The 70,717-nt window shown below is 50.4% G+C and overlaps 3 protein-coding genes across 8 annotated transcripts; 1 reads left to right on the top strand and 2 right to left on the bottom strand.

Annotated features, from left to right (window-relative positions):
• Window positions 1-25,541: 25,541 nt before the first annotated feature.
• On the bottom strand, window positions 25,542-30,776 carry LOC100216757 (putative serine/threonine protein phosphatase superfamily protein). Its single transcript, NM_001143158.1, has 3 exons — window positions 30,460-30,776; window positions 26,851-27,410; window positions 25,542-26,036 (listed from the first exon to the last, which is right to left on the bottom strand). Exons 1-3 carry the CDS (start codon window positions 30,635-30,637, stop codon window positions 25,800-25,802), a joined length of 975 nt encoding a protein of 324 aa, NP_001136630.1. The 5' UTR covers window positions 30,638-30,776; the 3' UTR covers window positions 25,542-25,799.
• A 2,370-nt stretch (window positions 30,777-33,146) lies between these two features.
• On the top strand, window positions 33,147-37,065 carry LOC100193167 (uncharacterized). 6 transcript variants are annotated; one of them, XM_035962041.1, is made up of 8 exons: window positions 33,147-33,848; window positions 33,943-34,008; window positions 34,129-34,194; window positions 35,090-35,240; window positions 35,316-35,398; window positions 35,906-35,975; window positions 36,069-36,189; window positions 36,752-37,065. In XM_035962041.1, exons 1-7 carry the CDS (start codon window positions 33,504-33,506, stop codon window positions 36,149-36,151), a joined length of 864 nt encoding a protein of 287 aa, XP_035817934.1. In that variant the 5' UTR covers window positions 33,147-33,503; the 3' UTR covers window positions 36,152-36,189; window positions 36,752-37,065. The 6 variants fall into 6 exon arrangements, 4 of the variants coding, with proteins under 4 accessions (XP_035817934.1, XP_008658092.1, XP_008658091.1 ...); XM_008659870.2 differs by having other exon boundaries at window positions 36,757-37,063; XR_558181.3 differs by having other exon boundaries at window positions 35,090-35,398; window positions 35,919-35,975.
• Window positions 37,066-43,286: 6,221 nt separating this feature from the next.
• On the bottom strand, window positions 43,287-44,134 carry LOC103638019 (zinc finger protein ZAT11). Its single transcript, XM_008661028.3, has one exon. It carries the CDS (start codon window positions 44,040-44,042, stop codon window positions 43,506-43,508), a length of 537 nt encoding a protein of 178 aa, XP_008659250.1. The 5' UTR covers window positions 44,043-44,134; the 3' UTR covers window positions 43,287-43,505.
• Window positions 44,135-70,717: the final 26,583 nt, after the last annotated feature.

The following is a 70,717-nucleotide window of genomic DNA, read 5'->3' as shown; positions in this document are numbered from 1 at the left end:
TCCGCCACCCGGCCGGAGATCCACTCTCCGACATTTGGCGCGCCAGGTAGGGGCCTAGGCATTAGGTTTTCGCCAGATTCCTTGCCCAAGCATGATGGTGCAGATCGTAGAGCACCGCGCCAAGACTTCGGTAGACTTTGCGGTGGAGGGAGAAGCTGCTTCCTCCACACCGCAGGCTCCCAGTCGCCCGGCACAAGTCACTCCTGCTGTGCATGCCGCACGGCAGCACACGGTAGTGCAAACATCCAGGACTCCATCAAGAGCGTCTCCGGGGGCGTTGTCAGCAGCCAGGGAGTTGTTGCGACACCCTCCAAACTCCACGGCATCACCAGGAGCCATGAAGCAGTGGCGAGACGACGTCGACCGACTGCTCAGTATGGCGCATTCTACCTCGACCCGGTCGAAGGCACGGTCATCACGGCGCCAACACGAGGCATCAGCATCGGTGCGCTCGCCCTCAGTGAGGGGCGCGCAGACCAATGACCTCCGGGCAGAACTCAACCACAGGCGTGCGAGAGAGGATGCCTGGGTATCTTTGGAAAGGGCGCGCGAGCGCTACCAAAACATCAATGGACGTGACCTCGATCAAGACTTCGCTGCGGTTGCACCGCAGACACCAATGGGCACCCGGTCCCAGACGGGTGTCCCCTTGGCTGGAGTGGGCTGCGCCGCACTGGCAGATCATCTCCGTGCGGCATCCTGGCCACCCAAGTTCCGGCCACACCTGCCGGAAAAATACGACGGAACATCAAACCCGTCGGAGTTCCTGCAGGTGTACGTTACCGCCATCACGACAGCATGTGGAAACACCACTGTGATGGCAACATACTTTGATGTGGCCTTGTCTGGACCTGCCCGGACCTGGCTCATGAACCTCACCCCGGGATCAGTCTATTCCTGGGAAGAACTCTGTGCGCGGTTCGTAGCGAACTTCGCTAGTGCTTACCAGCAGCACGGTGTGGAAGCCCACCTCCATGCAGTGAGGCAGGAGCCCGGGAAACCCTCCGGAAGTTCATCTCCCGCTTCACCAAGGTACGAGGTACGATACATCGTATTTCTGATGCTTATATCATCACGGCTTTCTGACAGGGAGTACGTGATGGAAAAATATTGGAGAAGTTGGCCACACATGACGTGGAAATTGTCCCTATGCTCTTCGCCCTAGCCGACAAATGCGCCAGAGCCGCCGAGGGCTGTGCATGGCACTCAGCCCCGCAAACTGGGGCTGCCCAGTCAGGTGGCTCGGGGGCCATCCTCCGGGACGGAAAGAAGAAAAAGAAGAAGGACCGCGACTACCAGAAGTCGCGGTCCACTGCTCTGGTGGCCACAACAGTGACCAGAGGCCAGGGCGACCGCAACAAGCGCCCACGACCGCAGAAGGGTAGCAGCGGTCCATGCCCTGTGCACCCGCATGGTCACCACAATGCATCGGAGTGTCGCCAGATCATTGACCTCGCAAAGCGCGTCAGCGAGCGGCGCGAGCAGTCTTCCAAAGACGGCTCACCGCCTCGCCGTCGGCCCAGCAAAGAGAAGGTGGACGACGGCGAGGTAGCCGCGGCTGAGCGGGACCTCGGGTACCAGTCGCCCGAGGGGACCTGAAAGATATCTTCACCGGAGGCTCCTACTCCGGTGAAGACAACTAGACGGACCCCGTGTTCCCCGGTCTACGGAGCTGAAGCACGCCTTTCCTCCAGAGGCCCTTCCGGACCCCCACGGGTCCGAGCTGCAGACAGATATATGCAGAAGTGATCACAGCCAGAGATGATGGCTCCCGTGTCAAATACAGATGGGAACCCTGGGTCGGGGCTTAGCCCCACGGCAGATACCATACCAAGAGGGGCTCTCCAACTCTCCCCCAACTGGGAAGGACCCTTCAAGGTAACGGGAGTACACCGACCCAAGGGGAACCATCTAGCTACGACCGGAGGATGTAAAGCCCAAAGTTTGTATTAGAAAAATAATAATAATAATAATGACATGTATAAAAAAATATAATTATGTAGTGTTTTAGGAAATTTTATTTTGTAACTTGAATAAATATGTTTTCAAATAGGAGAATATATATATAATCCTTATATGAGTTAATTTATTGAATAAAACATTTATAAATATCTTCTAAAATATTTAAGCTAAGGTATTTTTTATATAAATAGTAAAGATTAGAGATTAGTTTCTTAATGTACATTATGTGAGCATAATTGGTGTATTCAAAATCATTTTTTTCATAGACATGGTAAAATAATAAATAAATAAAATTATGGATTTGCATTCATGCTGAGCTCTTCTGTTTGTTCATTAAAATTTGAGTGCAAGTTCAAAAATCAAATTTGAATCCAATTTGAAATTTATAAGTTAGAAAAGAAATAAGAAAATAGAAGAAAAGAAAAGATAATACCCTGCGCTTGGGCCAACATTTGCTGGCCTCGGCCCATCTCTCAGCCCACCCGCGCTCCCCCTCGCGTGGCCCATCATCCATTTGCCCCTGTGCGGCCTAGTACCGGCGCCGACGTGTGGGCCTCCCCCGTCAGCTGACCCGTTTTCCGCAGAAGATTTCTGTCACCGATCTGTGGGCTCGGGTTGTAAGAGGTTGTCTTCCACCTCGAATCCGATCCAAATCATGCACCGTGCTCACCGGGTGGCATGCGCGTGGGTCGTTCAGATCCCCCGCGGACCTCGCGTTTCAGTTGGTTGTGGCCTGGCCGAGGCTCCCTCTCTAGCTATAAATGGAAGTCGCGACCCCCTTCCTCGCCATGCTGATAGCCGGGAACAGAAGAAGAGACCGAGAGGGAGAGAAGGCTAGCCGCCATGGGAAATCGGTGTTCGGTCATCGTGAGGGCCTCCAAGCTTTGCCGAGAAGCTTAGCCATGGCGCAGGGAACGTTTATGTGGCCCCTGCTGGCGGATTGGGCTGTTCGTGGCTCTGGAATCGCTCACCGGAGCAACCCCAACGCCGCAGATCCGCCATGACCGTGGATGGGTACCTGCGCCTCGACGTTCGCCGGTAAGTTGCCCTCCCATGGGTTTGCCGTCCACCGCTATACGAGTAGAGCCCATTTTACGGAAGTATTGTGCGTAGGAATTAGGTTCTGGCGTGGTCCAGCCATGGCGCCGCCGTGGATCCCTGGCCGCTGTTCTTTTTGGTCGGGGGCAAGAAGAAGCCTGGTGGACTGTTGAGAGTGAGATGGGCGATCCAGATTCGGTTAGGCATGAGAGATGAGGGGAGTTGAGCAGCCGCCGTTGGATCTTATGCTAGCGCGCCAGATTAGAAACTGAGGATACCTCTTCGTGCGAATTGATCTGGACCGCTGATCGCAGAGCGTGCGGCCACAGATGCATACCGGTTCGTTGTAGCCGGCTTTTAATCTGGGCCGTTGAATCGGATCGGACGGCCGACCTTGCCTGCTACCCCTTCGGCCTCAACAATATGCATAAGAGACCCCAGAAAATCCTTTTATCCACCCGCAGTCCTGGTTCTTTATAAAACCGTTACACAGAAGCCCTAGAATTTATGAATAAAACCCTGAACTACTCTGGAATCGTGTGTGCAGTCCAAGAATTAAAGAAAACAGTAAAAAGAGATTTAGAAATCGATTTTGAGTATAAAAATAATTGCAAAAACCCATTTAATTCATAGAAAATTCATGGTAAATCCTTTTTAGTCCGTTCCAGTTCCTATAACTTTGTATTAATTTTGTATATTACTTGGTAACATTTTTTTTAACATGAAACCCATACTAGAATTGATTACTCAATTAATTTCGTACCAAGCATATACGAACTTCAGAAAATTATAACTAATTCATTTTAACTCCGTTTTGATCCATTCTAGTTGCATTAGTCTCACAATAATATTTATTATCATCTGGTAACTTTGTTTTGTCATGAAATATAGGTTAAAATATTGCACTTAGTCTATTCTATATTTAACCACGTGGATCTTCGGAAATTCATAACTCGGTAACCGTAGCTCCGAATTTAGTGGTTCTTGTTTCTACGATCTCGTTACGACGCGTAGATTATTAATACACAGTTTAATCTTATGCTTGGTGTGATGTTAATTTTATCTATACCATATTTGTTTGTATTGCTACGACTAGCGCGAGGACACGTGTCATCTGAAAGGCAAGTTGGTACCTGGAATCTCAAGTGCCAGGCAAGTTGTGCCCTTGATCACTTCTTTTACCCACTCATGTTCTAATTAATCATAATGATCTGCATAGGTTAATTTTGATGAGACCCAATAGGTCACCCTAGTTTGTCTATCTTTATGCCTTGTTTACCCCTGAATCACTTGGGTAGTTCTGCTACTGCTTTATATGGTTTTGGGTTAATATTTCATTATATCTATGTTCCAATTATGTTGTTATTTCATTTATGTTCATGACAAGATCATTAAATGTTAATTGGAACATAGAGCTTAACTTGAGAAACACGTGCCACCACAAGGGTTTATGGACGCCCTTGGCTGATTAATTAGGAAAGCTAGTGGAGGACTACCTTACCCGAAAGGGGCAAGGGCAGTAGGGGAGTGGTCAGTGTAGGGAGGCCCTCGGGAGGATTTTGCTGCGATGGCGGTCCTGCAAGGGATTCCTGCATTGGAGCTTCCTATAAACTGTAGCGGGTTTTCTGAAGCTAGTGGAACTTTGTAAAGGCCTCGTAGTGTTACCCTGCCTCGCCTCCTCGGTAGAGGTGTATGGGAAGTCGCGATCCCTTGGCAGATGGGTAACATGACTTGTGGGTAAAGGGTACCACCTCTGGAGAGTGTAAAACTGGTATACTAGCCGAGCTCACGGTCATGAGCAGCTCAGGACTCTCTGATGATTAACTTATGGAACTAAATTCAATTTGTCATATGCATTGCATCGCAGGTGATGTTGTTACTTTTGTTCTACTACTTAATTGGGTTGGTATTTACTTATACTTAGTAATTGCTAATAAAATTTTGACCAACTTTAAAAGCAATGCTCAGCTCTAACCATCCTCTTTGGTAAGCCTTACACTTCACATGAGCTCCCACCTTTGGCGAGTTCATGCACATTATTCCCCACAACTTGTTGAGCGATGAACGTATGTGAGCTCACTCTTGCTGTCTCACACCCCCCCACAGGTCAAGAACAGGTACCGCAGGATGAGGCGCATGGAGGATGCTGTGATGAGTTCGTGAGAGATCTAGGCCGTCGTCTCCCAGTCAACTTTGGGTTGCTGGACCGCTATCTCCTTATAATGTAATTATTTATTTATTTTGTATAGAACTCCTATTATATAGTAAAGTTGTGACATTCGATCCTGTGCCATGATTCATCATATGTGTGAGACTTGGTCCCAGCACACCTGGTGATTATGTCCGTGCCCGGGTCTTGGTGCCCCCGAAATCCGGGTGTGACAGAAGTGGTATCAGAGGAATGTTGACTGTAGGACGAAACCTAGATAGAACTGGACAATCCTTACCTACTTACCTTACTCTGATTCTTTCCTAAGCTTATCTTGATCATTTCTCATCTATTTCCGCTTTACTCTGATTATTCTTACCTTTTCATTCTAAAGACAAAAATGGATTTCACACTTTGAAATCCTGTACCTAAAAGTGACCTATAGGAATATGAGACCTACTCTTAGGAACAAAAACAAAACTATTTTTTATAGATATCTACGCACATGAATGCTTGTTCTTATGATACTTGTTTGATTTGGATCTTTGATTGAGTGTGATTAGTTGTGGAATAATATCCACAATTGCACCTACATATACATACATGAATAAAAAAATACTTATAAAAATAACTAGACAAACTAGATTATCCCTCATTAAAGTATCTAGCCTAACAATAACCATCTCATCTTGAAAGATTCTATCCTACACTCATAGATCCATCTTATCTTAAAAGATACTCTATTACCTTAATAGATACATCTTATCTAGAAAAGATTTTATCCTTATCCTAATAGATCTTACTAACCTCAAAAGATTCCATCTTATCTTTATGGATCCATCTTATCCTAATAAGCATACTTATCCACCCTAGTTTAACAACCATGATCTAAAGCAAATTAATTAGATCTTATCTAGTCAAGCTAGTCATACCAATCTAATCTAGATTTTATCTAATCTATTATGATCTAATTTAGTGTGAGCTACTCAATACTGGTACAAAGGATAAGATCATACTCCTAATTCACCTAAGCCTAAATTGGTGACTTAGATCAACTCGACCATACCCAACAACTTGACCTACATAATAGGTTATGTAACCGATCCAAACCATTCAGAAACAAAACAACCAAACCATATTCTAACTAATCTCATTTAACTCATAGCCACCTACTAAACTAGCTGCTCCACTTACTACTTTATCTTAACTACATGTCCCTAATTCAGATAACAACTTCAAGAATGAAGATCGAAGATGATCGACCTCATCGAATCAAGAAAGGATAAGGTTCAAGCCAAATCTTCAAAAGAATCAAGAGCCACAATCTTGGATGGAGTCTTTCCTTACCCTGCTCTTTCTTATCTAAACCTATAAATGCTTTAAAGATATCTTTTATCCTACATAATAAAGTGATTATGCCTACATATATCCATGCTCTCCTAATCACTCACTAATGAAAAAAGGACTCTTGATTTTTGGACTAATTAGAAACTAAAAGTTAAAATTCCAAAACACTCTTCTTATATCCTCTTTCTTACAAATCTCGAGGACGAGATTTCTGTTAAGGGGGGTAGGATTTGTAAAGCCCAAAGTTTGTATTAGAAAAATAATAATAATAATAATGACATGTATAAAAAAATATAATTATGTAGTGTTTTAGGAAAGTTTATTTTGTAACTTGAATAAATATGTTTTCAAATAGGAGAATATATATATATAATCCTTATATGAGTTAATTTATTGAATAAAACATTTATAAATATCTTCTAAAATATTTAAGCTAAGGTATTTTTTATATAAATAGTAAAGATTAGAGATTAGTTTCTTAATGTACATTATGTGAGCATAATTGGTGTATTCAAAATCATTTTTTTTCATAGACATGGTAAAATAATAAATAAATAAAATTATGGATTTGCATTCATGCTGAGCTCTTCTGTTTGTTCATTAAAATTTGAGTGCAAGTTCAAAAATCAAATTTGAATCTAATTTGAAATTTAGAAGTTAGAAAAGAAATAAGAAAATAGATGAAAAGAAAAGATAATACCCTGCGCTTGGGCCAACATTTGCTGGCCTCGGCCCATCTCTCGGCCCACCCGCGCTCCCCCTCGCGTGGCCCATCATCCATTTGCCCCTGTGCAGCCCAGTACCGGCGCCGACGTGTGGGCCTCCCCCGTCAGCTGACCCGTTTTCCGCAGAAGATTTCTGTCACCGATCTGTGGGCTCGGGTTGTAAGAGGTTGTCTTCCACCTCGAATCCGATCCAAATCATGCACCGTGCTCACCGGGTGGCATGCGCGTGGGTCGTTCAGATCCCCCGCGGACCTCGCGTTTCAGTTGGTTGTGGCCTGGCCGAGGCTCCCTCTCTGGCTATAAATGGAAGCCGCGACCCCCTTCCTCGCCATGCTGATAGCCGGGAACAGAAGAAGAGACCGAGAGGGAGAGAAGGCTAGCCGCCATGGGAAATCGGTGTTCGGTCATCGTGAGGGCCTCCAAGCTTTGCCGAGAAGCTTAGCCATGGCGCAGGGAACGTTTATGTGGCCCCTGCTGGTGGATTGGGCTGTTCGTGGCTCTGGAATCGCTCACCGGAGCAACCCCAACGCCGCAGATCCGCCATGACCGTGGATGGGTACCTGCGCCTCGACGTTCGCCGGTAAGTTGCCCTCCCATGGGTTTGCCGTCCACCGCTATACGAGTAGAGCCCATTTTACGGAAGTATTGTGCGTAGGAATTAGGTTCTGGCGTGGTCCAGCCATGGCGCCGCCGTGGATCCCTGGCCGCTGTTCTTTTTGGTCGGGGGCAAGAAGAAGCCTGGTGGACCGTTGAGAGTGAGATGGGCGATCCAGATTCGGTTAGGCATGAGAGATGAGGGGAGTTGAGCAGCCGCCGTTGGATCTTATGCTAGCGCGCCAGATTAGAAACTAAGGATACCTCTTCGTGCGAATTGATCTGGACCGCTGATCGCAGAGCGTGCGGCCACAGATGCATACCGGTTCGTTGTAGCCGGCTTTTAGTCTGGGCCGTTGAATCGGATCGGACGGCCGACCTTGCCTGGTACCCCTTCGGCCTCAACAATATGCTTAAGTGTCGGCGTTTCGAGACCGGGGGGTCCCCGAGCCGACGAGTGAGTGTGCTGCGTGCCCCAGCCCAGATGGGTCGAGCGCGTGGGCGAGCGCGAAGGGGGGAGAGGCGAGGTGGCCGGAGACGGGCGTGAGAGAGGTGGAGATCCCGCGGCCTTTGTGTTCGTCCCGCGCCCAGGTCGGGTGCGCTTGCAGTAGGGGGGTTACAAGCGTCCACGCGGGTGAGGGAAGCGAGCGGCCCCAAGAGAGCGCCTGTCTCGTCCTCGTCCCCGCGCGGCCAACCTTCTCTAAGAAGGCCCTGGTCCTTCCTTTTATAGTCGTAAGGAGAGGATCCAGGTGTACAATGGGGGGTGTAGCAGAGTGCTATGTGTCTAGCGGAGAGGGAGCTAGCGCCCTAGGTACATGCCAATGTGGCAGCCGGAGAGGTCTTGGCACCTTGCTGGCGTGATGTCGTGGCTGTCGGAGGAGCAACGGAGCCTGGCGGAGGGACAACTGTTGGAGCGGTCGAGTCCTTGCTGACGTCGCCCTGCTTCCGTAAGAGAGCTGAGAGCCGCCGTCGTCACAGAGCTTGTGGGGCGCCATCATTGTCCATCTGGCGGAGCTGGCCAGATGGGACGCCGGTCCTGTTCTCCGTGACCCGAGTCGGCTCGGGGTAGGATGATGATGGCGCTCCTTGTTGACGTGGTGGGCCTGCGCCCTAGGTCGGGCGACGTGGGGGCTCCTCCGAAGCCGAGGTTGAGTCTGTCTTCTGTTGCCGAGGCCGAGTCCGAGCCATCGGGTCGGGTGAGGCGGAGGTCGTTCGGCCGAGGCCAGGGCGGAGTCCGAGCCCTGGGTCGGGCGAGGCGGAGTTTTGTCGTCTTCTGGGGCTGAGCCCGAGTCCGAGCCCTGGGTCGGGCGGAGCGGAGTTCGTCGTCTTCCGGGTCTTAGCCCGAGTCCGAGCCCTGGGGTCGGGCGGAGCGGAGTTCGCCGTCTTCCGGGTCTTAGCCCAAGTCCGAGCCCTGGGGTCGGGCGGAGCGGAGTTCGCCGTCTTCCGGGTCTTAGCGCGAGTCCGAGCCCTGGGGTCGGGCGGAGCGGAGTTCGCCGTCTTCCGGGTCTTAGCCCGAGTCCGAGCCCTGGGGTCAGGCGGAGCGGAGTTCGCTATGGCGCCATTGGCAAGGCCTGACTGCCGGTCAGACTCACTCTGTCGAGTGGCACTGCAGTCGGAGTGGCGCAGGCGGCGCTGTCCTTCCGTCAGACTGGTCAGTGGAGCGGTGGAGTGACGGTGGTCACTTCGGCTCTGCCGGGGGGCGCGTGTCAGGATAAAGGTGTCAGGCCACCTTTGCGTTAAATGCCCCTGCAACCTGGTCAGTCGGCGCGGCGATTTAGTCAGGGTTGCTTCTAAGCGAAGCCAAGGCCTCGGGCGAGCCGGAGGTGTGTCCGCCGTTAAAAGGGGGGCCTCGGGCGAGACGGAAGTCTCTCGAGGTCGGCTGCCCTTGGCCGAGGCTAGGCTCGGGCGAAGCGTGATCGAGTCACTCGTGTGGACTGATCCCTGACTTAATCGTACCCATCAGGCCTTTGCAGCTTTATGCTGATGGGGGTTACCAGCTGAGAATTAGGCGTCTTGCGGGTACACCTAATTATGGTCCCCGACAGTAGCCCCCGAGCCTCGAAGGGAGTGTTAGCACTCGCTTGGAGGCTTTTGTCGCACTTTTTTGCAAGGGGACCAGCCTTTCTCGGTTGCATTTTGTTCCGGTGGGTGCGCGCGAGCGCACCCGCCGGGTGTAGCAACCGAGGCCTCGGAGGAGTGGTTTCACTCCTTCGAGGTCTTAATGCCTTGCGTAATGCTTCGGCTGGTCTGGTCGTTCCCTCATGCGAACTGGTCGTAGCCCGGGTGCACGGTCGGGGCCCAAGCTCTCGGGCTGGTATGTTGACGCTGTCAACGGTTCGGCCGGAGCCGGGTTTGCGAGAGCAGCCCCCGAGCCTCCGCACAGGGCGAGAGGGCGATCAGGGACAGACTCGACTTTTTACATACGCCCCTACGTCGCCTTTCCGCAAGGAGGAGGGGGGGAGTGCGCCATGTTACCCTCGACGGGCACCGAACATGGTGTCTCCGGTGAGCTGCGAGCGGGTAATCCGAGTGGACGTCCGTGCCCCGTTCGTTGGGGGTCGGCTAGGGGCCCAGAGGCACGCCCAAAAGTACCTGCGGGTGATCTGCCGGACCCGGTCCCCTGGCGACGGGGTCCGAGGGCTCGATGCCTCCCTCCGATGGGATTCCGTTACAAGATCGCTCCCGCTGGTCTCGGAAATGTCCTAGGGTACCTCGGGAGCGCAGCCCGAGCCTCGGTTATGTATCGAACGTACCCCTGGTCATCCCTCGCTCGGTGTCTGAGGCGACTGTGAACCCTTCGGGGGCCAGCCTTCGAACCCCTGATCAGTAATGGGCGCGGAGCCCGAGTAGCCTGAGGCGACCGTGGAGCCCTTCGGGGGGCTGGCCTTCGAACCCCTGACCAGTAGTGGGTGTCGGGCCCACCCGATCTGAGGCGACTGTTGAACCCTTCGGAGGGCCAGCCTTCGAACCTCTGATCAGTAGGGGGGGCTCGGAGCCCGGTTCCTTCACAGGGAAGGATCCTTTTCGGGGTATCCCCCTTTCCCGGTCCCTGTTGCAAGAGATAGAGAAAGAGGAAAAAGGAAAAGGATACGAAATCGAACGACGTAGCGTACCTTTTTTGACGCGGTTATTACGGCGAAGGCGAAGCGTCGTCCGCTTCTCCTGCCAGAGGCGCCGCCTGTCCCGCCACGGAGTTAATGCGACGGGGCGAGTGGTTGGCGGGGCGGCCGTTACGCGTGCGCGAGCCGTTCGAGGAACGGATCACGGGTGCTCCGTCTTCACGCCGTGGGAGGAGGCCCTCTTGCTGTCCCAGGATGGGACGTGAGCCTGGCTGACGACGTGACTGCTGCCGAAGCCGCTTCGCCGCCTGGGGCGGGGGTGGTCGTCGCCGTAGTCGGAGCGGGCGGCGGCGAGCCGCTCGTCGGTCTTCTGTCGCTCCGCAGGCCTTCCCCATGGAGTGGGGTCGTTCGTACCTGCGGAGGGGGAACCGGAGTTCCGTTTGTAGCGGCACTTCGAATGCCAGTGTTTTTGTTCATTGCGGCTGTCGAGGCCTGAACATGTATGTAATTTCGGCACGGAGCCGTGTTTTTTCCTCTTTTTCGAGCACTAAGTCTCGCCTGTTGATTATCTGAAGCGCTTCACCAAGCATGAGTCGCCCCGTGTCAAGGTGACGAGTGCGGTATCCGTATCCCGAAGGCGTAGGAATCCCTCGGCTCGATCGGCCTTGTTGTCTGAGGCTCCTCTAGCTTAGTTAAAGGGACCCCTCGGTCGCTCTTCGATGAGCCGAGGCCAGGGGTAGCGATATCAGTACGAACAGAGGTGGAGTTGGCTCGAAAATGGGAACCTGGTTGGCCGGAGCCTAGCCGGGTTGCCCGTCAGCGGGGGTCGACGTCGGAGTCGATCAGCCGAGGCCTCGGGTCGGGCTGGCGCCCTTGGAAGATGCTTGGCCGAGGCCCCAGGGGTAACCGGTCGAGCCGCCTGCTCGGGCCGGATTCCGGGAGAAGTCCCCGGACCGCGTCGCCGTCCGAGGCTGGGTCGGACCTTGCTGAAGACGTCGTCGATGCCGAGGGTGTTGCGGCCCCCTTCAGCGTGAAGACCCGAGCCTGCAGGATCAGATTGTCTTGTAGCGTGTGCCTTCTGCGGCCGCCGAGGCCAGAAAACACACCCTCGCTCCGTTGTAAAGCCGCGTCTTCTTTCCTCTTATTTCGAGCATCTGGACTTTCCGTCGGTAACAGGGATGTTTGTGTGGGCGAGAGTTGCTTCTCGCGGAAGGTGATGAGTGAGGTATCCGTATCCCAGAGGCGTGGGAGTCCCTCGGCTCGGTCGGCCTTGCCGCTTACGCGTACTTTCACCCGTCCATGAGGCCCTGTCCCCGACCTAGTCGAGAAAGCTTGAAGGACCGCTTTGGCAGAAGAGCTTCCGAACGTGAAGACTTGTTCGGTCCACGGAGTCGCTTTATCCGATCGTGAGTTACTTATCGCAGAAGGTGATGAGTGAGGTATCCGTATCTCGGAGGCGTAGGAGTCCCTCGGCTCGGTCAGCCTTGGTTGCTTACGTGTACTCCGTCGTTTCCAGGATCCGCTTTTCGAAGTAGTCAAAAAGCACGAAAGAAATTCTGCTAAAAAGAGATCCTTTTTCGAGGAAAATTTCGACGCAGAGGGGGTCTCCCCCCTTTTAGCCCCCGAGGGAGGGTCGGGCTTTGCCGAGGCGAGGCCGACCCTTCCTTGACGACTAAACTTTGCGTGGGTGCGAGGTATATGAACAACTTGAAAACATCTTAAGGGTAGAAGCGGCGTAGCTGTTTGATGTTCCAAGCGTTGCCGTAGATCTCGCCTTGATTGTTGGCCAGCTTGTATGTTCCGGGCTTCAGAACTTTGGCGATGACGAATGGCCCCTCCCAGGGGGGCGTGAGTTTGTGCCTTCCCCGGGCGTCTTGCCGCAGCCGAAGCACCAGGTCGCCCACCTGGAAGTCTCGGGGTCGGACCCCTCGGGCGTGGTAGCGTCGCAGGGACTGCTGGTACCGCGCCGAGTGTAGTAAGGCCCTGTCCCGAGCCTCCTCCAGCTGGTCCAGCGATTCTTCTCGGCTAGCTTGGTTGCTTGAATCGGTGTAGGCCCTCGTCCTCGGGGAGCCGTATTCCAGGTCAGTGGGCAAGATAGCCTCGGCCCCGTAGACCAGGAAGAACGGCGTGAAACCCGTGGCACGACTCGGCGTCGTCCTTAGGCTCCAGACCACCGAGGGGAGTTCCTTCATCCATCGCTTGCCGAACTTGTTGAGGCCGTTGTAGATCCGAGGCTTGAGCCCTTGTAGAATCATGCCGTTGGCACGCTCTACTTGCCCATTCGACATGGGATGAGCCACGGCGGCCCAGTCCATCCGGATGTGGTGATCCTCGCAAAAATCCAAGAATTTTTTGCCGGTGAACTGGGTACCGTTGTCGGTGATGATGGAGTTTGGGACCCCGAAGCGATGGATGATGTTGGTGAAGAACGCCACCGCCTGCTCGGACCTGATGCTGTTCAGGGGTCGGACCTCGATCCACTTGGAGAATTTGTCGATGGCGACCAGCAGGTGCGTGTAGCCCCCGGGCGCCTTCTGCAAGGGACCGACGAGGTCCAGACCCCATACAGCAAAGGGCCAGGTGATGGGTATCGTCTGCAGAGCCTGAGCGGGTAGGTGGGTCTGCTTCGCATAGAATTGGCACCCTTCGCAGGTGCGGACAATTCTAGTGGCGTCAGCCACCGCTGTTGGCCAGTAGAAGCCTTGCCGGAAGGCATTCCCGACAAGGGCTCGAGGCGCTGCATGATGGCCGCAAGCCCCCGAGTGTATTTCTTGCAGGAGTTCCTGACCTTCGGCGATGGAGATGCATCGCTGGAGGATGCCCGAGGGGCTCCGGTGGTAGAGCTCCTCCTCATCGCCCAGCAAGACGAATGACTTGGCGCGTCGCGCTACCCGTCGAGCCTCGGCTTGGTCGAGGGGTAGCTCTCCCTGGCGGAGATATCGCAGGTACGGGGCCTGCCAATTTCGATCAGGTGTGGCCCCGCTCTGCTCCTCCTCGACGTTCAGTGCTTCGGCTTCGGGGGCCGAGGGTACCTCGGGCCGAGCCGAGGGCGCCTCGGGCCGAGCCGAGGGCGCCTCGGGCCGAGCCGAGGGTGCCTCGGGCTCGGGCGCGTCGTCGATCTTGACGGAGGGTTGATGCAGATCCCGGGAGAAGACGTCCGGGGGGACCGTCGTTCGCCCCGAGGCTATTTTAGCCAGCTCGTCTGCAGTCTCGTTGTAGCGCCGAGCGATGTGGTTGAGCTCGAGCCCGTAGAACTTGTCTTCCAGGCGCCGAACCTCATCGCAGTAGGCCTCCATCTTCGGGTCACGGCAGTGGGAGTTCTTCATGACTTGGTCGATGACGAGCTGCGAATCACCGCGGGCGTCGAGGCGTCTGACCCCTAGCTCGATGGCGATCCGCAACCCGTTGACCAGAGCCTCGTACTCGGCCATATTGTTGGACGCCGGGAAATGGAGGCGGAGCACGTAGCGTAGGTGCTTCCCGAGGGGCGAGATGAAGAGCAGGCCCGCGCCGGCTCCCGTCTTCATCAGCGACCCGTCGAAAAACATGGTCCAGAGCTCCGGTTGGATCGGAGCCGTCGGCAGCTGGGTGTCGACCCATTCGGCCACGAAGTCCGCCAACACCTGGGACTTGATGGCCTTCCGAGGGGCGAACGAGATTGTTTCGCCCATGATTTCCACCGCCCACTTTGCGATCCTGCCCGAGGCCTCTCGGCACTGGATGATCTCCCCCAGGGGGAAGGATGACACCACAGTTACCGGATGAGACTCGAAGTAGTGTCGTAACTTCCGCCTTGTCAGGATCACAGCATACAGCAGCTTCTGAACTTGTGGGTAGCAGATCTTGGTCTCGGACAGTACCTCGCTGATGAAGTAGACTGGCCTCTGAACGGGCAGTGCATGCCCTTCCTCTTGCCTCTCGACCACAATCGCGGCGCTAACCACCTGAGTGGTAGCGGCGACGTAGACCAAGAGGGCTTCTCCATCAGCTGGGGGCACCAAGACAGGCGCCTTTGTAAGGAGCGCCTTCAGGTTCCCGAGGGCTTCCTCGGCCTCAGGGGTCCAAGCGAAACACTCGGTCTTCCTTAAGAGGCGGTACAGAGGCAGACCTCTTTCGCCGAGGCGTGAGATGAAGCGGCTCAGGGCCGCGAGGCATCCCATGACCCTCTGTACGCCTTTTAAGTCCTTGATGGGTCCCATGCTGGTGATGGCTGCGATCTTCTCCGGGTTGGCTTCGATGCCTCGCTCGGAGACGATGAACCCCAGGAGCATGCCCCGGGGTACCCCGAAGACACACTTCTCAGGATTGAGCTTGACTCCTTTCGCCTTGAGACATCGGAATGTCACTTCAAGGTCGGAGAGGAGGTCGGAAGCCTTCCTTGTCTTGACTACGATGTCATCGACGTAGGCCTCGACTGTGCGACCGATGTGTTCGCCGAACACATGGTTCATGCACCGCTGGTACGTCGCGCCCGCATTCCTCAAACCGAACGGCATGGTGACATAGCAGTACATGCCGAACGGCGTGATGAAAGAAGTCGCGAGCTGGTCGGACTCTTTCATCCGGATTTGGTGATACCCTGAGTAGGCATCGAGGAAGGACAGGGTTTCGCACCCAGCAGTGGAATCCACGATTTGATCGATGCGAGGCAGAGGGTAGGGAACCTTCGGACATGCTTTGTTGAGACCAGTGTAGTCTACACACATCCGCCATTTCCCCCCTTTCTTCCTCACAAGCACAGGGTTGGCAAGCCATTCGGGATGGAATACCTCTTTGATGAACCCTGCTGCCATTAGCTTGTGGATCTCTTCGCCAATCACTCTGCGCTTCTCCTCGTCGAATCGGCGCAGAGGCTGCCTGATGGGTCGGGCTCCGGCCCGAATATCCAGCGAGTGCTCGGCGACATCCCTCGGTATGTCGGGCATGTCCGAGGGACTCCACGCAAAGACGTCGGCGTTTGCGCGGAGAAAGTCGAGCACTGCTTCCTATTTGGGGTCGAGCCCGGAACCGATCCGGATCTGCTTGGAGGTGTCGCCACTGGGGTCGAGTGGGACGGCCTTAACCGTCTCCGCTGGCTCGAAGTTGCCGGCATGACGCTTCACATCTGGCACCTCTTTGGAGAGGTTCTCTAGGTCGGCGATGAGGGCCTCGGCGTACTCCACGCACTCCACGTCGCATTCGAACGCGTGTTTGTACGTGGGGCCGACGGTGATGACCCCGTTGGGGCCCGGCACCTTGAGCTTCAAGTAGGTGTAGTTGGGGACGGCCATGAACTTCGCGTAGCATGGCCTCCCCAGTACCGCGTGGTAGGTTCCTCGGAACCCGACCACCTCGAACGTCAGGGTCTCCCTTCGGAAGTTGGAGGGCGTTCCGAAGCAGACGGGGAGGTCGAGTCGTCCGAGGGGCTGGACGCGCTTCCCAGGTACAATCCCGTGGAAGGGCGCAGCGCCTGCCCGGACGGAGGACAGATCGACGCGCAGGAGCTTGAGGGTCTCGGCGTAGATGATGTTGAGGCAGCTGCCCCCATCCATCAGGACCTTGGTGAGCCTGACGTCGCCGGCGACGGGGTCGACGGTGAGCGGGTATTTCCCCGGGCTCGGCACATGGTCGGGGTGGTCGGCCTGGTCGAAGGTGATGGGCTTGTCGGACCAGTCTAGGTAGACTGGCGCCGCCACCTTCGCCGAGCAGACCTCCCGCCGCTCTTGCTTGCGATGCCGAGCCGAGGCGTTCGCCGCATGCCCACCGTAGATCATGAAGCAGTCGCGGACCTCGGGGTATTCTCCTGCTTGGTGATCTTCTTTTTTGTCGTCGTCGCGGGCCCTGCCACCCTCGGCGGGTGGCCCGGCCCTGTGGAAGTGACGCCGAAGCATGACGCACTCCTCGAGGGTGTGCTTGACGGGCCCCTGATGGTAGGGGCACGGCTCCTTGAGCATCTTGTCGAAGAGGTTAGCACCTCCGGGGGGCTTCCGAGGGTTCTTGTACTCGGCGGCGGCGACAAGGTCCGCGTCAGCGGCGTCGCGTTTCGATTGCGACTTCTTCTTGCCCTTCTTCTTGGCGCCGCGCGGAGTAGACGTCTCGGGAGCCTCTTCCGATGGGCGGCCCTGGGGCTGCTTGTCCTTTCGGAAGATAGCCTCAACCGCCTCCTGGCCAGAGGCGATCTTGGTGGCGATGTCCATCAGCTCGCTCGCCCTGGTGGGGGTCTTGCGACCCAGCTTGCTCACCAGGTCACGGCAGGTGGTGCCGCCAAGGAACGCGCTGATGACATCCGAGTCGGTGATGTTGGGCAGCTCGGTGCGCTGCTTCGAGAATCGCCGGATGTAGTCCCGGAGCGACTCTCCCGGCTGTTGCCGGCAGCTTCGAAGATCCCAGGAGTTCCCGGGGCGCACGTATGTGCCCTGGAAATTGCCGGCGAAGGCTTGGACCAAGTCGTCCCAGTTGGAGATCTGCCCCGGAGGCAGGTGTTCCAACCAGGCGCGAGCAGTGTCGGAGAGGAACAGGGGGAGGTTACGGATGATGAGGTTGTCGTCGTCCGTTCCTCCCAGTTGGCAGGCCAGGCGGTAGTCCGCGAGCCACAGTTCCGGTCTCGTTTCCCCCGAGTACTTCGCGATAGTAGTCGGGGTCGGAACCGGGTCGGGAATGGCGCCCGTCGGATGGCCCGACTGAAGGCCTGCGGACCGGGTGGTTCGGGCGAGGGACTCCGATCCTCCCCGCTGTCGTAGCGTCCCCCACGCCTGGGGTGGTAGCCTCGGCGCACCCTTTCGTCGAGGTGGGCCCGACGGTCGCGTCGATGGTGCTCGTTGCCGAGGTGGCCCGGGGCCGCAGGCGCGGTGTTGCACGTGCGCCCGGTGTAGACCGAGGCTTCCCGCATGAATCGGGAAGTCGCGGCATGAGGTTCCGAGGGGTATCCCTGCCTTCGGGAGGCAGTGCTCTCGGCCCGTCGGGCCGCAGCGCCTTCCAGGAGATTCTTGAGCTCTCCCTGGATTCGCCGACCCTCGGTGGTTGATGGCTCCGGCATCGCGTGGAGGAGCATCGCTGCGGCTGCCAGGTTCTGACCAACCCCGCTGGATGCGGGCGGCGGCCTGACCCTGACATCGTTGGCGACGCGGTGCTGGAGACCCTGGGGCAGGTGACGTATTTCTCCGGCCGGGGGTTGGCCCGCCCATACCTGCCCGACGTCCCGACGGATCGTCTCAAGCGCTCCCGTTCCCTCGTCGAGCCTGGTCTGCGCCCCGCGGACTTGCTCGAGCTGTGGGTTGTGTCCCCCCGCCGAAACGGGGACCACAGCTAGCTCCCGCGGGATGTCGGCGCGAGGCACGGGCCTAGGGAAATCACCGTCCTCCGGCATGCCAAGATGGTTGCCTTCGAAGGGATCCCCCAGCTCAACGTGGAAACATTCGCGGCTTGGGCCGCAGCCCTCGTCGTCGAGGTTGCGGCTTCCATCGGTACAGTCGGAGAAGCAGTAGTCACATGCGGTCATGAAGTCCCGCATGGCACTGGGGTTGCCAAGTCCAGAGAAATCCCAACAGATGCTGGGATCGTCATCTTCCTCGGACCCAGAGGGCCCGTAGGTTGAGACGTCCGTCAACCGGTCCCAAGGCGACCGCATACGAAACCCCAGTGGGGTTGCACTCGCCTCAATGAGAGCGCCCGCCAAGGCGAGGTCGCTTGGCGGGTTGAGGCCGAGTCGAAATGACGTAAGATGGGAGTTAGTCAGTACCTTTTGGTCGACGAGGAGCGACGTAGTCACATCGGGGACTGGTTGCACCGTCGTCCCAGGTACGAGGGCGACGTCCTGCAGGCTTTCCGCGAGCGCGCTGGCGTCGTCTTCTTGCTCGGGATTGGCGTGTCGCGGGGGGACGGCGCTTGCCTTCGTCTCGAACGCGAGGTCGACGCCCAGCGTGCCTTCCGTCGGGGCGTCGGGGGCGTCGATTCGCTCGACGGCTGACGAAGCGCGGCCTCCCGCTTGGCCTTGGTTGCCCCGCCTCCTCCTCCGTTGGTGGGGGAGAGGACGGAGCGAGCTCGAATGTTGTTCTTCCACCACGCGGGGAAGATGTCGTCGGTTCCGCCGCCGGTGGGCGGGTCGTCGGCCGCCATTGTCGTTGTCGCGCGACGGTGGAAGGAGTATCATGTCGTAGCTGCCGTCGAAGGACATGAACTCAAGACTCCCGAAACGGAGCACCGTCCCGGGCCGGAGAGGTTGCTGGAGACTGCCCATCTGGAGCTTGACGGGAAGCTGTTCGTCAGCACGCAGCAGGCCCCTACCTGGCGCGCCAACTGTCGGCGTTTCGAGACCGGGGGGTCCCTAAGCCGACGAGTGAGTGTGCTGCGTGCCCCAGCCCAGATGGGTCGAGCGCGTGGGCGAGCGCGAAGGGGGGAGAGGCGAGGTGGCCGGAGACGGGCGTGAGAGAGGTGGAGATCCCGCGGCCTTCGTGTTCGTCCCGCGCCCAGGTCGGGTGCGCTTGCAGTAGGGGGGTTACAAGCGTCCACGCGGGTGAGGGAAGCGAGCGGCCCCAAGAGAGCGCCTGTCTCGTCCTCGTCCCCGCGCGGCCAACCCTCTCTGAGAAGGCCCTGGTCCTTCCTTTTATAGGCGTAAGGAGAGGATCCAGGTGTACAATGGGGGTGTAGCAGAGTGCTACGTGTCTAGCGGAGAGAGAGCTAGCGCCCTAAGTACATGCCAATGTGGCAGCCGGAGAGATCTTGGCACCCTGCTGGCGTGATGTCGTGGCTGTCGGAGGAGCAACGGAGCCTGGCAGAGGGACAGCTGTAGGAGCGGTCGAGTCCTTGCTGACGTCGCCCTGCTTCCGTAAGAGAGCTGAGAGCCGCCGTCGTTACAGAGCTTGTGGGGCGCCATCATTGCCCATCTGGCGGAGCTGGCCAGATGGGACGCCGGTCTTGTTCTCCGTGACCCGAGTCGGCTCGGGGTAGGATGATGATGGCGCTTCCTGTTGACGTGGCGGGCCTGTGCCCTAGGTCGGGCGACGTGGGGGCTCCTCCGAAGCCGAGGTCGAGTCTGTCTTCCGTGGCCGAGGCCGAGCCCGAGCCCCCGGGTCGGGCGAGGCGGAGATCGTTCGGCCGAGGCCAGGGCGGAGTCCGAGCCCTGGGGTCGGGCGAGGCGGAGTTTCTTCGTCTTCTGGGGCTGAGCCCGAGTCTGAGCCCTGGGTCGGGCGGAGCGGAGTTCGTCGTCTTCTGGGTCTTAGCCCGAGTCCGAGCCCTGAGGTCGGGCGGAGCGGAGTTCGCCGTCTTCCGGGTCTTAGCCCGAGTCCGAGCCCTGGGGTCGGGCGGAGCAGAGTTCGCCGTCTTCCGGGTCTTAGCCCGAGTCCGAGCCCTGGGGTCGGGCGGAGCGAAGTTCGCCGTCTTCCGGGTCTTAGCCCGAGTCCGAGCCCTGGGGTCGGGCGGAGCGGAGTTTCCTATGGCGCCTTTGGCAAGGCCTGACTGCCTGTCAGACTCACTCTGTCGAGTGGCACTGCAGTCGGAGTGGCGCAGGCGGCGCTGTCCTTCTGTCAGACTGGTCAGTAGAGCGGTGGAGTGACGGCGGTCACTTCGGCTCTGCCGGGGGGCGCGTGTCAGGATAAAGGTGTCAGGCCACCTTCGCGTTAAATGCTCCTGCAACCTGGTCAGTCGGCACGGCGATTTAGTCAGGGTTGCTTCTAAGCGAAGCCAAGGCCTCGGGCGAGCCGGAGGTGTGTCCGCCATTAAAAGGGGGGCCTCGGGCGAGACGGAAGTCTCTCGAGGTCGGCTGCCCTTGGCTGAGGCTAGGCTCGGGCGAAGCGTGATCGAGTCACTCGTGTGGACTGATCCCTGACTTAATCGTACCCATCAGGCCTTTGCAGCTTTATGCTGATGGGGGTTACCAGCTGAGAATTAGGCGTCTTGAGGGTACCCCTAATTATGGTCCCCGACACCCACCTTATGACACGGGGGCCAGGCCCCACATGTCATACAGACCAACCCTGAGAAGGAACGTGCAACTGCCCTGCAGTTACGTGCTCCTCCATTTTCGGGGTAACCAGCGGTCAGGAAGGCGAACCGCCGCACATAGGGCATGCAACTGCCCCACGGTTAGGCGCCCCTTCGTCTTCACCGCACCCAGCGGTCAAAGAGGTGAATCGCCGCGCAAGAAGCGTACAACCGTCCCACGGCTGTGCGCTCCCTCAGCTCCGCCGCAACTGGTGGTCCAACTCAGGGGCCTAGGCCCACACGCCATGTAACCGGCGCGCCGGTTACCGTGTGCAAAGAAACTGCACCGCCGCCTGCGCCAATGCCATGTCTTCTCGGGACTGTCACAGGTTTCTGAAAAGGTAAATTTTTCAGAACCAGTGCAGCGACTCGAGGCAGCCCCGCGCATGGCCCAATAGTGCCATTAAGTACGACGGTCACGGGTCAGTCAGTCGTGGGAATAGGCACGACAGTTGGCGTGGTCATAGTCGGGCCGACAGTAATTGCAGCAACAGGCGCACGGAAGCAGCGGTCCAACCGTCAATCAGACTCTGGTCCCACATGCAGGCTCGCATCCTCCCCTGAGGCAGGACCGGGGGCCACTGTCGGTACCCTAAATCAGGGGTACCCTCTCCTACAGCATGAAGACATCGCACCCATGTGACGTCTCCTAGCCTCGCGGAGGACCGCGCTTGACCCCACTGGATGGGCGGGTCAAAGGGCGCCACGTGGCAAGAAAAGGCACCACGCCTCAGTAAGTCCGGACCCCCACAGAAGGACACCGGGCCCCTATATACATATGGGTCCGGAGCCCCCAGGTAGGTCCAAACCCCGGCAGGGTTCTTGGACGAGAAGGACCTTGGTGTGTGCAGGGGTCCGATGCTGACACGTGTGCGGGCCTTGCTCTCCATTTACCGCACAGGCGGAGACCCGCTGCTTGTGGCCCATGACATAAGCTACCGGGCCGAACCTGACGAGAAGTCGTGCAGCCCCTGCATTTATTGAGGAAAAGACGCGTCGCCTGCCACTGCGCTGACGGGCGACGTGCCCTCTCAACATTTAATGCGTCCCGTCCCATCCGCTAGCAGGCAGCGTCAAGGTCATCCAGCAGTCGGCGTGCCTGCTGGGTCACTTGGCAAACAGTACGCCTGTGCCGAGCGGCGCGCTATACTCATCTTCTCTTCCGCAAGAAGCTTCCACTGTACGCCAAGGATACACAGATCTCGGGCGTCAGGGAAGAGAAGATTGTCTCGGCAACATGCATTAGTCGCTCCAAGTGCTATATTCTTTATGTACCTGGGCCTACATGTCGGGGCCCAGTCTATTTGTGCATGCCCCTTCAGCTATAAAAGGGGAGGCATGCGACGTTACACACACACGCAATCTCAGACTCGCTAGCTCATACAAGCTCTCAAGCAATACATCTCACAGTGGAGTAGGGTATTACGCTCCGGCGGCCCGAACCACTCTAAACCCTTGTGTGTTCCTGTGTTCTGCCCCTTCTCTCCAACAATAAAGCGAAACGCCTAAGCCCCTCCTCATCTCAGGACTTAAGGCAGGTGCACTCCGCCACCCGGCCGGAGATCCACTCTCCGACACATGTTTCTTCCTCAATTGGAAGAATCCCTGTACAAGTTTGCACAACTCAAATCAATGAGTCTTCAACTCCCTTGAAGAGTTCGTTCAACTCTAATCGATGAGTTTGTTCAACTCAAATCCATATGAGTTTTTACACTCAAATCACATGAGTGTGTTTAACTCACATCACATGAGTTGAACCTATCACAACATCAATTATGAGATTATACCAAGTCTCATGCATCATTTAAATAGTACTCAAAAGAAAATTATCTAACAAAGTGGTCTTCTCTTAGAAAAGAAGTGTTGTTACATGATTAGTCCAAATCACGATTTACACAACTAACCACTGTTATCATGTCAGATGGAAGATTGAAGTACACTTCATATCTTAGCTTTCATGAGTAGTATGCATCTATTGGGATTTCATATACAAGATTAGATGCCTGGGCATACAACACTATATCACGTATAGTGTAATGAAAAAAAAGAGTTTGTCATACTCATTGCCCTTCCCTTTTTAATGTGCTTATATATTTGCTTTCAAGCAAAATATATGAATACAAAGTGTTAGTCTACAACATAATGTAGACATTTACTCATAAGTCCACATGTCTTATGATTTCCCTTGCTATTCATTTTGCGCTTGTACATCAAGCCGCAAAAGCACATAAGTTCTTTTCATAAGAACCGTAAGAGAAAGCGAGCATCTCATTTCCTCCAAAATGAGAGGCGAATTCCCATATCATGCAAAAATAAAATGATCATATCCAATGAACATTAAGGATAATTAAGCCCATTAGGCGAGTTCATCAAACTCTATTAAATTATTATCCTTCAAATGGCTTAACCATTTTATGTTGCTGCAAAATATATCATATATTCATATGTTGGAGAAATTTTGGTATCACATAAAGTTTACCAACAGATTTTTGAAAAATTGGACACAACGTAGATAATCTCCATGTCATGAAATAATGGAGTAGATCTCCTAGTAGTGGGTAAAATTTTTGCTGCCTGAAAGCATGGTCTCTGGGCTGGTATATTCAAGGAACATACTGCAGCCAATGCTTAGGACTCCACTACCCTGTGCCTGACCAAAATTTCAAAAATAAAATGGAAATCACCATAAAGGTGAATAACCAACATCACATCTCCAACATATCTACTTGAGAAAAACACATATAGGTAATCATCATCATCTTATGATGTAGACCTCATATTGATGGGTAAATAACTTTTTGTTGTCTAAAAGCTTGGTCTCAGGGCAAATAAATTCCAAGAACTTAATACAGCCAAAGCCTAGATCTCCATCATGTGTTGAATAATCCCAAGTCAAATATATATGCCTCATATTTTGCAAGAATTCATCATTTAATTAAGTAGAACTTAATTAAAAGAATTCTTTGAGTTGCCAGCATGACAGGAACGTCCAGTCTGGCTTGCCTGAAGGTTCCAAACCTTCCAATCGAATAAATACTTTGAATATTAGTGAGCATTGTATAGATAATCATCAAATTAATGAGGTAGATCTCCTAGTAGTGGGCAAGAAATTTGCTGCTTAAAAGCACGGTCTCTGGGCTGATAAGTTCATGGATGAACAAACCGCAACCAATGCTTAGGTCTCCACTACCCATACTCGACTAACTATCAAAGTAAAATTCAAGAACTCCATATCCTATTATTTTGGATAGCACGTATAGGTAATCATACCGAGAGATGTAGACCTCATAGAGATAGGCATTTCGAATGTTGTCTCAAGCACGGTCTCTCGGCTACTAAACTCTATAAAAGAATTTAGTGCAGCCAATGCTTAGGACTCTATCTCCCTACGCTCTTAATCCAAAATAATGTAATTTTATTTTGCATGTAGACCATTCAGTTTCGACTTATTAATGTGCTATGTTTTCCATGCAAACATAAAAGAATGCAAAAACAAAAGCAAGTCGAAAATATGTGAATTATAAATGTAAATAAAATATAATTCACTATCAAGTCTGTATATAAAAAAGACAAATATGTACAATTACATATATTTGTAGGAGTCTAAATATTCGAATTTAGACGCCCTAACTCAAGTTAGAACTAAATGTACATATAAAACAGGGTTTTATACTAAAATTCAGAAATTATAAATAATAAATAGGCCACATAGTCCAATCTGGTCGAGACGGCCCACCGGGGCAGCCCGCGTGGCCAGCCAGCAGGCCGGAGCGGCCCAGGCGCCACCAGGCTGGGGCAGCCCGCGCCCCACGCATCCATTATAAAAGGGAGGCAGTTAGGGTCCCATTCAAGTCGTCGCCGCCATCTCGGTCCTCGCGCCACCAGCCACCACTTGCCGAAGCCGCCAAACCAAGCCGAGCGCCCACAGCCGGCGAGGCCAAGCCGCGTCTGCGCCAGGGCCGCACGTTCCGGCGACGTCCGCGCCGTGCGCCGGCCGCAACCGGGCAGCGCCCGCAGCCGGCATGGTCGGGGTCGCGCGCCCGCCCGTGAGCCGTCGAGGCTCGTGCGCCCGGAGACGTCGAGGCCCGCGCTCCCTTTTATCACATATAACTTTGTAATATGTCATTGTTCACTATATCACATATAACTTTGTAATATGTTATTTTGTAACAAATCACACAACTCTCAGAAACCAGCAATGAGTGCTCGAACTTTTACTGTTCCGTGCAAGCAAAACTGGGCATTATAATGAGCTCTAAATTTTCCACTATAAAATTTAAGAATTGAATCGAACTATATCTCTATTTATTTTTAAACTAACATTTATTTAGTGTCCTACTATTTTATGAATTAGCATTTGAATCATGATTCAGTGCCACCTAGATCCAGCATACCACTTGCCAACGTGGCTGTGTGGACCGCATTACATACTCCACTGCCTGTTCCTTCCCAAACTGAATCCGCAGTGGCAGAGCATTTTGCTAGGGACTCGTTAAGACAATACAGTTTATCTTGCGACATTGCAATGGGCGGTCGATTGGCGCTGTGTTTCAGCCGGAGTATATGTAGACCACAATAATGACAAAAAACCATCATCCAGCAAAGAGAATGTCCTTTGTTCTTAGAAAATGGGATACTTCCAGTGATTTCAGTCGTGCATCAAAATAAGTAAAGAGCATTAGTTGCTTGTTAGCATTTCCCCTACCCATTCATAAACATGTTGCATTTGTCGGGGAGTAAGAACATAAGTCCACAATAAAAAAAAATCCTGAAGTTTCTGTCAGCATGATCTCTCTTGGTTGGCAAAATGTCAGGATACATTTGCATCAGACTTCAGATCAGAAAGACATGAGGCACGATGGTCCACAGTTTAAAATCGTGTTAAGCTCACCAAAAAAAAACTTACCACAAGTTTGGGGGAGCACTTAATCACAACTTCGCAAATGCAGATTGATAGCGAGAACCTGGCTAAATATGGGTAACACTTATTTTTATCTTCCTGGGAGGTGTACCGGGCTTTGGCATGTTCCCATTTCCTGCTTTTCCTTTCTTCTCAGAAGGCTTGAGTATCTGGAACGAGCATACTAGGGAGTTGTCAATGCTCATCAGTGCACCAGCATTGTCGAACTCTCCACAGTAGTTCGGTGCTGAGAATATTGTTACAAGCTGGCGTTTTGCGAAAAATTCATAACCATCCTCTACGACCTGTGAAGTAGATTCAGTTGAAGAGAAGTCAATGGTAATCAAGGCAATGCACAACCAAAATAGTATTTCACAGCTCAACAGATGAGCACTCTAGATGTTTTAGTTATTTCCCTAAAATGTTTCAGAACAAAAGATAATTTAGTCTTCATAATATTTCAGAAGGGCTAATAATGTAAAGAGCTTTAGGTTGACCTTAAGCATTCAAGCTAGCGAAAATTGGACAGCTAGTCTTGACCATAACCAGTTCAAGGTCTGATTGTCTAAAAAAGAAGAGACCGACCCACCCCCACATTCCCCCGCAACTGCAGAGAGGCTGCTCCGAACCCTAGACCTAGTGATTCAGTGAGATAACTCTCTCAACTGCACCAGGCCAGTCCTTCAAGCAAAGTAAAAAAAATGCAAATATCCAGAACCTTAGCTTATATATTATCATACAAATGACAAGCTCACCCTGCAAAAGGGCATATGCACAGTTTTGCTTACTCAACAGGAGGGTTATGTACTGTTATTACAAAATGGTAGGTAACAGTGCAAGCATGTTGATACTGTGAAACAGATACTGTACTTTCTTTTAAGTAAGTAGAGTCCAATATAGACCAGAAGCAATAGACTCTTCAGAAGAAGACACCAAATTATACAATCATACCATCTTATCTTAGATAAAGATTTCAATTCCTTTTTTATTTTGAGTGACAGGTCGATGGCCATCTATTTTCAGCATGATATTCATTACTTGTTGGAATAATATCAACTAACAATTATCACAGCCATGAAGAACTGTTCTTACAATAAAGGTGTATAAGATAATGAATACCTGGTGGGCCCTGCAGATCAAATCTAGATCATGTTTCTGAAGAAACTCGGCAACTACGTCAGCTCCAAAGGTGTAGGAAACACCCCTGTCATTCTCACCCCACCTATCAATCTCCTTATCAGGGTCCGACCATAACAGATCACATAGGAGACCAACATCAGGAACATCCACAGGACGAGAAATGTTACGTATTTGGTCCATGCTCTTTAGCTCAGGAGACAACCCTCCATGCATGCAAAAGATCTTGTCATCAATAAGCGCAGCCACTGGGAGGCAGTTAAAACACTCGGTGAATATCTTCCAGATACGAACATTGAATCTCCTCTTACACTCATCAAAAAACCCATATATTCGGTTGATTGAGGCGCATTCATGGTTTCCCCTGAGAAGAAAGAAGTTTTCTGGGTACTTTATCTTGTATGCCAAGAGAAGGCATATTGTTTCTATGCTCTGTTTCCCCCTATCAACATAGTCACCGAGGAACAGATAATTTGCATCTGGTGGATAGCCACCATACTCAAATAATCGAAGAAGGTCTGAATACTGACCATGGACATCCCCTGCATAGTAAAGAAGTTAAATGATTATCATTATCCACATTAATGCATCCATTTTGTTAATTGACGAGTTTACAAAGCATGCACTAACATCAAGGTTACTGCAATGCACCTAACTATAAGACAATGAAATACTACCTCCGTTCTTAAATATATGACGCCGTTGACTTTTTTTGAAAACTTTGATCACTCGTCTTATTCAACAAAAACTGAAATATTATTTATTTTGTTATAATTTGTTTTATCACTTAAGGTAGTTTGAGCGTGACTTGAAATTTTAGATTTTCAAATAAGACGAGTGGTCAAAGTTTTAGTCAACGGTGTCATATTTTTAAAAACGGAGGGAGTATCTGCTAGTCGACTTAGCACACAAAGTAATCTTTGTAATCTATTACTGATACCAGATACCAATGCAAAGGTAGCTAGTATTCACTCCCTCCGGCCTGAAATATACTGTATTTCCATTTGTCTTAAGTCAACCCATCTCAAGTTTGACCAAATTTATAAAAAAGGAAAATATTTTTCACATCATCTAAGTCCCATTAGGAACATTACAGAATTTATTTTTATAACTTATCTTTTTGATGTGGAAGAAAGTAATGTGTTTCCCTATAATTTTAGTCAAACATGATGTCGGTTGACTTAGGACAGGTTAAAATACGCTATATTTCAGGATGGAGGGAGACCAATACCACCATAAACTAGATCGAAGGCAATTCAAATAGCAAAACAAAATTATGAAAGGATGTTCTTTGGACAGCGAGCCTCAGCTGTCCCAACAAAGAACCAAATATAAAATTTGTAGTTAAGTTGTTAAAAGAACTTTACACAAGTTTCACAAGACAGAATAGTTCCACATGGTGTTAACAGAAAAGCGCCACACCGGTTGAGATGGTTTGAACATGTTCAATGGAGACCTCTAGAGGCACCAATGATCCTAAACCACGATAGCAATAGCAATGGTAACTTGGTAAGAGAGGAGGGAAGGTCGAAGTTGAAATGTGAAGAGACAATTAAAGGAGATTTGAAAGAATGAAATATACCCAAACATTTAGCCTTGAATAAGAGCCATTGTTTTCAGATTGTCCGACTAATCGCGATTAGTCGGGCTGATCGGTACTCAGTGCTCAATAAGGGGGTTTGATTTGATCAGGTGATCTGATCGTCCATATCGTTCGACTAGTCAGCGATATGTAGCGATTAGTCGTCTGGTTAGCGATCAGTCGCGTTAATTACTCAGGGTTCAGACTTCAGTTCATACTGCTGTTCAGTTCAGACTTCAGTTCATAGTTTCAGACTTCAGTTAAGACTTCAGACTTCAGATGTATGAACTCATATAGGTGTTGCCTTCTTGGTCATGGTGAAGTTGTAATTGCAGTTTCATAGTTTCATATAGACTTGTTGCTGGAGATGTACTGCTGTCTTGGACTATTGAAGTATTCATGCTGCTGTTTTGGACTATTTATACTGCTGCCTTGTCTATACTTGTGCTTGTCCTGAGCAAGTCTCTATACTATATAAGTACATATCTATAGATAGTGTTATATATGTCCTGGAAATACACAGGGCGACCAGGGGGGACGATTAGAGTTGATCAGGGGCGACTAATCGCACTGATCGTCGCCTACTCGTGACTAATCGTCTGATCGCGCAGTGGCATCGATCAGACGATCTGAAAACAATGATAAGAGCGCATGGAAAACATCTATCCATGTGTCTAACCTCTGATTTGTGGTTCTAGACTGCCCCAATTTCCTTAAGACCAAAAGGCTTTGTTGTTGTTGTTGGTTGGCTGGCAAATATTAAACATGCACCATGATTACTGACTAGGGGTGATGACCCTCTGATTGAGTTTTGACATATTTCTGTCTAGTATAGTGGGTAAATAGCATAGCACTCAAACAATTTCATCTTGAGGCAACATTATGAATACTTGTTGGGTTGGCAAGGTAAGCCATTTTTATCAATCCTGAAATGCATGATGCTACACTGCAGAAATTATAAATGTACACAATATCAAAGTCAAGGGATAGTTCCTATATGTGACCTATAAAGGTAGACAAACTATGTGTTCACAACACCACATTTTTTCTTCCAAGTCATAATCTCCCTGATATTTAGGGCTTGTTTGGTTTGTGGCTAACTGTGCCCCACTTTGCCTAAGGTTAGTCGTTCGAATTGAATAACTAACCTTAGGCAGAAAAGTTAGGCAAAGTGTGGCAATTGGGGTAACGAACCAAACATGCCCTTATTTTCTTCGCTAAATCACTACCTCACTTTTACTTGGCAACCACAAAAAGCACGTGAACCAACGTTTGTCGTACCCCTCTCGCCATACACACACCATGATCCGATCTAATCTCTACGCAGGTAGTGACGGGAAGGTCTGGTCATCGACTCCGATCTTCGAACTGCTACCCTGATGGCATCTAACCCCAATCCCAAAGCTATACTCTTATATTGTACAGTTTTTAGTGGCTAGGGTTACAAACTAAGGTCGTAAAAATCTAACAGTGGTACCAGAGCTAAGGTTTTGGGCTCGGATCCTAACCCTAGATGCTAATTTCCCTTCGATTTTGGGACAAATCCGAGTAAAGCCCTTCTCAAGTATTGGATTTGTGTTCCTACCCAATTAAAACAAGTAGAAGAGGAGAAAGAAACCCCAACCGGCATCCCCATTTTCCGGTCCCAAACCCTGACCCTAAGATGTATAAATGTTTACAAACACTGTTAACATAATTTTCTATGATCTTATTTTTTGACTGTTACTACAGTTCTGCAAGAGTTATATTACCAGCATACTCGAAAAAGAACATGCTTCTATTTATGGTCACAAACGTGTATTTGATATTGCGCGCAGGGCGTTCATCATTTACTAGTAACAACTAATCTTGGCGAGGCCATCCCAATAACAAAAGCCACGAGAGAAGCACAACCCGATACGGCTGCGTCTGTCAAAAAAGTTTGCGCGGAACAGACGAAAAAGACGAGGCCCCCAACAGGTTAGCACATGCTTAGTCACGTATCATGGTTGTCGGGATGGCGCTCTTACCGCATATCTTGATGGGGGCCTCGAGCTCCAGGAGGTTGGGCTGGGAGAGGAACACATCCTTGGCGGCGGCGCAGAGGCGCCGGATCTCAGCGTCGGTCACCTGCGCGTTGCGCGGGGTGCGCCCGCCGCGGGCCTCGAGGAGCCGCCGGATGAGGTCGTCGACCGCCGCCTCGTCCATCGCCTCGCCTGGAAGGGAACGGGATGGGAAGGAAATCCCAGCTCAACTGCCGCCGCGTCGCGCCGCCCCTGGCGGATAAACCCTCGCTCAGAAATAGAAGCCGCTAAAACCCTAAAGTCTCTTTGCCGATCAACGGGAAGACGACTCGGAGAAAGGTACCGAAGAGGGGATTGTGGATTTGTGCCTTTGTGGTGGGGTGCTGGGTCGCTGGAAGTACTCCTGGAAGTCGGTGGTTTATGGGATTGTTGCGTTTAATTTGGACTAGCGTAGCGCTTGGATACTTCGGTCGAGTTGGGTTTGGGCTGGGCCGACGTCAGCCTGCTCTAGTTGAAAATTAGAGGCGGCGCCGCACTACAGTCGAGCTGGTTTTGGGGGTCGACGTCAGCCCGCTCCATGGATGATGCATCAAAGCTGTTGGAAGTTCACGTGTTTGCTCCTTTTTTTTTCAAAAGTATAATAATAAAGGTATAATTTTACCATTGATCATAATCATCGTATTTCTTCACGTGGACGTATCCGCACCCATGTTGGGTCTGTTTAGTTCAGCTTTTTTAAATAAATTTTTATGAGAATCTGGTTAGGAAGAATCCGATGGCAGAGCATCGTGAAGATTATATATAGAGAAATATAAAAGAGTTCATATAGTTTAAGATGTGGAATTGATGGTTTTCTACTATCTCAACGACTCGGTCTATTCTATGTTCACGTTGATTTTGAACAGTTTTCTGTTAAAGTGATTCTCATAAAAACTGACTAAAAAATTAGACATTTGGCAGTCTGCATTATTTTATGGTGGCCAAAACCTGAAAAGGCTAAAACAAAACTAGGGGTCTTTCTAAATTTCATCCTTTAAGTTATCGTTTGAGAGTCGTTTGTATAAACCCACTTTATATATCTTTTCAGTCTTCAACCACTTTTCTATATACTGTTTGCACTATAGAGTCATTTTCGTTTTCTATTTTTGACTAGCGATAAACCAAAAATAGAAGATGTCTATATTTAGACAATCATTTAAATAAGATGTTAAATTGTATGCTTTTACAAATATCTCTATTCACATTAATTAAAAAGAATATAGAGGGTCTTTTAGAGTCGCTAAGAGCACTTTGAAGAGTTTCCGAAATTCAATCTCCATCTAAATGTTTGGTTGGTAAGATTGAAAAAAGTTTGTTCTTTAATAATTCTATATCATAAGAGCGTGAATCCTAAACACATCTTTAATAATAAAAGGAAGTTTTTTTAATACGATGCACTATATATTATAGTATCTTCGTTGTTTTAGCTATAGATTTTCATGTCCATATTCATATAGACGATTGCAAATAACATATATATAACATATATATTAATTATTGTATGACTTCAATAATAAGGTAAAATAAATTTAATTTGAGACGGAGTGAGTAAAGTAGAACACGCTCGTAACTAAATCAACACCACATAACAGTGTGAGATCGCAGCTCCGTAGATTTTGGGTTTAGCGTGTTCAGGTTAGATTCGATTTTTCTCCAATGTTTTTTGGGTTTGGGATTAGAAACTTATCGGTTTCAATTTTGGTTTACAATTTTTACCCATTGATGTCCCGATGTCCGGTGAAGGTTCGAAATAGTTAAGTCATGAATTTGCTTGATGTTTTTTTTTCACCTTTTATGTGTATATGTGAGTATCTTTTATGTGTATATGTGAGTATGGAATATATATCATATATGTGCTCGTAGAATGTTTGTATTGTTTTCCGGTATTGCCACGCAGCGATGGATCTTAGGTTTTAAATAACTACTATGACATTTGACTTTTTTGTCTTAATTTTGACCAATTGTGTTATTAAAAAAGTCTAGAAATTTTATTGATTTTCACTGCATCTTGGTTTAGTATATAATAAGCCTTAAATGTAGCTATAAATTATTTTGGATTTTTTAAAAATCAAGACAAGTGGTCAAAGTCGAGACTAAAAAAGTCAAACGTTAAACGACATATATTTACGAACAAAGGTAGTATTTAGGTTTTGAGGACTCGTCAAATTTTGTTCTGAATTTGAATTATCACCTAATTTAGTATTTAGGGTGGTTTTGGATTTCCGTTCGAGTTTTAGGTTTGGACTCGAATCCGTCGTGTTGCCATTGGCAAGCGCACACACCTGTTCATTTCAGATTTTTTCAATTAGTTTTTTAAAAAATCTGGTTGTTAGAAGAATTTAAGTATTGTAGGGATTATATGCGGCTGAAGATAAAAGATCCATAGGTTTTATGATATAGAAACTGGCGGATTTCTAATATCGCGAGGACTCGACTGATTACATATTTCAGATTTTGGATGACTTTTATTTTATATAAAACTAGCTGAAAAGCTAAATATTTGGTAATCAGTGAAGACAGGCTCAGAAAAGAGAAAAACTAAAACAAACGGGGCCAAACCCGCAGCGCCGATCGTTGAACTGAGAAACCCAAACCCACACACAACTGAAAGGCAACATAAATGCACACCCGCTCTGCACGAACCGCAAGGCGCTGGCTGGCTAGCTGACACCGAGGAGCCGGGGCGGAATCCGTCCGCTGCAGCACAGCCGCGCCCGGGGGAAACCGCCAAAACCCCGTAAAAAGTCCAGGAAAAAACAAGCCCAAAGCGGGCGAGTGCGCGGCCGCGGGCAAGCAACCGGCCACCCACCTAGCTCGGCTCCGCTCAGCGGCAGCACCGCAGGCCGCAGCAGCACGGCATGGGCGCAAACACTAAAAAGAAGGGAGCGGCCGCGCCTCCACCCCAAACCCACCTCGCCTCCTAGTCCCCCCCTTCGCCTTCTCTCCCGAGTCCCATCGGAGCCCGGAGCTCTCTCGCCTCCCGCGAGGCTGTGTGGTGAGGCGCGGACGAGATGAACGAGCAGGGGCTCGGTGGTCTCGGCGGGGGCCGCGGGGCCGTGCAGGGGCACGGGCGGGAGGCGATGGCGCTCTTGCAGCACCAGCAGCTTCAACAGCAACGGCGGCAGCTGGAGGAGGAGGATGAGGTGCGGCGCCAGATGTTCGGCGGGGTGGCGGCGTTCCCGGCAGCGCTGGGCCACGGCCAGCAGGTGGACTACGGGGAGGACGCCGGCGGGCTCGGGGACAGCGACGCGGGCGGGTCGGAGCCCGAGCCACCGCCGGAGCGGACGCGCGGGGGGTCCGGCGGCGGCGGCGGCAAGCGGAGCCGCGCTGCCGAGGTGCACAACCTCTCCGAGAAGGTGGTGCCGTTGTCATTTCTTGAAATCCGAGTTCTTTCTCCCCGCGCTGAAGAGTAAAGATCGTTGTTTGGGTTTTTATGTTTTTTTGGCGCAGAGGAGGAGGAGCAAGATCAACGAGAAGATGAAAGCGCTGCAGAGCCTGATACCCAACTCCAACAAGGTGAGTGGAAACTGACAAGAGCTCTTTCTCACTCTCTCGTTCGCTTGCAAAGGTTGTTCAGTTGTTAGTCCTGGACTTGACCGTAATGTGTTTCTGCTGTGATGGTTTTTGGGAGTGCAGACCGACAAGGCATCCATGCTTGACGAGGCCATTGAGTATCTGAAGCAACTGCAGCTCCAAGTGCAGGTGAGCAAATAGGACACGTCCACATGGTGCCGATGCATCTTTCTGGTACAAAACATTGACGTAGAATTGGTACAATAGAAAGTACCCGGCCATAATGATTCTTCATCAAATCCGTGACGACAGACTTGCATGACTCTTGAGTTGAGGCCACTTGCCTTATTATAACCAGCAAGGGCCTTCGCATTATGTGTGATCCTGTGATGGGTGCTTCGTTTTTATTATTTTTGAAGAGACAGAGACAGCTTCATTAGTTTGCCGATACCTTCCATTTTCATTTGTTTAAAATTTAGGTTTGCCGAGACACCACTGTGGCTAAACTATTGATCGATGCCAAGCTTGCATGTTGTTTTGTTAAGTAAAAGCATGTCCCGCCGACAGGTGTCCCTGTTTATATGTTGGATGGCAATTTGGGCACTGAGTACTTGTCAAGGTTTATACTTTGTTTTAAAACATAATCTCATCAACGTGTGTGACCTCAAGATAAAGATATGGCTAGTGAACTGTAAGAAGTGCAACGTTATGCACAAATCCTTATATGCTATGATACATGAACAGGAAAGGTGGTGGCAAAGATGGTTTGCAATTTGCATGTAGCCTGAGGTGCTAAATAATGGAGACACACAAGAATTTCTGGAATGTAGTGGCTAGTGATAGGCTGACTATGTATGTGGTTAGTGTTAACCAAAAATACTGCCTATTTACTTGCTTCACAGAAATGCTATGCTGTTTTTGACAGTGAGGGCCTAGTTTGGAACCAAATATTGCTATGTTCAGTGAATGCATTTCCATAGTACACGTGTCAGTTACATACTATTCTAAGTTATATTTTAATGAACAATGTTAATTGCTGAACTGCAACTATAGAGTGTAACTTTTACCTATTATTTTGTTATAGATGCTGTCTATGAGAAATGGTGTTTACTTGAACCCTCCATATTTGTCTGGCACAATTGAGCCTGCACAAGCATCACAAATGTTTGCTGCAGTTGGTGGGGGCAACATTACAGCGTCAAGCTCTGGGGCAGTGATGCCACCAGTAAACCAAAGTTCAGGACTTCAAGTATTTGATCCATTAAATCCTCCACGAGACCAACCACTGTCTTTTGTATTACCAAATGTAGACAAAACCATTCAAGAAGCTCCCTTTCACTTGGAATCATCGCAGTTCCACCCTCGACCATTTCGAATGCCTGAATCTTCTGAGGTAATCATTTTATTGGGAGTAGATATAAATCTTTATTCATAGCCTTACCACCTTAGGCTTTGTTCGTTTACACCAATCCCGCTCTGGATTAGCATGGATTGGAATTAAATCCATGCCACAATCCATGCCCCAAAATAATCCATGACTACTTAAAATTTTTTATTCGGTTAAACCCATCATGGAATATAACCCAAAGGTTTGGGAATTTTTTAAACTATGGAAGACATGGATTCTATCCATAGCTCATTAGGTATGGAACAAATCCATGAGATATTGCACAAGTTTACATTAGAACCCATGGATTAAAAGAATAACTAGCTTTAAAAGACACATGGATTAGTTGATGAATTTAATCCTACCATGGGATTTGGTGTGAGATATGGATTCACCCAATCTATACCTAGATTAAATCCATGATAGGATTTCATCCCATATAACCGAACAAAGCCTTAAGTATCACTTTGTTGTTTCACAGGAACTTCCCTAACTTAGAATTTTCTTTGCAAGATGATGCTTCCAGGTGAGGTAGTGGCAAAGCACCAGCTAACTTCAATTCAAGGAAGAGTTAGTATGCCAGGTATGTGACAATTTACTTCCATTGGTCGCACACCACACTTTTCTCTTCTTGTCCTTGGCATTTTGCTGACATTTCCCTTTTGACCCCTTATAGGAATTGGTATGAACCCCATTAGGCAAGAATCATCCACTGTAAAAGCTGATCAGTTTGATGGTTGCTCACATAGCAAAGAGTGACTACGAGATATGTGCCACAAAATGCATGACAAGTTCAGGTAAACTTCTTATTTCATGTCCGAAGACTGAAGCAACATGTGAACCCTACCGTGGTCAGGTTTAAAATGGGTGATCGTGGTATAATATTATTCTGATGACCTTTCTGAACTATGAAGTTAGACTATTGCCCTTGTTTTGTTAAAACATGAAAACTGGCAATATTTCAAGCCTGGGTCATCGATTTATTTTTTATAATAAGTTCGATGGTGAAATTGATGTGACATCTTCCATTCTTCCTCAAAAAAACTGATGTGATATTTAGAATGAAATAAACAAGTGTTTATTATACTTGCAAATATAAAGTCCATTTCTTCAATGGATTCGACACATACCGTACATGGCATATTCCATCAGATAATTGAGCTAAATGCGGCAGCTCCATAATGTAAAACTTTGCATACATTCTGTAGTAGTATTTATAATGATCTGATTGCTACAGTTGGCGAGTTAGATTAAAAGAATAAAGTATGCGGTAGCTCGTTTACTTCCTTACCTAAAATGCCATTTTTAGTGGTTCTGCTGCTCAGTTGCTGTATGCTAACGTTTCTTTTGGCTTTCTAGGACAGCTTAGGAAATGGCAACCGATGAGGACCGAAGGCAAGATGACACAGTTCAGTAACCCAGCTGACAGCCTGGCACGCAGGCTTCCCCTTTATTTTCCTCTGTTACTGCAATAGTAACTTAAATTTTTAGGCTTCCCCTTTATTTTCCTCTGTTACTGCAATAGTAACTTAATTTTTTTTAGGCTTCACCTTTCCTTTTTGTTTGAAAATTAGCAGGGCAGTATTAATTAATAGTACAAAACCATGTATCACCAAGATTTCAGGGGTTGAAACTTGAAATGCCAATATTCACCAAGCTTTAGTTTTTTTTCAAAGAGTAATTTGCAGAGGTTGTAATGCACTATAGCCTATAGCAGACTTAACAAGCACTACAATAGAAGACAGCATCAGCAGAGTCAATTACTATACACCTACAAGGGAACACAACCCATGAAGAGAGTTAACAACAAGAAGGAAACTTGTGCTGTAACTCCACATCTGTTCATTCATGACACTAGTAATTTCAAGGATCAGAATAAAGCTTTGACCCTAAAACACGGTCGCACCAGGGTAAGTTTGGAGAATTCAGTGGTCAAGCTGTAAGTTTGGAGAAATCAGTGGTCAAGTGGTAAAAGTAAAGAGACATTCTTTAGGTCAAGTGGAGAATTCAGTATTTTTCAATCTTAACATTCTTTGGGTTTAGATTATGCTTAAAATTCTCTAGTAGTCATATAGCAAAGCTTTTAGAAATTTGTGAGCCACCTGATCCTTCAAAGAAACAAAATCAATCTCAAATATTCTTCTAAAAGCTCTTTATTGAACAAAATGATAATCAACTTTTATATACTTTGTTGTAGTATAAACTCGTCAAAGAAAAAGACCATCCTCTTGGTATTAATGCCTGGTCAGCACTCAAGAATGCACATAACCCATTGATGGTTTAGAAGAGTCCGAAATATTGGTCCCAACCAAGAAAGTTCTCGACCCCTGGCCTCCCATCACTAACAGATCGACATCAATCGTTCACTGTGCAACGATCCAACTGAAGGATGGCACACATGACATCGTAACTCGAGAGCGATGAGGCACATTGAGAGGATTTTTTAACCAAACCAAAAAATTCGTTCTCGATATAAATCGAACCCAGAACTTAGAGGGGTTACTCGAAACCTTTAACCACTAGGCTAGAGCCCTTACACTACTTTTGTTCTAGTATAGAATATGGGATTATATAATAAATATTTTATTCTAATATTATCACACTATAGTATTGCTACCTTGGGACTAGGAATATTAAACTCTTTTAGAAAAAATTGCACCCATGTAACGATTATCGACAAACTTGAGAAGGACGAGTGAATATGCTGAGGACGTTCGGGTATCTTTACTACATTGGTACGTTCTTTCACTATGCTATACACGTCTATAGTATCAATGCATGATACCCTATCTTCATGCAATCCAGATTGAATATAGTAGATATGTTGCACGTTGAGAAACAAAGAACTATCAATTTTATAATATTTGTTTCTTAAATACTACTGCTGTCCAACATTTTCTGGCCTTTTATAATATTCGTTTCTTAAATATTGCCGGTACCATAGGACTGGGGTACCCCTTACTACTGTATCAAAACGTAGTACCTACACGATTATCTCTAATTGTGTGCTAAGGAACTACACGATTATCTCTAATTGTGTGCTAAGGAACTGAGCAACTCGATTCAAGTTACGACTCGCCCGAGGCTAACCCCGATTCAGGGACCCAAGTCACGACTCATCTGAGGCCAACCTCGAGCGAGGGACCTAAGTCACGACTCGTTCGAGGTCAACCCCGAGCGAGGGACCTAAGTCACAACTCACCCGAGGCCAACCCCGAATGGGAGACGCGGTCACGACTCGTCTGAGGCCAGCCTCGGGCCGGAACACATTTTTGATTCGCTCAAGGGCGTCTCAAGCGACGCTTCGAGAGCTACCCGCCTCGGTAAACCACTTCAGTTCCAGAAGGACACTTGTCCGCACCTTATGGGTAGGTCCTGTGATGCCACGTGTCTAGTGAGGCGATATGCTCAGTACTTTCACTAACGAGTCTGGACCCCATGTACGCAATCCAGACTCCCTGAAAGGTCCAGGACCTCCACGTATACAAACCAGACCCCCGAATAGGGATTCGGACCCCCTCCCCATATAGGGTTCGGGTCGCCAACAAGGGCTCCCAGTACTCCAAGGCAGAACTTGCCCCCAGGCCCTACTCCGGACCCAGGCAAGGGTCCGGTGACGCCACGTGGTCGCTAGACGCATGGAAACAAGGCCTCAACCCACATTAAATGCAAGGCGTCAAAGGCGTGCTCTGACCAAGCGCAGGGCATTGACAGGCTTGTGATAGGTCTCTGTAGCCGCCCCGCATGTTATCGATGCGCACTTTAGCATGGCAGCGCCGCACGCATTAAATGCACGCTCAGAGCTTCGCGCATTACTGAGGCCACTGTGCCACACGCGTGGAAGACACCACCATGAAGCGGCGTTCGGTCAGGTAATGTGTATGTTGCAGTGACCGGCCACTTCGCACGCTCCTATGCACGTCGACGTACCAGTCTACGCTGCAACCCTTACTAGAGCCTTCGCCCATGCAATGACAAGACAGGGCGAAGGAGAGGCTGGTGAAGAAATTCGCACGACGACCAAGAGAAGATCTATGTACGTCGAGGACATTAATTATTTCATATAGTATGTTTTTATTACTGTATTCCTGGGCTTGCCTGTCGGGGCTCAACTTTCTTGTATGTGCCCCTTGGCTATAAAAGGGAGGGCACATAACGTTTCAAGGGGCAAGACACTTGGAAACACATAGACTTTCGTCCCCCATGCAATAAAACTCACAATGGATGTAGGGGATTACGTTTTGCCGGTCCGAACCACTCTAACCCTTGTGTTATCGCGTTCATCCAACTAATCAGGTTAATCCCTAGGCTCCCCTAGTTCACATGATTAGGCGGGTGCATCCCGCCACCCCGCTGGAGTTTTCTCTCCGATATTTGTCGCGCCAGTTAGGGGGCTAGGCTTAGATTTCTTGTATGTTCTCCTTGCTCGACATGATGGTACAGATCGTCGAGCACCACGACTCGTCCTCGGGAACTTCCCGATGGAAGAAGAGGCGGCATCTTCCGCGCCACGGGGCTCTTACCACCCTGCGTTTGGTGTTGCTGTTGCTGTTGTGCATGCTGCGTAGCTGCACGCGCCAGTGCAGGTGACCAACTTAGGTGTTTATGTTTGTTGCGGTCAAAATATATGATATGTATTGTACAATAGATTTTTACCTGCACGTCTGGTGCTGTAGGGGTGGATGCACTCAGCAGGCCCTATGCAAAGGGAAGCTCACGTCGGTTGCCAGTGACGGGACGAGGCGAAAAATAGATGCGGGCCGGGCCTGGAACCTTCGTACTGGAGGAATGGGCCTAAAAGAGCCTCGTTGGCAGGAGGTGAGTACTGAACTGTTACTATTATCGAGCGAGCAGTTGCATGAAGCGTGCAAACAAAGCCGTTTCCGGATCAATCTCCACTACGTGTCAACGTACGTCTTTGAGTTCTGTTCGATTATTCACGCGCCACGTGGACACTGTCTATCTCTACTAGGAGGTATTTAAATACACTAACGGGGCGTTTGGATCCCTTCATTTTAGAGGAATTGGAATTCACTCAATAAAGTAACTTATTTAGTTTGGAATTTGACATTCCACCACTTCCAAAGTTCAGATATAAGCCTATCTCAAATTCATGGGGTGGGGGATGGGAATTGATTTTATACAGTAGTAGAATTTGTTTCTACTCTGTAACTTACATGACACTCTTCGTCTCACTCTTATATAGTAAAAATATAGCACATAAATATCTCCGACATCTTGCTAATAATAATCTACAAATATATTTTGTATAAAATTGAATTAGCTTAATTGATATATGCCTAAATTACTATTATTAGAATAGAATTCAATTCCAATGATCCAAACGAGGCGTAAAGTTAGTAGTTAGTTAGCTAAAAAATTACTAGTAAAATTAGCTTACAAATAGCTAGCTAAGTATTAGATAATTTGCTAAAAGTATCTAATAATTAAACTATAATTAGACTGTTCGGATGTTTTTAACTAATTTTAGCAGTTAAAACCATTAGCTACGGTGTATTCAAACACCCCCTACGTTTAGTATATCAAACAATACGTTTGTGAATCGATGACGGGCTGAAAGTATGAAATCAAACAGCCTCTACGCAACTGAGATAATGGAATGATTCTTTTCTTTCTTTTAGATAAGATAAAAGGTAATAACCAACGCGCATGAGCTCCATGGACCATGCTGGAGTGCATACATGCATAGCTTGATATATAGCTAGCTTCAGACCTAGTCTCTTGCATAGGTCAAGCTAGCAAGTCGTGCATGGAAACAAAGGCATCCAAGATGTACCTTGTCAAGAAGGTAGCATATATATATAACCTTGCTGACAAGCATCATGTTCTATGTTCGTTGTCGCCAAAAAAAATCCTTTTGGAAGTTTCTCCGAACTTGGAACTCATGTACCGCTGCGTACGTACGGCTGTCGCTGTCGAGTGACACCTCCGAAGTTTCAGGGAAACTCAGCTGAGCTGATGCTGCTGGCTTTCGTTGTTGTTTGTTTGGTGCAACAACCGGCACCGAAATGAATCCACTACTGACGACTACACCGATATGGAGTCTGCTTGTGAGCCGCAGCGCAGATCGACTAGCAGGAGTACTAGTGTACTAAGCAAGTGGTTTCGTGGATAATCCCCTCGGAAATTCTTAATTGAACGCCTAGTGTGCGCGTATATGCGTACAGTTTGTTTGTAGGTCGGTCTACCATCTACAGTTCTACACTCTAGCTAGAGGTCAGTGTGAATGTGCGTGTGTGTTCTGCGTGTCAAAAGATATGTAGATAGACTCAGGATCAATGGTTCATTAAGAAACATTATTAACATACAATTATAAGTCTTATACTCGATCAATGCAAGAGCAATATAATAACCTTTCACAAGTGTCAGAATCGGCCTCCTCCTATGTTGCAATATGTAGCTCGTTTTCCGTAACTTTGACAAAAAAAAGCATATACAAAAGAAATGTAAACATTTACAATATTTCATGATGGATTACACCATAGGTACCACATGCTATAGTGTTAGGTACGAGAGCCGGTGCCATTGAGTACAATATAGTTGGTGGCTTTGTAATCACAGCCACACACATTGCCCAATGTTTGTCGGTACACGTGCGTCATCAGGCGTGCCTACATTGACGATTCACACCACCATCGAGTATGACGTACGTAATTGGTAACCATTGTAGCCATGGGCACTGTGTAGTATTTGTAGGTATGTATGTAGCCTCATACATAACTACATTGATGTCTTCTGATGGTATTGTCTCCCCTCACGATAAATGCTAAGGGTGAAAACCTTATCTCAATCACTTGACGGCACACGACTGATCTAGTCAGAGACGCATGTGGTGTTAGGTTTGTCGTGCACTAGAGTGACCTGGGGAGCGTTGGAGGCGTACTTATGTAAAAATATGGTTTGTAGTGTCTTGAGACATGACCGATACGAGGATTGGCCACCTAGGCACAGGGTCCTAGGATGTTTTGGAATAGCACCAAATTAGGTTGACTATGGGTCTATCTTTTGTTGATGAAGTTCCAGACAACGTCCTACCAGTATTCGAGTGTCTGATTTCTCTCGGACACCGATAATGTCGATCGTGTATTATTTACCATGACAATAAACATGTTCCCAACAATGTTAATGTATTTTTTCATTTAAAAGTTAAAACTCTACTAAAACTTTTATCATTTCATTCCCTTCAATATTTTAGTGCACCACAACTGTGTTTGGTAAGTAGTACGGTGATGAAGCCCTAGATAATGCTTTACACTCGGGGTTTACTCATGCTAGGATTAGGATATAGGTTCACTATATATCATTGGACTTTATGCGTGGCAAGGAAAAGGCATGTGAATTGGACAATACACAATGACGATTCCACGCCCACGCGTATGAGTATGTGTACTGTGATTTCACTGTAGGTTTTACTATTGCAATCGCATTGTCAAAATTTTACCAGAGTTGCGTGAGATTTTGTAATAGAGATTTATACAACACAGTACTCCCTCCGGTTTTTTTACTTGACGCTGATGTGCAGTTCAAAATTAAACTAAGCAACGACAAATATAAACAAACAGAGGTAGTATTTTGTAGTACTTTAAATCTTACTGATTACTTAACATGTTTATGCTTATATATCCATATCCATATACAATGAGTGAATCATGAAACAACCAAAAAAATAAATTACATGTGTGCTCGAGAATCCTCTTAGTTGAAACAAGGTGATTGTAGAGTAGGGTCAGGTTTAGGATTTTAGGCTTTAAGTTTTTATTTTTTTCTTTTGTACTGGCTAAGAATTGCAGAGTGATTCAATACAATTATTTCACAAAATTACATAGTGATTCTTACTTTCTTTTTTCCTGTAAATTGTATTGATGATGCTATATATACTATACATGTAATAAAAAGGTCAGAAACTTTAAACCTTATACATTGTTTTCCAAATCTGTATTTTTATTGCAGTAGCAGTTGGGTAATAAACTAAACTAAACGAAACTAGACCTCTCGTTATGTATAAACACACGAGGCCATGAAGAGACGTTTAATTAATCTGGCATTATTATTGTATGCGACCACTTCTTCCAACAAAGTATCTAGCTACCGGTCATATGAACTGGAAAAACCTAATGGACGACCGCGCGCCATCGTCGACCTCCCTCTCGCCCTGCTGCTCTCCAGACGACAAGGCATTATTGACAATAACGGCCCTCGCCGCCGCCGCCGCCTCGCCCTCGTCGTCGTGCGCGGCCGCTCTGTGCCGGCGCATGTGGCCGCCGAGCGCCTGCCCTGTGGGGAACGCGGCGCCGCAGGTGGTGCACCGGTGCACGTCTCTGGCCGCGGCCGCGCCCTTCCCGGGGCGCGCGCCGAGGAGGAGGTCGAGGCCGCGCGCGCGCACCAGCGACCGCTTGTGGCTCGTCCGGTGCCCGCCGAGCGCCTGGAACGTCGGGAACGCGCGCCCGCACGTCCGGCACCGGAACGCGCCGGCAGCTGCCTGCTGGTGCTGCTTGTGCTGGGCATGCTGCTTCGCGATCACCTTGCTCGCCGTCGACAGCGACAGCGACAGGACCAGTCGCCGCAGCAGGTCGTTATTGTTATTGCTGCTCGCCGCCGTCGGTCGTTCGGTGGCTGTGGCGGCGGCCATATAGTCGAACAAGTACTATATATTATTAGCACGTGCCTAATGTAACACTGTATCTGCAATAAGTCGGTGCTGTTTATATGGATAGTACTGCTGTGCTGTGTTCTACCGAATGTTTCGATGCAAAGCAGTGGCAGCGTATTTATAGGCGCGCCAGGAGCTAGCTCACTGCATTGACTTGAAGTCAACGTCAAGCTCGGCCACCGAACTGATCGAGCAGCATGATCAATGGCAGACTGACACGCCACCACGTACGACAGTTTGCTTAAGATTCAACATTGAAGTGGGGAAGCGCGTGTCAAGTCGCGCGTACGCGTGGCGTCACGTACGCGGTACGGAGGGTTCTGCGGTGAGATCCGGCGGATCGGAGGGTTCCATCGAGTCATCGACGATCTTGTAGTAAGACCAGTGTGGACGAGGAGGTGCAGTTTCTGATGCTTTCTCCGGTGTGTGCTAATTCTCCTCGTCGTTTTGTTTACTTTTATTTATATTATGATAAGAAAAATATTAGTAGTAGACTAGTAGTATTATTGCACGTTGCTAATGCCTGTTTATTGTTGCATTATTGGTTGGATATATATATGTGCGTGCGTGCGTGTGTGTGTGATGCACGCCACACTAAAATAGCGATATACTATGGGGGTGTTTGGTTTATAGGGACTAATGTTTAGTCCCTTCATTTTATTCCTTTTTAGTGTATAAATCGCTAAATATAGAAACTAAAATAAAGTTTTAGTTTCTATATTTAGTAATTTTGGAACTAAAATGGAATAAAATCTAGGGACTAAACATTAGTCCCTAGAAACCAAACACCCCCTATATTACATTGGTTTATTGATTATGACCGTGACTTTAGCACATGAATTATATGCTCTCCCAAAACAGTTTTCCCTTCGCCACAGGTTGCGTTTACATGCATGCATGCCAGCTGGTTATATATAGTTGGTAAATGTGTTGCACGCGCTGCATTTTGCATTGTTTGGATGCAGCTAGATGGGCAATGTACTCCCGGCCTCAGGCCCAAAACTCAGTTCCAAAATATGTGTTATTTCCACTTCTCGAGAAATCACCTGTTCTTAACTTTGACCAAATATACATAACAAATCATTCATATTTATAGTACCTACTAAACATTACTCCCTCTCTCCCATAAAATAAGGCGTGCATGTTTTCAGAAAATTCAACGTTTTAAAACTTTTATCAACAATTCAGCAAAAAAAAACACATATACTTTTAGTGTATGCATGCATGCTATATACTAGAATTTGTATTCAAAAAAAACTTTAATATAATGCTTAATTTGTATTTGTTGATGTCATACTTTGAAAGAAATTAGTGGTCAAATTTTCACCCTTAAGACTTTGCCAAAAAAAATATATGCCTTGTTTTATGCGCCGAGTGTCAAAAATAAAACACTCGGCAAAGAGCTTCTTCGCCGAGTGTTTCCTTTTTACCGATGGTTTTTTGCGTGGCACTCGGCAAAGAGCTTCTTTACCGAGTGTCCGAATAAAAAAAACACTCAGCAAAATATTTGATACTCGGCAAAGAGCCAAATTCCGGTAGTGAATGTGAAATAATTAAGAATTGTTAAAGATGGTTTTGTTTTAATCCTGCTAAAAATTATAGTTCGAGAGACTTTATCGGATACTTTTGATGGCGCTCTCGCTCATAGAGTATAAGTATAGCCGAGTAGTCTTTCCACACGCAAAATTAACGATTCTAGCTACGACGACCCAAGCAAGACTTGAGAGAGAGAGCTAGGTTGCTTATTCTTCAAGTTGCTTAGCCCCTGTTCATGGTGGTTATTAAGCTCACCAACAGTTTACTCGAGACATTTAATCTAATCTATCTGCTGCCGAACGCACGTGCATCAGTAGTATCGCGAGTACTCTGCTGTCGTCATCTCTGTCTATGTAGATGTAGATGCATGCGCGCAATGCAATGAGATTTCCATGCATTGTCACCCGCGGTAACAGGATCACCATGTGTGTCAGCAATGCGATCGTCATATGGTTCCTAGTTTGGTGACGTGCGCACGTACTGATCGATGAAACAACTGAAGAAGAAGACCGAGACTGCAGACTGCAGTTGCCGATACGCACGCATCGTCTACATCTACGTACGTACGTGTGGAACTGACTCTTCAGATACTAGCTAGAGATATATGCATTGACCTGAGACTGGAGACCGGCCCAGACGACTCATCACACAAGAGCAAGCCAGTCAGTCAGCAGGGAGAGCAAAGAGCAGGTAATTAATTCGACGCGGCAGTGCTGCACGGTGTGCTTCCCCTTGGGGAAGAAACGTGCGTGTCTTGGGGAAGAAACTGGTGAGGTGATCCATGCATATCAGTTCGGGTCACATCCTCGTCACTCGTCAGTACCACAGTATATATAATAACGGCTTTCGGAAGAACTTAACACAATTACGCGGCACTTGCTCATCTACTATTTATTATTACTAGCTAGACAACCAACCAAAGGTCGTTCACGCATCAAGCCAGCGGATAGAATATATATAATTATGCAAAACTGCATAGAGTCACTCACTCCACCGTCTGCATTGACCCGCGTCGTCGTTTGCCACCTCTCATCTCCAAAAGCATGCTAAAAATATTCCCAAAAAAATTAGGGCAGGTTAAAAAAAAGGTTTGGCAGTGCTTTTAATGTACACTAGTCGGTTAATCGTCCGTTGCAACGGCTCACAACAATACCTACGTAAATTGTCCACAAAAAAATATCTCAAGATTTTTTATTGGTTGTCTACACTTTTTGCATGATATTTTTTATGAATGCACGGCAGTCCTGAGAAATCAGGGGGCCAGAGCAAGATACAAATTGAGGGTCCTTCTAGATTTCATGATTATATATATGCTGCAAATTTTAAAAAATAATTGTGAATTGAAACCATCGACAAGAGCACCCCAACAATAAATCCTATATTCGAGTCCTAACAATTAAAATATAACATGATTTAAATTGTTAAAGTCACACAAACATTTACGGCTCCAACAGTTGAGTCCCATATCATGTTATTAGAAAAGATCAATTATTTAGGAAATAAAAAATAAAAAATAGCATACAAAATAAGGATAGAGCTCCGCAATGAGGTCTTATATTTGGGATCCGAGAGACCGAGTCCTATAATTATTTGATGATTTTTTTTTTGTAAAATAGAACCTATGTTGGAGCAATGTTTTGGTGTCAAAGTCCTATATTGTAAAATATAACTATATTTAAGACCCTTCTTGGTGATGCTCTTTAGGTACACCAAATTAAATAAATTAAAAATTATACCCATTATGTGGCACTCACAAATAGTCAATAAAATCAAACCTTCACCAATTAGCAAATCATGTTGCAATATGCTGATTTGCCGTTGGGTCTTGTTTTCATCGTCGGAATCGCACCACCAAACACCAAACACATACTCTAAGGCCGCATATGGTATACCGGAGTGGGGCCCCTTGGAACCGGGGGCCCATGGCGGCCGCCCTGCTCGCCCCCCTCCAGGGCCGGCACTGCACGGGTACCATAGGCCACCATCCCTCGCCTCCCCAACTTCCAAGGTTTCGTAGAGCAGGAGGGGAAGGGAAGAGACGGACATACCTGTTCGTTGCCAGAGAAGGACACGAGAAAGACCTGGGCATTTGGACGCGACATAGGTAGTATGCCGCTAGATATATAGGGAGAGCACGCAAGCGGAGAAAGAAGCCTAGTTGGAGCAGCTCTAAACATTCACCATATTCAGCTCCCCTCTATATATTATAATTCAGTTATTTCATACTTTTTTCATCAGTTTTTTAAAGTTTTAAAAAATAGACTATTTGTACTACCATAATACACATTATTTACATTTTTTAGGTTAACATACTTAAAAAGTGCTAATATCACAAAGAAATAAAGTGATTAAAGTATAGGATATTAGAACTCACTTTATATATGGAGGAGTTTCTTATCTCCCTTGTATGGGGTGAGGTATGAGGGAAGCCGTTGGAGCCGATTTTCACCCTAAAACTCACGTTGTGGGGTGGGGGAGGTGTCCAGTGGATCTTAGAGGTGGTCTTAGGCTATCTTCAATAAAGTATGAAAAACAGGGGACACGAACTGTAGATGACATTATCTGTAGAGAGAAGTTTGAAATATGGGATGAGATAGAGAATTTACTGGAGATAGTGTTAGGCCCCTTTTGGTTTGGAGTGACTAAACTTTAGTCACTCTTAGTTCCTAAAGAAGCAAACATGGTGACTAAAGTGGAGTGACTAAAATTAAGTTCTTTAGTCACCAAGGGGTGTACTAAAAGGGACTAAAGTAGGATTTTTATTTCTATTGCCATTTTCTCTTTCTTAGTGCAGCAGTCATCCACTAATTAATAGGGATAATGCAGTTATTATTGCACCAATTAATACTTTTTAGTTAGATTTAGTCACTGTAATCAAACGGAATACTTTAGTGATTAAACTTTAGTCACTACCAGGCATTAGTCACTATCACTGTTCTCGTTCCGTGGGTAACAAGCAGACACAAATTCGGCACAAGAGTGGATAACATAGACGAAAATGCCATGGATTACGTGTTATTATTGCATGCCATGAATTAGAGAGAAAACGTATGGTCTACTTTAGAAGGAAAGTGTTGAATTTGCATAGCAGTTTTTGTATCTTATATTTAGATTTTGAACTTTCGATTCCATATATTTTAGAACGGTGGGATTAGCAAATTGTTCTTCCAGTCCAGCCGCAATCGAGGAGAAGACATGTTAGCTAGAAAACTGGACACACGCAGCAGTCGAGGAGTAGGCCGCCGAAGACACGGAAAACTTGGGCCCAATTCAGATGTCTAGATGGGCTAAAGTTGAAACCAAACTCCACTAGAGCAGGTAAACCTAACTTTGAGACCGAAAAAAAAACAAAGACTACTGACTAATAAAAATAAGGGGCAATTGTGTTCCTGTCCCTGGATGAAAGTGCAACTGTGATTTTGCCCCTCAAAATTCGACTTTGTGATTTCGGGCCTCTTTTTTGAAAACGAAATACAAGTCTGCCCCTGTTTCTGTTAGATGCAGTAACTGTGTGAATTAGGACATCAAAAGACAAATTTACCCTTCAGTCATAATTGTGATTTTGTCCCTCCTTTTGAATTGGACTGTTCTGTAATTGTGATTTTACCCCTGATTTTCACACAACAGCTTAGCAGTATTTCAAGAGCTTTTTGACAATATTTTGACTGTATTGCAACAGAATTTCGATAGTATTTTCAACAACACAGATAGATATAGAATAACACAATGTCACATAACAAATCCAACAAAGTAGTACATATGGAGTTCAACAAAAGTCTCACAAAAGCATGACAAAGTACCATGAATCCATTACATTGTCATACAAAAGCAACATCTCATACAAAAGAAACAGCACCTCATGATGCTATCTTGATCATTAAATTCCAAACCATTGTGCAAGCCTCCCCCCTCTTCCTCTTCTTCCTACACTTCCCCTTCCACTTTCACTTGCACTTGCAGCACTTGTGCTTGGAGCACTTGTGCTTCCACTTCTAGGAGCGCATGCAAGAGCACTTGTGCTTGGAGCACTTCCACTTCCACTTCTAGAAGCACTTCCCCCACTTCCAGTACCACTTCCCCTTCCACTTCCACTTTCAGAAGCACTTCATATAGGAGAATAAAAATTAGTTAACTGATATTTGTATGGTAATCATCTCTAAAATTAGTATAGCATAGCAGAAATGACTTACTTAGATGTGTGAGCCACATTTGGATCATTACTACCCACTGCTGATGCATTTACTGAAGATGAGAGCGTCACCCTTCTCTCTTTTGCTGTAGGACCTCCTTGACATGTCTTTGCTAAATGACCTAGTTCATTACATTCAGTGCATCTCCTCCTCTTCTTTGTGCCAATCTCATCAGATGCTTTGATTCTACTCTTTCTTGGCCTCCCTGGTTTCCTCCTTAGTTTAGGCTTGCAGATTTTATAGCCTAAATCAACACGAGCCCACTGATGCTTGGATGTAATTGCAAGGAAGACACCCGCATATGTCTTTCTCAACCGATCAACAGAGAAGTATTCATGAACAAATTCTTCCATCTGAACATCTCTACTAAGCTTCGCAATAACACTCAAAGCATGGTTACACGGCTTCCCAGTTACTTGCCAAACCCTACAACTGCAAGTCTTTTGATCCATGTTGACTGAATGCCTTATTGTGGACACAGTAACTTCAGCAGTAAAACCTCCACATATTAAGACTTCATGATCCTTTATAGCCTTGCTTTTAGCATTTAAATCCTGAATGATAGATGGGATTATTGTGCCCTGCATGTTTCTAGCTATCTTTTCTCTTTCAACAAACTTATTGATGATCATCTGCCTTATCTGATCAAGCATGTCCACAATATGTTTGTCCTTGGTTTTTACCACCCAACTATTAAAACATTCAGAGAGGTTGTTATTGATGTAATCTACCTTAGATAGTTCACTGAACTTACTTCTTGTCCACACAAATGGATGATTATCATCCAACCATGCAATGGCATCTGGAGCCTTCTCTTCTATCTTCCTCATATGGTAATTGTACTTCTCAACGGTCCAACTTTTTGCAGCTGCCCACATATTTTGAGAGAAAAGTGCCCCTTTGTACTGCTTCTTCTTCATATTCTTCCATAAATGCCTCATACACTCTCTATGCTCCACACCAGAATACACAATATGGACAGCTTCCTCAAGTCCTTTGCACGCATCCGTACTGATAACCAGACCTATATCTCACAATAGTACTATGTTAGCATTTGAATTTCAGAAAGCAAGTTAAAATAGAAGTATTGTTGGATGCCATACCTGTCGGATAACCAATAGCTTTCTTCAAGTTCTGAATGAACCAAATCCAACTTTCCTTAGACTCTGTCTCTATTACTCCATAAGCCACTGGAAACAGTCGGTTATTTCCATCAACTGCAACAGCTGACGCCAATTGACCTCTTGACCTTCCTGTTAAGTGAGTACTATCCATGGCAATATAGGGTCTACAACCTTCAACAAAACCATCAATGCATGGCTTAAGAGCTATAAAGAACCTCCTAAAACAGATATCACCTTGACATGTTTCAGTGTCTAGCTCAACAACACTACTAGGGATAGATCTCAATAGCTCAACTTGATAGGTAGGCAGCAAATCATAGCTATCATCCCACTTTCCGTTTATCATGTCAAGCGCCCTCTCCCTGCCTCTAAAGACTCTATCGTATGGAACTACTATCTTGTACTTCTTCTTCAATTCGTCCTGCAGGAACTTTGGTCCAGTTGTTGGATCATCCCTCAACAAATTGACCACTCTATCAGCAACCCATCTATTTGTAGCCATATTATCTGCACAATTGTTGTACGAACCACATGTGTGCTTTGGTCCATTTGTCTTAACCTGCAGACATAGAATCAAAACATTAGTATTCCCAATAGCTGAAACCTGCAGAAAACATCTACTATGTAAGTATCTAGATTACCTTGCAACCGACATATTTTTTGGTACTAGTAGAAGCATGAAAGCGCCATTTGCATCCCTTGTCCGCCCTCTTGCATTTGGCTGTAAATCTTATAGCATCTCTCTTCACAGTCTGAAAACCATGGTCATTCAAGATGGCATGGTGTAATACTGCTGACTTGCACTGCTTAGTATTTGGGAATACCACACCAACATCTATACATGGGTCATCAACATCATAAACAAAATTAGGGACATCATCGTCATCATCCTCATCCACTATTTCAGTGTCAGGATCAAATTCAGGATCAGAATCAAAGTCAGAGTTCGATGATGCAGCCATTTCACTGTCATAGCTGCTATCACTGAACGCTCTAAGTGAATCGGTATTAGAATATGCACCCTCGTCATCATGATGTGAACCCTTAATTTTAGATTTTTTGCTCTTATTAACAGCTTTAGCCATTTTGGTGCTCTCATTTGTGGCTTGGTGCGGATCAGCAGGATGGTCTACACATTTCTCATTTGTCAATCTCTTCCTCACTCTAGGATGACACCGACGTTTGGTAGGTGAAATTTGCAAAGGCCCATCAAAATCTTTGATTTCAGCATCAATATACATAATCCCATTCTCAAGATTAAGATCAAACCATTGTAGAAGATGTTCATCAGTTTTTATCTCTACAGCAATATCATCAAAGGTTGAACGCCATAAGCTTATGTACTGCTTCGAGCCCCATATGAAATTGTCACCTATGTAATCTACCAGAGTGAGCAGACCACATTTTTGTCTTTCTAAACGAAATGGTGACAAAGTTTTAGCTTGACAATAGCGCTGTGGTTCCCCATCCGGTAAAGCAGCATAAGAACCAACTCTAACAACAACTTGCAAATCACTGGACCTACAAAGAACAATTTCTTGAAACCTATCACAACCTAATTCGCCATTACCAGTAAACCAACAAATGTAACATCAATTAGTCTAACCTCAAGTCATTTTGGGAGTCCATACTGCAAGTAGAAGCTGTTGGCGTCGCCTCTCCTGCAGAGCAGCTCGCGTCGCTTCTCCAGCCCAAACCGTGCGTCGGACCGACGTCTCCAGGCACCGACGAGCGTGCGCTCGACCAGCCAATGCCGAGCCACCTCTCCAGGCGCTAGCGAGCGCGCGCCCAACCAGGCGCTGCCGAGCCGCCTCTCCAAGCGCCGCCGAGCACGAGCGCCCTCGTCCAGGCGTTGCCGAACGCGTGCACCCGCGTCCAGGCGTCCAGCGCCACCGAGCGCGTCCGCCCGACCGGCGCCGCCGAGCCAGCTATCGCCGAGGGCGTGCTCCCTCTCCGTGCCGCGCCGTCGGTGGACCAGCCGCTTCAAGATTTGCTGCCTAGGGTTCTTGGGAAGTTGGGATAGAGCAGAGACGAGAGCTTCAGGACGGACTCGAGCGGATTAGTGTGCTGTAATAGATAGAGGGTAGTATGGTCATTTCATATTTTCCTTTATTTTTTAAAATGGCTTTAATCCAATTTGCAGTAACGGTAACAGAAACAGGGGCAAACGTGTTTTCCGTTTTCAAAAAAGAGACCCGAAATCACAAAGTCGAATTTTGAGGGGCAAAATCACAGTTGCACTTTCATCCAGGTACAGGAACACAATTGCCCCTAAAAATAATGTATAGCTCACGGCCACACCGAAGTATTTGTATTTTGGCCCTTTCTTTGAAACATTTTCACGTTTAGATCTCCGGACGACTTTATTTCCTTTTTGGCGCACGGAGTAATACTACTCGGCATCATATGCTGTGGCGTCGAGATACCTGACTCGCTGTCATTAATGTGTAACTCTTTGAAACAGGTTCATGGGTTAATTCTATACCAATGAAAAGGTCTATACATTATACTCTGTCGTTGAATCTTGACGCTGTAGTGGATTAGACACCTGATTTTTTTGTATTTTAGCCCTTATTTTGAAAAAATCATGTTTAGATTTTTGGATGACTTAATGTTGTTTTGGACCCTTTGCTCGGCGCCATAGGCTGTGGCACGAGATAACACGTCTCGACGACATAGTCTATGGCCGACGTACGTTGTAATACCCTGAATTTAGGGTATAAAATTTCTTCTCTAAATGCTTACCAAATTCAGGTGTTACTTCTTGTCTCTCTCTAGACTCCCTCTCTATTTTCCTTTTGAGTAGAATTAGGTTAATCAAGTGAGGGATTAATTATTTATTTTGTCAAAACTATGTGTCATGAATTGTTGCATCATGTGGAGCCTAAATTATTCTTTTGTTTGATGTACATGTTTGAAATTAATTGAATCTGGATTGATGATTGAATTTGATTTGAAAACCATAGAGAAAATAAAAAGAAAAGGGATTAGAAATTAAGGAGAAAAAGAAAAGACCATTTCGGCCCAACTAGCCCAAACCGTCCCAGCTAACCGCCTGTCCTCGCTCGCGCCCTTCCTCCCTCTGGTAGCCGGGCCCTGTCGGCGCCAGCCCGCGCCCGCGCGGTCCCCTCTCTCCTTCTCGCTGCCCCGTGGGATCGAGCTATCGGCGCCAACTCACCTCGCGTGCGCCCTCCTCTATCTCTATCCCGCAGGCCCCGCGCTTTAGCGCTGACCGCCCGTTCGATGCACCATTTTTCAGCACACTCAAGTTCTTTGCTCCGTTTCAAATTGAGTCCCTAACTTGATTTCTTTCTTGGTTTGTGTTGAGCCTTATGCACCTGTAATACATGAATTCTAGACAAACTAGTTAGTCCATGTGTTTGTGTTGACTATTAACCACCAAAATTAATTATAGAAAATGGTTAACCCTATTTCCCTTTCAGTGTGCAACCACTACAGAGTGTTAGAAACTGGTATATCACCCGTGCTCACGGTTAAGAGCAGCATTGGATCCTCTTTGATTAGAAGAACTCTAGATACTTTTATGATGATAATTATTATTAATGATTATGATTCTGATATCTAGTATTTCCGCTTAGAGGGAGTACTTTTGGGTAATAACTGGGTTTATTACTAAAACTTGGCTATACAATTAGTAATAAATACTTGACCAACTAAAAGCAATTGCTTAACCTTAACTCCATATACAGCTAGTCCACTTTAGCCAAACAGGACATTTGTTGAGTATGTTGATGTATACTCACTCTTGCTTTTAAAAACCACCCCACCCTAGGTTGTCCCCACTGTATTCAGTGCTCAGGAGGAGATACAGGCAACATGGAGGACTTTGAGGAATTGCAGGAATACGACGAGTTCTAGCTATGTTAGTGGCAACCCCCAGTCAGCTGCCTGTGAAGGCCTTATCTGCTACGCTCGCTTTTCCGCACCTTGATAATGTTAATGACTATGTTAAGTAATGACTATGTGGATGTCTTGAACATCTTGATGTAATAAAGTACTATTTCCGCTATTTACTTTGAGCAATGTGTGATGATGTCCAATTATGTAATCGCTGTGTACGTGAGTTTCCGATCCTGACACGTACATGGTTCGCATTAGGTTTGCCTTCTAAAATCGGGTGTGACATATGTGTTGTGCTGGCTATTGAGGGCTGATGCAGCGTCGACATGGCTCCCTAGCTCGGCGTCACAAATCTTGGCGCCAAGCTAGGAAGTCCTATAAATCGGTCGTTTCCTAGCCGAGAGCTACCCCTGGCCATTATTTGTCTCCCTCGTTTCCATCTGCATCCACACTGTCGAGAGGTGCTCAAATCTTCATATTTGAGTTGGAAAACTTTGATTTGATCCATATAGCTTGAAGACCAAGGTATGGTGTCTCACCGATTCGTTTGTTACGTATATTGCTTAGTATGGTTTTGATTAATTGGTTTTGCTTGGTGCACATATTTGTATTTGAAAGGGAATTAGGGTTACACCTAGTTCCTAATTGATTTTGGTGGTTGAATTGCCCAACACAAATAACTGGACTAACTAGTTTGCTCTAGATTATATATTCTACAGGTGCCAAAGGTTCATCTACAACTATACTAAATCGACTGTCCGGAATACCGTAGATTATTCCGGACAGGAGAAGCTTTTTGGAAAAACAGGCCAAGCGCAGACCGTCCGGGCCCTTGCGGCGGACCGTCCGCAACACCAGGATGACCCTTGGACAGAACCAATGCAAAAATACAAGTCTACACTATGGACCGTCCGGAGGAAAAGCAAGGACCGTCCGTGACCTTGCGCGGACCGTCCGGCCTCAGGCGCGGACCGTCCGGTAGGTGAGGAACCGAAAAACCCGAAGGTGACGGGTTCAGAAAAATGAATTATAGCGTCCTCGCGGACCGTCCGGGGTGCTCGACCGGATCGTCCGCGACTGGCTTTATCTGACATCTGACGACGCATTAAATGCAATATAGCCGTTGATATAGCCGTTACTGCTGACCGTTGTGTTTTCAGCCGTTGATCTACAGGGGCGGACCGTCCGGACCAGGCGGGCGGACCGTCCGCGGTCGGCAGAATGGAGCAACGGCTAGGAAGTGGTTGGTGGCTATAAATACAACCCCAACCACCTCCATTCACTTTACCCAAGCATTCCAACCTTCAACATTCAATACAAGAGCTAGCAATCCATTCCAAGACACATTCAAAGCCTCCAATCTCTCCAAGTTCCAAAGTTGAGACAAGTGATCATTAGTGATTAGTGACTTGAAAGAGAGAAAGATCCGTGTGTTATTTGCCGCTCTTATCGCTTGGCTTTTGCAATCGTGCTTTCTTTCGATCTTTCTTGCGATCAACTCAATTGTAACCAAGGCAAGAGACACCAATTGTGTGGTGGTCCTTGCGGGGGAAGTTTGTTCCCGTTTGATTGAGAAGAAGAAGCTCACTCGGTCCGAGGGACCGTTTGAGAGAGGGAAAGGGTTGAAAGAGACCCGGTCTTTGTGACCACCTCAACGGGGAGTAGGTTTGTGAGAACCGAACCTCGGTAAAACAAATCCGCGTGTCACACTCTTTATTCACTTGCGATTTGTTTTGCACCCTCTCTCGCAGACTCGATTATATTTCTAACGCTAACCCGACTTGTAGTTGTGATTAACTTTGTAAATTTCAGTTTCGCCCTATTCACCCCCCTCTAGGCGACTTTCAATTGGTATCAGAGCCCGGTGCTTCATTAGAGCTTAATCGCTCGAAGTAATGTCGGGAGAACACGCCAAGAGGGAGATGGAGACCGGCGATAAGCCCATCGGCGACAAGCCCACTACAAGTCACGGGAAGGCTTCATCGGAAGAGTCCCGCAACAAAAAGAAAGGGAAGGAAAAGAAATCCTCTTCCCACAAGTCACATCAGAATGGCGACAAGAAAAAGAAGATGAGGAAGGTGGTCTACTACGAGACCGATACTTCATCACCTTCTACCTCCGGCTCCGACGCGCCCTCCATAACTTCTAAGCGCCATGAGCGCAAGAAGTTTAGTAAGATCCCCTTACACTACCCTCGCATTTCTAGACATACTCCATTACTTTCTGTTCCATTAGGAAAACCGCCAACCTTTGACGGTGAAGATTATGCTAGGTGGAGTGATTTAATGAAATTTCATCTAACCTCACTCCACAAAAGTATATGGAATGTTGTTGAGTTTGGAGCACAGGTACCATCCGTAGGGGATGAGGATTATGATGAGGATGAGGTAGCCCAAATCGAGCACTTCAACTCCCAAGCCACAACCATACTCCTCGCTTCTCTAAGTAGAGAGGAGTACAACAAGGTACAAGGGTTGAAGAGCGCCAAGGAAGTTTGGGACGTGCTCAAGACCGCGCACGAGGGAGATGAGCTAACCAAGATCACCAAGCGGGAAACGATCGAGGGGGAGCTCGGTCGCTTCTGGCTTCGCAAAGGGGAAGAGCCACAAGACATGTACAACCGCCTCAAAACCTTGGTGAACCAAGTGCGCAACCTCGGGAGCAAAAAGTGGGATGACCACGAGATGGTTAAGCTTATTCTTAGATCACTTATTTTCCTTAACCCTACTCAAGTTCAATTAATTCGTGGTAATCCTAGATATACACTAATGACTCCCGAGGAAGTAATCGGGAATTTTGTGAGCTTTGAGTATATGATCAAGGGCTCAAAGAAAATCAACAAGCTAGATGATCCCTCCACGTCCGAAGCACAACCGGTGGCATTTAAGGCGACGGAGGAGAAGAAGGAGGAGTCTACACCAAGTAGACAACCAATCGATGCCTCAAAGCTCGACAACGAGGAAATGGCGCTCGTCATCAAGAGCTTCCGCCAAATCCTCAAGCAAAGGAGAGGGAAAGATTACAAGCCCCGCTCCAAGAAAGTATGCTACAAATGTGGTAAGCCCAGTCATTTTATCGCAAAATGTCCATTATCTAGTGATAGTGACAGGGGCGACGACAAGAAGGGGAGAAGAAAGGAGAAGAAAATGTACTACAAGAAGAAGGGCGTCGATGCCCATGTTTGTCGCGAGTGGGACTCCGACGAAAGCTCTAGCGACTCCTCCTCCGACGAGGACGCCGCCAACATCGCCGTCACCAAGGGACTTCTCTTTCCCAACGTCGGCCACAAGTGCCTCATGGCAAAGGACGGCAAAAAGAAGAAGGTTAAATCTAAATCCTCCACTAAATATGAGTCCTCTGGTGATGATAATGCTAGTGATGAGGAAGATAATTTGCGCACTCTTTTTGCCAACTTAAACATGAAACAAAAAGAAAAATTAAATGAATTGATTAGTGCTATCCATGAGAAGGATGACCTCTTGGACTCTCAAGAGGACTTCCTTATTAAAGAAAACAAAAAGCATGTTAAGGTTAAGAATGCTTACGCTCTAGAAGTAGAAAAATGTGAAAAATTATCTAGTGAGCTAAGCACATGCCATGAGACTATTGACAACCTTAGAAATGAAAATGCTAATTTGTTAGCTAAGGTTGATTCAAATGTTTGTAATGTTTCAATTCCCAATCTGTCGGCGTTTCGAGACCGGGGGGGGGGGTCCCTCGGGCCGACGAGTGAGTGTCGCCGCGTGCCCCAGCCCAGATGGGTCGAGCGCGAGGGCGAGCGCGAAGGGGGGAGGAGCGAGGCGGCCAGAGACCGGCGTGAGAGAGGTGGGAATCCCGCGGCCTTCGTGTTCGTCCCGCGCCCAGGTCGGGTGCGCTTGCAGTAGGGGGTTACAAGCGTCCGCGCGGGAGAGGGAAGCGAGCGGCCCCAAGAGAGCGTCTGTCTCGTCCTCGTCCCCGCGCGGCCAACCTTCTCTAAGAGGGCCCCGGTCCTTCCTTTTATAGGCGTAAGGAGAGGATCCAGGCGTACAATGGGAGTGTAGCAGAGTGCTACGTGTCTAGCGGGGGAGAGCTAGCACCCTGAGTACATGCCGTCGTGGCAGCCGGAGAGGTTTTGGCACCCAGCTGGTGTGATGTCGTGGCCGTCGGAGGAGCGATGGAGCCTGGCAGAGGGACAGCTGTCGGAGCGGTTGGGTCCTTGCTGACGTCCTCTTGCTTCCGTAAGGGGGCTGAGAGCTGCCGTCGTCACAGAGCATGCGAGACGCCATCATTGTCTATCCGGCGGAGCTAGCCAGATGGGACGCCGGTCTTGTTTCCCGCGGCCCGAGTCAGCTCGGGGTAGGGTGATGATGACGCCTCCCGTTGACGTGGCTGGTCTGCGCCCTAGGTTGGGCGAGGTGGAAGCTCCTCCGAAGCTGAGGTCGAGTCTGTCTTCCGTGGCCGAGGCCGAGTCTGAGCCCCTGGTCGGGCGAGGCGGAGGTCGTCGTCTGAGGCCAGGGCGGAGTCCAAGCCCTGGGGTCGGGCGGAGCGGAGTTCGCCGTCTTCCGGGACTTAGCCCGAGTCTGAGCCCTAGGGCGGGCGGAGCGGAGTTCGCCGTCTTCCGGGACTTAGCCCGAGTCCGAGCCCTGGGTCGGGCGGAGCGGAGTTCGCCGTCTTCCGGGACTTAGCCCGAGTCCGAGCCCTGGGTCGGGCGGAGCGGAGTTCGCCGTCTTCCGGGACTTAGCCCGAGTCCGAGCCCTGGGTCGGGCGGAGCGGAGTTCGCCGTCTTCCGGGACTTAGCCCGAGTCCGAGCCCTGGGTCGGGCGGAGCGGAGTTTCCTGTGGTGCCTTCTGCAGGACCTGACTGCCTGTCAGCCTCACTCTGTCAAGTGGCACTGCAGTCGGCGCGGCGCAGGCGGCGCTGTCCTTCTGTCAGGCCGGTTAGTGGAGCGGCGAAGTGACGGCGGTCACTTCGGCTCTGCCGGGGGGCGCATGCCAGGATAAGGGTGTCAGGCCACCTTTGCATTAAATGCTCCTGCGATTTGGTCGGTCGGTGCGGCGATTTGGTCAGGGTTGCTTCTTAGCGAAGGGAGGGCCTCGGGCAAGCCGGAAATATGTTCGCCGTCGGAGGGGGGCCTCAGGCGAGACGGGAATCCTCCAGGGTCGGCTGCCCTTGTCCAAGGCTAGGCTCGGGCGAGGCATGATCGAGTCGCTCGAACGGACTGATCCCTGACTTAATCGCACCCATCAGGCCTTAGCAGCTTTATGCTGATGGGGGTTACCAGCTGAGAATTAGGAGCCTTGAGGGTACCCCTAATTATGGTCCCCGACAGTAGCCCCCGAGCCTCGAAGGGAGTGTTAGCACTCGCTTGGAGGCTTTCGTCGCACTTTTTTGCAAGGGGACCAGCCTTTCTCGGTTGCATTTTGTTCCGGTGGGTGCGCGCGAGCGCACCCGCCGGGTGTAGCCCCCGAGGCCTCGGAGGAGTGGTTTCACTCCTTCGAGGTCTTAATGCCTCGCGTAATGCTTCGGCTAGTCTGGTTGTTCCCTCATGCGAGCTGGCCGTAGCCCGGGTGTACGGTCGGGTCCCAAGTTCTCGGGCTGGTATGTTGACGCTGTCAACGGTTCGGCCGGAGCCAGGTTTGCGAGAGCAGCCCCCGAGCCTCTGCACAGGGCGAGAGGGCGATCAGGGACAGACTCGGCTTTTTTACATACGCCCCTGCGTCGCCTTTTCGCAAGGAGGAGGGGGGGAAAGCGCCATGTTGCCCTCGATGGGCGCCGAACATGGTGTCTCCGGTGAGCTGCAAGCGGGGTAATCCGAGTGGACGTCCGTGCCCCGTTCGTTAGGGGTCGGCTAGGGGCCCAGAGGCACGCCCAAAAGTACCTGCGGGTGATCTGCCGGACCCGGTCCCCTGGCGACGGGGTCCGAGGGCTCGATGCCTCCCTCCGATGGGATTCCGTTACAAGATCGCTCCCGCTGGTCTCGGAAATGTCCTAGGGTACCTCGGGAGCGCAGCCCGAGCCTTGGTTATGTATCGAACGTACCCCTGGTCATCCCTCGCTCGGCGTCTGAGGCGGCTGTGAACCCTTCAGGGGCCAGCCTTCGAACCCCTGATCAGTAATGGGCGTGGAGCCCGAGTAGCCTGAGGCAGCCGTGGAACCCTTCGGGGGGCCGGCCTTCGAACCTCTGACCAGTAGTGGGTGTAGGGCCCACGCGATCTGAGGCGGCTGTCGAACCCTTCGGGGGGCCAGCCTTCGAACCTCTGATCAGTAGGGAGGCTCGGAGCCCGGTTCCTTCACGGGGAAGGATCCTTTTCGGGGTATCCCCCTTTCCCGGTCCCTGTTGCAAGAGAGAGAGAGAAAGAGGAAAAAAGGAAAAGGATACGAAATCGAACGACGCGGCGTACCTTTTTTGGCGTGGTTATTACGGCGAAGGCGAAGCGTCGCCCGCTTCTCCTGCCAGAGGCGCCGCCTGTCCTGCCGTGGAGTTAATGCGACGGGGCGAGTGGTTGACGGGGCGGCCGTTGCGCGTGCGCGAGCCGTTCGAGGAACGGATCACGGGCGCGTTGTCTTCACGCCGTGAGAGGGGGTTCTCTTGCTGCCCCCGGATGGGACGTGAGCTTGGCTGACGACGTGACCGCGGCTCCCGCCCGCCTGCCACCGTCATTACTGCCGGCCCACTTTTGACCGCATTGACCGCCGCGCCAGGCTGGCGCTGCTGGGTCGTGCGCTGGGTCGCCTCGAGTCGCGGTATTGATTCCGCAATCGAGGAGGCGCGGTGGTGGCGCAAGTGGCGGTGCAGTTGCATGCATGAAGCAGTCGGCGCGCCGGTTGCGTGACGCGTGGGCCTGGGCCTCCATGCTGGGCGTGTCGGGAGTCGGAGAAGCGTGCCCACGTAGCGCGGTTGCATGCCGCCCGTATGGCTGCCCGCTCCTTTCGCCCGTTGGTCTAGGCAAAAGTGGAGGGTCACTTGTAACCGCTGGGCGGTCGTGTGTACCGCGCGTGGCGGTTTGGCTTCTTCTGCTCTGAGCTAGCTTGCATGACATGTGGGACCCGGCCCCCGCGCCGTAGGGGAGGGCCTTGGAGCGTGTTGGAGAAGACTCAGCCCATGACGGCTGAGGACGCGAGTAGGGATAGTCGTCTTTAAAAGGAGGGTGACCCCCTTGGAAGGCGACCATGTCTTCGCGCTCCCTTATGCATCGTGTCTTTCCACCTTCCAACCCCCCGGATGGGGGATACCCGCCGTGTTTTCGCCTCATCGTTGGAGGAACGCAACTCCGTGGGAGTTGGTACCTTTCAGCCATCGTTCGGCTTCAAGGATTTTCATCATGCAGCCCGGCTGCACCCCTCCGCCGGCGGTCATCCGAGATGGAGACCTCCAGCTTGATGGTGGGGGAAAGCGAGCCGGGCTGCGGCCTCTGCCCCTCCCTCAGCCTCAAGGATTTTCATCACCAGGGCTGGGGAGGGGAGTGTGCCGAGTTGGGGTCGGCCCCTGCGTGGGCGGTGGCCCGCCCCTTCACTCAGTGATCGGAGGGAAGGGCGGTCGTCGTCCGTGGCGCCGGCAGCTGCACCGTGCCTGGCTCTCAGACGCGAGTGGCTCCGGAGCCACTCGCGGCGCCGGCGTCTGCCATGGCAGCTTGAAGAGGTTCTTCCGCTGGCGCGATAGCCAGGGTCGGCCACGGACCGACCTCCAACTCTACGACCTTCTGCCCGTCCTTGCCTCACGAGTTTGGGCATGGGCGGGGGCCTCTTGGCAGCAGCATCCGCCCTGAGGTCAGCGCTGCCGTTGTTCGGCCCCCCGGGGCAGAAGTCGTCGTCGTCGCTGCTGCTGGAGCGGGTGACGGCGCGCCGTTCGTCGGTCTTCTGTTGCTCCGCAGGCCCTCCCCCATGGAGTGGGGTTGTTCGTCCCTGTGGAGGGGGAACCGGAGTTCCGTTTGTAATGGCTATTTGAATGCCAATGTTTTTGTTCATCGCGGCTGTCGAGGCCTGAACATGTATGTAATTTTGGCACGGAGCCGTGTTTTTCCTCATTTTCGAGCACTAAGACTTGCCCGTTGGTTGTCTGAACCGCTTCACCAAGCGTGAGTCGCCCCGTGTCAAGGTGACGAGTGAGGTATCCGTATCCCGGAGGCGTAGGAGTCCCTCGGCTCGGTCGACCTTGTTGTCTGAGGCTTCTCTAGCTTAGTTAAATGGACCCCTTGGCCGCTCCTCGACGAGCCGAGGCTAGGGGTAGCGATATCAGCACGAACAGGGGCAGAGTTGGCTCAAAAATGAAACCTGGTTGGCCGGAGCCTAGCCGGGTTGCCCGTTAGCGGGACCGACGCCTGAGTTGACCAGCCGAAGCCTCGGGTCGGGCTGGCGCCCTTGGAAGATGGTTGGCCGAGGCCCCAGGGGTAACCGGCCGAGCCGCCTGCTCGGGCCGGATTCCCGGAGAAGTCCCTGGCAGCGATTGCCCGGGCGTGGCGATGACGTCGTCCTTCAGAGTGGAGATCCTCGGACCGCGTCGCCGTCCGAGGCTAGGTCGGACCTCGCTGAAGGTGTTGTCGATGCCGAGGGTGCTACTGCCCCCTTCCAGCGTCAAGACCCGAGCCTGCAGGATCAGAGTGTCTTGTAGCGTGTGCCTTCTGCGGCCGCCGAGGCCAGAACACACACCCTCGCTGTGTTGTAAAGTTGCGTCTCTTTTCCTCTTGTTTCGAGTATCTGGACTTTTTTGTTGGTAACAGGGATGTTTGTGCGAGCGAGAGTTGCTTCTCGCGGAAGGTGATGAGTGAGGTATCCGTATCCCAGAGGCGTGGGAGTCCCTCGGCTCGGTCGACCTTGCCGCTTACGCGCACCTTCACCCGTCCATGAGGCCCTGTCACCGACTCAGTCGAGAAGGCTCGAAGGATCGCTTTGGCAGAAGAGCTTCCGAACGTGAAGACTTGTTCGGTCCGCGGAATCACTTTATCCGAACGCGAGTTACTTATCGCAGAAGGTGATGAGTGAGGTATCCGTATCCCGGAGGCGTAGGAGTCTCTCGGCTCGGTCAGCCTTGGCTGCTTACGTGTACTCCATCGTTTTCAGGATCCACTTTTCGAAGTAGTCAAAAAGCACGAAAGATATTCTGGCAGAAGAGATACTTTTTTCGAGGAAAATTTCGACGCAGAGGGGGTTGCCCCCCTTTTAGCCCCCGAGGGAGGGTCGGGCTTTGCCGAGGCGAGGCCGACCCTTCCTTGATGACTAAACTTTGCGTGGGTGCGAGGTATATGAACGACTTGAAAATATTTTAAGGGTTGAAGCGACGTAGCTGTTGGATGTTCCAAGCATTGTCGTAGACCTCGCCTTGGCTGTTGGCCAGCTTGTACGTTCCAGGCTTCAGAACCTTGGCGATGACGAACGGTCCCTCCCAGGGGGGCGTGAGCTTGTGCCTCCCTCGGGTGTCTTGTCGCAGCCGAAGCACCAGGTCGCCTACCTGGAGGTCTCGGGACCGGACCCCTCGGGCGTGGTAGCGTCGCAGGGACTGCTGGTACCGCGCCGAGTGTAGTAAGGCCTTGTCCCGAGCCTCTTCCAGCTGGTCCAGCGAGTCTTCTCGGCTGGCTTGGTTGCTTTGATCGTTGTAGGCCCTCGTCCTCGGGGAGCCGTATTCCAGGTTTGTGGGCAAGACAGCCTCGGCCCCGTAGACTAGGAAGAACGGCGTGAAACCCGTGGCTCGGCTCGGCGTTGTCCTTAGGCTCGAGACCACCGAGGGGAGTTCCTTCATCCATCGCTTGCCGAACTTGTTGAGGTCGTTGTAAATCCGAGGCTTGAGCCCTTGTAGAATCATGCCGTTGGCACGCTCTACTTGCCCATTTGACATGGGATGAGCCACGGCGGCCCAGTCCACCCGGATGTGGTGATCCTCGCAGAAGTCCAAGAACTTTCTGCCGGTGAACTGGGTGCCGTTGTCGGTGATGATGGAGTTCGGGACCCCGAAGCGATGGATGATGTTGGTGAAGAACGCCACCGCCTGCTCGGACCTGATGCTGTTCAGAGGTCGGACCTCGATCCACTTGGAGAATTTGTAGATGGCGACCAGCAGGTGCGTGTAGCCCCCGGGCACCTTCTGCAAGGGGCCGACGAGGTCCAGACCCCACACAGCAAAGGGCCAGGTGATGGGTATCGTCTGCAGAGCCTGAGCGGGCAGGTGGGTCTGCTTCGCATAGAATTGACATCCTTCGCAGGTGCGGACGATTCTAGTGGCGTCGGCCACCGCCGTCGGCCAATAGAATCCTTGTCGGAAAGCATTCCCGACAAGGGCTCGAGGTGCTGCGTGATGGCCGCAAGCCCCCGAGTGTATCTCCCACAGGAGTCCCTGACCTTCGGCGACGGAGATGCATCGCTGGAGGATGCCTGAGGGGCTGCGGTGGTAGAGCTCCTCCTCATCGCCCAGCAAGACGAACGACTTGGCGCGTCGCGCTACCCGCCGAGCCTCGGCTCGGCCGAGGGGTAGCTCTCCTTGTTGGAGATATTGCAGGTACGGGGTCTGCCAGTTTTGATCAGGCGTGGCCCCGCTTTGCTCCCCCTCGATGCGCAGCGCCTCACCCTCGGAGGCCGAGGGTACCTCGGGCTGAACTGAAGGTGCCTCGGGCCGAGCTGAGGGTGCCTCGGGCTGTGCCGAGGGTACCTCGGGCTGGACCGAGGGTACCTCGGACTGGGTCGAGGGCGCCTCAGGCTCGGGCGGGTTGTCGATCTTGACGGAGGGTTGATGCAGATCCCGGGAGAAGACGTCCGGGGGAACCGTTGTTCGCCCCGAGGCTATTTTAGCCAGCTCGTCCGCAGTCTCGTTGTAGCGCCGAGCGATGTGGTTAAGCTCGAGCCCGTAGAACTTGTCTTCCAGGCGCCGAACCTCATCGCAGTAGGCCTCCATCTTCGGGTCGCGGCAGTGGGAGTTCTTCATGACTTGGTCGATGACGAGCTACGAGTCACCGCGAGCGTCGAGGCGCCGGACCCCTAGCTCGATCGCGATCCGCAACCCATTGACCAGAGCCTCATACTCAGCCACATTGTTGGACGTCGGGAAATGGAGGCGTAGCACATAGCGTAGGTGTTTCCCGAGGGGCGAGATGAAGAGTAGGCCCGCGCCGGCTCCCGTCTTCATCAGCGACCCGTCGAAAAACATGGTCCAGAGCTCCGGTTGGATCGGAGCTGTCGGTAGCTGGGTGTCGACCCATTCGGCTACGAAGTCCGCCAAGACCTGAGACTTGATGGCCTTCCGAGGGGAGAACGAGATTGTCTCGCCCATGATTTCCACCGCCCACTTTGCAATCCTGCCTGAGGCCTCTCGGCACTGGATGATCTCCCCTAGGGGGAAGGATGACACCACAGTTACCGGATGAGACTCGAAGTAGTGTCGCAACCTTCGCCGCGTCAGGATCACCGCATACAGCAGCTTCTGAACTTGTGGGTAGCAGATCTTGGTTTCGGACAGTACCTCGCTGACGAAGTAAATTGGCCTCTGAACGGGCAATGCATGCCCCTCTTCTTGCCTCTCGACTACAATCGCGGCGCTGACCACCTGAGTGGTCGCGGCGACGTAGACCAAGAGGGCTTCTCCGGCAGCTGGAGGCACCAAGATAGGCGCCTTTGTGAGGAGCGCCTTCAGGTTCCCGAGAGCTTCCTCGGCCTCAGGGGTCCAAGTGAAGCACTCGGCCTTCCTTAAGAGGCGGTACAGAGGCAGACCTCTTTCGCCGAGGCGTGAGATGAAGCGGCTCAGAGCCGCGAGGCATCCCATGACCCTCTGTACACCTTTCAAGTCCTTGATGGGCCCCATGCTGGTGATGGCTGCAATCTTCTCCGGGTTGGCTTCGATGCCCCGCTTGGAGACGATGAACCCCAAGAGCATGCCTCGGGGCACCCCGAAGACACACTTCTCGGGATTGAGCTTGACCCCTTTCGCCTTGAGACACCGGAATGTCACTTCAAGGTCGGAAAGGAGGTCGGAAGCTTTCCTCGTCTTGACTACGATGTCATCGACGTAGGCCTCGACCGTGCGGCCAATGTGTTCGCCGAACACATGGTTCATGCACCGCTGGTACGTCGCACCCGCATTCCTCAAGCCGAACGGCATGGTGACATAGCAGTACATGCCGAAGGGCGTGATGAAAGAGGTCGCGAGCTGGTCGGACTCTTTCATCCTGATTTGATGATACCCTGAGTAGGCATCGAGGAAAGACAGGGTCTCGCACCCAGCAGTGGAATCCACGATCTGATCGATGCGAGGCAGAGGGTAGGGAACCTTCGGACATGCTTTGTTGAGACCAGTGTAGTCTACACACATCCGCCATTTCCCCCCTTTCTTTCTCACAAGCACAGGGTTGGCAAGCCAGTCGGGATGGAATACCTCTTTGATGAACCCTGCTGCCATTAGCTTGTGGATTTCCTCACCTATCGCTCTGCGCTTCTCCTCGTCGAATCGGCGCAGAGGCTGCTTGATGGGTCGGGCTCCGGCTCGAATGTCCAGCGAGTGCTCGGCGACATCCCTCGGTATGTCGGGCATGTCCGAGGGACTCCATGCGAAGACGTCGGCGTTTGCGCGGAGAAAGTCGACGAGCACTGCTTCCTATTTGGGGTCGAGCCCGGAGCCGATCCGGATCTGCTTGGAGGTGTCGCCACTGGGGTCGAGGGGGACGGCCTTAACCGTCTCCGCTGGCTCGAAGTTGCCGGCGTGACGCTTCACGTCTGGCACCTCTTTGGAGAGGCTTTCCAGGTCGGCGATGAGGGCCTCGAATTCGGTGAGGGCCTCGGCGTACTCAACGCACTCCACGTCGCATTCGGACGCGTGCTTGTACGTGGGGCCGACGGTGATGACCCCGTTGGGGCCTGACATCTTGAGCTTCAGGTAGGTGTAGTTGGGGACGGCCATGAACTTCGCGTAGCATGGCCTTCCCAGTACCGCGTGGTAGGTTCCTCGGAACCCGACCACCTCGAACGTCAGGGTCTCCCTTCGGAAGTTGGAGGGCGTTCCGAAGCAGACGGGAAGGTCGAGTCGTCCGAGGGGCTGGACGCGCTTCCCGAGAATGATCCCGTGGAAGGGCGCAGCGCCTGCTCGGACGGAGGACAGATCGACGCGCAAGAGCCCGAGGGTCTCGGCGTAGATGATGTTGAGGCTGCTGCCCCCGTCCATAAGGACCTTGGTGAGCCTGACGTCGCCGATGACGGGGTCGACGACGAGCGGGTATTTCCCCGGGCTCGGCGCGTGGTCGGGGTGGTCAGCTTGGTCGAAGGTGATGGGCTTGTCGGACCAGTCTAGGTAGACTGGCGCCGCCACCTTCACCGAGCAGACCTCCCGGCGCTCTTGCTTGCGATGCCGAGCCGAGGCATTCGCTGCATGCCGCCCATAGATCATGAAGCAATCACGGACCTCGGGGAACTCTCCTGCTTGGTGATCTTCCTTCTTGTCGTCGTCGCGGGCCCTGCCACCCTCCGCGGGTGGCCCGGCCCTATGGAAGTGGCGCCGAAGCATGACGCACTCCTCAAGGGTGTGCTTGACGAGCCCCTGATGATAGGGGCACGACTCCTTGAGCATCTTGTCGAAGAGGTTGGCACCTCCGGGGGGCTTCCGAGGGTTCTTGTACTCGGCGGCAGCGACAAGGTCCGCGTCGGCAGCGTCGCGTTTCGCTTGCGACTTCTTCCTGCCTTTCTTCTTGGCGCCGCGCTGAGTAGACGCCTCGGGAGCATCTTCCGATGGGCGGCCCTGGGGCTGCTTGTCCTTTCAGAAGATGGCCTCGACCGCCTCCTGGCCAGAGGCGAACTTGGTGGCGATGTCCATCAGCTCGCTCGCCCTGGTGGGGGTCTTGCGACCCAACTTGCTCACCAGGTCGCGGCAGGTGGTGCCGGCGAGGAACGCGCCGATGACATCCGAGTCGGTGATGTTGGGCAGCTCGGTGCGCTGCTTCGAGAATCGTCGGATGTAGTCCCGGAGGGACTCTCCCGGCTGCTGCCGGCAGCTTCGGAGGTCCCAGGAATTCCCGGGGCGCACGAAAGTGCCCTGGAAATTGCCGGCGAAAGCTTGGACTAGGTCGTCCCAGTTGGAGATCTGCCCCGGAGGCAGGTGCTCCAACCAGGCGCGAGCGGTGTCGGAGAGGAACAGGGGGAGGTTGCGGATGATGAGGTTGCCGTCGTCCGTTCCACCCAGTTGGCAGGCCAGACGGTAGTCCGCGAGCCACAGTTCCGGTCTCGTCTCCCCTGAGTACTTTGTGATAGTAGTCGGGGGTCGGAACCGGGTCAGGAATGGTGCCTGTCGGATGGCCCGGCTGAAGGCCTGCGGACCGGGCGGTTCGGGCGAGGGACTCCGATCCTCCCCGCTGTCGTAGCGTCCCCCACGCCTGGGGTGATAGCCTCGGCGCACCCTCTCGTCGAGGTGGGCCCGACGGTCGCGATGATGGTGCTTGTTGCCGAGGCGGCCCGGGGCCGCAGGCGCGGTGTTGCGCGTGCGCACGGTGTAGACCGAGGCTTCCCGCATGAATCGGGAAGTCGCGGCATGGGTTTCCGAGGGGTATCCCTGCCTTCGGGAGGCAGAGCTCTCGGCCCGTCGGACCGCGGCGCCTTCCAGGAGATTCTTGAGCTCCCCCTGGATTCGCCGACCCTCGGTGGTGGATGGCTCTGGCATCGCGCGGAGGAGCACCGCTGCTGCAGCCAGGTTCTGGCCGACCCCACTAGACGCGGGTGGTGGCCTGACTCTAACGTCGTCGGCGACGCGGTGCTGGAGACCCTGGGGCAGATGACGTATTTCTCCGGCCTGGGGTTGGTTCGCCCATGCCTGCCCAACGTCCCGGCGGATCGGCTCAAGCGCTCCTGCTCCCTCGTCGAGCCTGGCCTGCACCCCGCGGATTTGCTCGAGCTGTGGGCCGTGAACCCCCGCTGGAACGGGGACCACAGCTAGCTCCAGTGGGATGTCAACGCGGGGCACCGGCCTAGGGGGATCACCGTCCTCCGGCATGCCGAGAAGATTGCCTTCGGAGGGACCCCCTAGATCGACGTGGAAACACTCGCGGCTTGGGCCGCAGTCCTCGTCGTCGAGGCTGCGGCTACCGTCGGAACAGCCGGAGAGGCAGTAGTCACATGCGGTCATAAAGTCCCGCATGGCACTGGGGTTGCCAAGTCCAGAGAAATCCCAACAGATGCTGGGCTCGTCGTCTTCCTCGGACCCAGAGGGCCCGTAGGTCGAGACGTCCGTCAGCCGGTCCCAAGGAGACCGCATGCGAAACCCCAGAGGGTTTGGACTCGCCCCTACGAGAGCGTCCGCCAAAGCGAGATCGCTAGGCGGGTTGAGGCTGAATCCAAATGACATAGGATGGGAATCGGTCGGTACCTTTTGGTCGACGAGCGGCGATGAAGTCATGTCGGGAACTGACTGCGCCGTCGTCTCAGGTACGAGGGTGACGTCCAGCAAGCTCTCCGCGAGCGCGCTGGCGTCGTCCGCTTGCTCGGGATCAGCGTGTCGCGGGGAGACGGTGCTCGTCTTCGTCTCAAACGCGAGGTCGATGTCCGGTGCGCCCCTCGTTGGGGTGCCGGCGCTGTCGACTCGCTCGACAGCCGACGAGGCGCTGCCTCCTGCTTGGCCTTGGTTGCCCCGCCTCCTCCTCCGTCGACGAGGGAGAGGACGGGGTGAACTCGAATGTTGTTCTCCCACCACGCGGGGAAGACGTCGTCGATTCCGCCGCCGGCGGGCGGGCTGTCGGCCGCCATTGTCGTTGTCGCACGGCGGGGGAAGGAGTATCATGTCGTAGCTGCCGTCGAAGGACATGAACTCAAGACTCCCGAAATGGAGCACCGTCCCGGGCTGGAGAGGTTGCTGGAGACTGCCCATCTGGAGCTTGACGGGAAGCTGTTCGTCAACACGCAGCAGGCCCCTACCTGGCGCGCCAACTGTCGGCGTTTCGAGACCGGGGGGTCCCTCGGGCCGACGAGTGAGTGTCGCCGCGTGCCCCAGCCCAGATAGGTCGAGCACGAG

The sequence above is a fragment of the Zea mays genome, chromosome 9 (assembly GCF_902167145.1).
Source record: "Zea mays cultivar B73 chromosome 9, Zm-B73-REFERENCE-NAM-5.0, whole genome shotgun sequence".
Lineage (NCBI taxonomy): Eukaryota > Viridiplantae > Streptophyta > Magnoliopsida > Poales > Poaceae > Zea > Zea mays.
Note: the sequence above shows the minus strand (reverse complement) of the source record. Positions and strands in the feature narration are given on the sequence as shown.

Bases quoted from the DNA above. Each gene is read 5' to 3' on its own strand.
- LOC100216757 (NM_001143158.1), bottom strand. From the start codon at position 30,637: ATGGACGAGGCGGCGGTCGACGACCTCATCCGGCGGCTCCTCGAGGCC. The intron at 27,411-30,459 runs GTAAGAGCGCCA...TTTACTATGCAG, and splicing joins GGCCCCCATCAAGATATGCG to GGGATGTCCATGGTCAGTAT. The intron at 26,037-26,850 runs GTATTCATTATC...TCTACTTCACAG, and splicing joins TGATCTGCAGGGCCCACCAG to GTCGTAGAGGATGGTTATGA.
- LOC100193167 (XM_008659869.4), top strand. From the start codon at position 33,504: ATGAACGAGCAGGGGCTCGGTGGTCTCGGCGGGGGCCGCGGGGCCGTG. The intron at 33,849-33,942 runs GTGGTGCCGTTG...TTTTTGGCGCAG, and splicing joins TGCACAACCTCTCCGAGAAG to AGGAGGAGGAGCAAGATCAA. The intron at 35,399-35,905 runs GTAATCATTTTA...TTTCTTTGCAAG, and splicing joins GAATGCCTGAATCTTCTGAG to ATGATGCTTCCAGGTGAGGT.
- LOC103638019 (XM_008661028.3), bottom strand. From the start codon at position 44,042: ATGGCCGCCGCCACAGCCACCGAACGACCGACGGCGGCGAGCAGCAAT.